At 48.8% G+C, this 71,105-nt stretch overlaps 1 protein-coding gene across 1 annotated transcript; it reads right to left on the bottom strand.

Moving 5' to 3' along the window:
• Nucleotides 1–33,165: 33,165 nt before the first annotated feature.
• Nucleotides 33,166–70,518, bottom strand: LOC104030753 (gamma-aminobutyric acid receptor subunit gamma-4). Its single transcript, XM_075720852.1, has 9 exons — nt 70,463–70,518; nt 64,981–65,129; nt 64,717–64,784; nt 43,697–43,917; nt 43,018–43,100; nt 41,287–41,424; nt 39,594–39,746; nt 34,583–34,785; nt 33,166–33,459 (listed from the first exon to the last, which is right to left on the bottom strand). Exons 1-9 carry the CDS (start codon nt 70,516–70,518, stop codon nt 33,166–33,168), a joined length of 1,365 nt encoding a protein of 454 aa, XP_075576967.1.
• Between the last annotated feature and the right edge of the window lie 587 nt (nt 70,519–71,105).

Below are 71,105 nucleotides of genomic sequence, written 5' to 3'. Positions count from 1 at the left end.
CATTTTAATTTCACTCCCCCCGATTGGGACACAGCACCCACACAGAGGTGTCATTGCTGCTCATGGGAGCACTTCTGCAGAGCACTGTTTTCACCAACACGTCAATGAATAAATTGGTCACAGCCAATCACAGAGTAAACCTTTGCTGATGTGTTCAGACAGTTGACATCTCAGAGGAGTTGGGCCCATCAAACTGCAAGTACCTTTCCAGAAAAGAAAAAGAAAAAAAAAATAGAAAAAATACACTTGTTTTTGAAGTCTGTGCGTGAATGATTCTGTGAGCTAATTTTTCCCAAACTGGGTGTTGTCAGTTGATGAAACCTCTTCCACAAAGGTGTTAAGCTCACTTGTTGGATCAGAAATATTTCTTCTTGGAGAGTGCTGATGAGATCGTGCCTTGATCAGCCAAAATGGGGCTGATTTGAATGTGCTTTACTACAAAGCAGTCATTACATTTCTCTTTAGGATTCAAATGAACATTTCCTCCATATTTCAGCTGTTCTGAATTGGCTTTGCAACTATCCCTCCAGGCATTTTCTTAGGACCTAGTGAAATTACCCTGCCTAATGGCCTCCAGAAGTTAAGTTACCCAAGTGGAAACTGTGCCACGGAGGTCCCAGGAGCTGCGTGAAGCAAATGGCATGTTGGTTTCTATGCCAGTGTCAAGGTAGCAGCTGAAGCACAAACTGGGGATGGAAAAGGACTTAATATGCTCATGCTCTTTGTTGTTTCATTTTGGGCTCTTTTTGTCCATTAATTTGTCACTGCTCCTCCTGGAAAATGTGTGGATGGGAGAAGCAGCATTTGTCCATTTGTCCCATCTGCTCTGCTAACACCTTGAGCCAGGAGGGCTGGGCCTGCCATCAGCAAGTCCCATGCTGAGTGACCAAAGCCAGTGGCTGGGGACTGGGTTAGCTGTGCAAGCATGGGAGACCGTCCTGCCACCTCTCTGACTGCAGAACCCTGTAGCAGAAGAGCCTCAGGCTTCTTGCTCACCATATACAGGAAAGATTTGTCATTGCAGCCAGGTAGCATGAATCCCAGTTAGCTCTTCCATGTGGTGTTTCTTTCATGTGGGAACCGGTGGGATTAAACCCTGTCGTAGTTTAGCCTCAGCCAGCAACTAAGCACCACGCAGCCGCTCACTCACTCCCCCTACCCCGATGGGACGGGGGAGAGAATTGGAGGAGTAAGAGTGAGAAACACTCCTGGGTTGAGATAAGAACAGTTGAATAATTGAAATAAAGTAAAATAGTAATTATAATAATGACAATATAATAATAATAATAATAATAATAATAATAATAATAATAATAATAATATACAAAGCAAGTGATGCACAATGCAATTGCTCACCACCCTCTGACTGATGCCCAGCCAGTCCCTGAGCAGCGATTGCAGCTCCGCGGCCAACCCCCCCAGTTTATATACTGAGCATGACGTCATATGGTATGGAATAGCCCTTTGGGCAGTTTGGATCAACTATCCTGGCTGTGCCCCCTCCCAATTTCTTGTGCCCCTGGCAGAGCATGGGAAGCTGAAAAGTCCTTGACTAGCATAAGCAGTACTTAGCAACAACTAAAAACATCAGTGTGTTATCAACATTCTTCTCCTACTAAATCCAAACCACAGCACTATGCCTGCTGCTAGGAAGAAAATTAACTCTATCCCAGCCGAAACCAGGACAAACCCACAGATATTGACCACACAAATGCTTGTCAGCTGGACTGACAGGTTTTGGTTGTGGCTCTCCTCCTCCTAGCCCACTGCAGGAGGAAGAGCTCTCTCTCAGGTTTGCCTTGTCAAGGTTGGGTTTAGCTGCCATAAAGTGTAATGATAAAGACAGCCTGTATCAGCTTCAAAATAGCTAGCAGGGGTCCAGATAGTATTTTCTACAAAATTTGAATCAAATCAGGCAAATGATTTCTCAATTAAATTCCCCGAAGTACAGAGTTATAGTTAGGAGCTCATGGGAGTGCTTACATGTTCTGGTTTGTCACTTGGAAAGACATTGGGGAAGAGGAAAAGAAACGCTTGTAACCAACATTTTGCAACCAGCTGCAAAGCAGTTACAGAGAAATTGCCATGGTAAATATCAGGGTCCAGCATCAGTGTCGCCCCCTTCACCTTCACGGGGCTTCTCTTGTCTCCTCCAAAGCAGGAGCCCAGCTCTGCACCCAAGCTAGGGCCTCTTGTCTCTGCAGAGGCTTTTTGGACCTGTTGACAGCTCCAGGAGGTTAACTGTGAATTAAGGATGTTATGAATATATGTAGCTTCAAAACTGGGGGGGTTCTTGATTTAAGGTGTCTGCCCTGGAATGTCTGGGGTCCCGTGCTGTTTAACGGAGTGCGGAGTGCACCCACGGGGGCGCAGAGGGCAGCCCCTGGGAGCTTGCAGTGATTTACTGCCTCCCCATGGTGACGTAGCTGTGGGCTCAGAGGGTGAAATCTCTCCCACACAGGTCTGGGAGGAGGTGCAGAAGAGGCAGGTTATGGGTGGAGGAGGAGGGGCAGTTTGCAGGGAGTGCTTTGCCTCTCCCCTGGGGGATGTGGGTGCCACAATTTTCCTTGGCTGGGGGCTCTGCAGCCCCTTGGCTGGCAGGGGGAGGTTGATGGTGGGCAATGTCAGTGCTTCTGGGAAGGAGGTGTGTAGTCTCACTGCTGAGGGCTTTTTTATTTTTCAAACCATCAGCTACCAGGGTAGATTTCACAAGTGCTATCACACATGTGAAAGGAGGAAGCATGATAAAGCATCGTTAGAACAAGGTCTGGCTGATTGGGAACTCCATCACCAAATGTACGTACCTTCTCCCTGCATTGGTTTACTCAAATAAGTCTGAGTTATTGCAGACCTCTGAGATTTGCTCTCCTTACATTTACAATGACTAGCTGTAAAAGGACAAATCTTTTTTACTTGTCCTGTGTTGAGCACAAATGAAGTGCTTCCCTTCTAAAAGCATTTTAAGAAATAATTAACAAGTAGGAAAACAACGACCAGTTTGGAGCCTTGCGAAGCTGTTTACACTTCCCCCAGGACCCTTCCTCTCTCTCATCCCGTTTCTCCTGCTTCCCTTGCAGTTTTTGGCCCTGAGCTGGTAAATCACATTCAGGCCCATGTCTCTCTCCGCACGTAGGTAGTGGTGTGATCCCGTGGAATAAATGCTGTGTGATGAGAGTGCCTTCAGCAAAGCACAGTCCTGCTCCCCTCCCCCCACCAATGCATCGCCCCCAGGCTTGTGAGTGCTCGGCTTGCAGGTTTATTATTTATCTTGGTGAGCTGCGTTCAAACCTGAGAACCTGGCTTCATGCCCCTGAATTACTGCGCCAAATCTGTGCATAAGGACCTGAGTTTCAGCAGTGACTGATATGAATAGGTCTGCCTGCAGCTAAAAATAGAAAGCACAGGGCAGGCTTCCTGGCAGAGCTGTAGTAACTTCTAATATAAGGTGGCTCGGCAGCGGTTCCCATGACGAAGCTTCCTCTGACATTGTAGGGAAGGATGTAGTGTGCGCTCAAGCCAACATTAGACAACAGAGATTCCTTGTGGCAACTGACTCATGAGGCTCAAGGGCCAATACTGAGTTTTGAAGTTTCCTTCTCCCTAGTATGGGGGTGCCCTGCTCTGGAGAAATGACTGCTTGGCTTTGTATTTCTCTGTGCCTCGGTTTCCCCTCTGCAAGGGGGTCTGGGTGCTGTGGTGGATGTGTTTTAGCTGTGAGGTTTTCTTGCTCTCTCTGCAACAATGGGTGCTGCAGCACCTGGGCAGATCTGCAGACCCCAGCCCACTCCCCAATGAGCCTGTACTGCCCTTGCAGCTCCACCCTGCACTTTTATTCCTCCTCCTCCACTTAGGTGTTTGCTCATTCCCCCACTCCCAAGCCAAGCAGGAAGATGCACTTTCTCAGCACCCCTGGCTATTCTGCCCCAGGTATTGCTCTATGGCCTTGCTGGCAGTGAAGTGCTTCCTTCCTTGGAAGGCCAGACATGTCTGTTGTAACTGTGTAAATCTCCCGCATCCTGGGAAGTTATTTCTCTGTTCATTAGGGCTTATCGACTGTGAAATTCTGCTTCCCTCCCCCCCCACCCCCCCACTCCCCCAGAGTACTCGTGCCATCAGTCATGACAATGGTTCATCACAGCGATGCTAATTGCACTGAGTGGCTCATTGTCCCCCGTGCTGGAGCATATGGTCTCCTGCCTTAATGCTGCCCCATGCAAAGGCTTCTGCACGAGGAGCAGCTGTGAAAAGGCTTAGTGGATCTCCCCAGGGTCAACCAAGTGTAATATCCATAAGGAAGAGCACTAGACAACTGCGTGGCAAGATGAGGCGGCAGGAGAGTAGGGACAGCTCTCGGGAGCATCGCTGTGGCTCCAGCACAGCTCTTCTCCTTGCCCAGGAGCAATGGTGCTGAAATGCAGCAGCCTCTGGGGTGGAGGGTAGCAGCAGGACAGCATGAGGACAGGGCTGAGGGAGGCAGGGAGAGGAGGAGGTCTTAGCCACTACTGCTGGGCTCAGCTTCGTGTTTGTACAAAATGAAAGGGCTGTGATCTTTTCATCCTAGACAGAACACTCTGCTCCTGCATCAACTTGAGCAACCCCATGGCGTAGGACTTGGTTCCTCTGGAACTGAAGGGAGCTGTCAGGTGGAAGATTTCTTGGGGCTATTGCATAGACCACAGAGTAATGCACAGGGCAGGGACCTTCACCTGCAAAGGTGTTTAGTCCCTGTATAAGCATGAAATTAAGTGTAAATGAGTGCTGTGGATGGAGAAAAGAGCAGACCCTGCTCCCCAGCGTGTGTGACTTTGGAGGGGAGGGATGGCAAGCACATGCTCCCAGCCAGTTCATCCCAACTCTTCCCCAGCCTGGGGAGGGGGCTGCCAGAGCAGCATGCACACTGATGTCTCCCTGGGCACCCTCTTGGCACACTGCTGGGGTCCCCTCAGCTCGCTGGTGCTGCAAAAGGGTAGCAAAAGTCTGAGGCTGCCCTGGTCTCTCTGAGCCTCATCCTGCCACATCCGTGGGGAAGAAGCAGGAAAACGGGGGAGGTGGGGGGGGGGGGGTGGAGCAGGGAATCTTTATTTCAAGGCAGAGCACAACAGGGACAAACAATCCAGCTTTTGGGCAAATGGGTTGCATAAGACAGGCTGCCATCACTTTCTTATTCTGCCCTCTCCTCTGCCAAGTAGTTTTTGGCTGCTTGTAGCAAAGTAGTTGTCCCTGGGGCTTTTTAACCAAAGTTAATCCTATTGTAGAATCATAGAATCATAGAATCGTTTAGGTTGGAAAAGACCTTTAAGATCATCCAGTCCAACCATTAACGTACACTACCAAGTCCACTCTAAACCAATCAAGGGCAGACTAGACTAAACCATGTCCCAAAGTGCCACATCTACCCGTTTTTTGAACACTTGTGTGAAGCTGTCAGTGAGAACTCAGCACCAGATCCCCCAGAAAACAGTTTGGCTGGACACTGGGCTGATAAGCAGCTGAAACTGCATTAACACAGCAGAAAATCTGACTACAAATCAACCACTTCACCATATGAATATCTGCAGCCATCAGTGTCCGTTGAGCTCTCCCTCCATAGCAACTGGCTGCATGGCAGTGATCTCCCCTTGAGTAGGGATGCCCCTCAAGGTTACCCCTCAAGGCCGAGAGATCCCTTACCTGACACCAGACATCGATGGGTTGGTAAGTGACATTTTTTTGCATGTGTGTAACATTTAAGACACGTATAGTGAGCTTAAGTGATAATCTTTGTATCCCATACTAACTTTAAGTATAGTAAATAGTAGAGTATTGATGGCCAATCCATCTGTACTTATTAAATATTTTACACACCTAAATTTACTGACTAGAACTCAATAAACTAGCTCAGATGCATCTGAGTGATCTCTGACTCTTGTCCTGTGACATTGTGGTGACATTCATTGAGTTGAAGGTGCACTGTGGGATTTTAAGTCATCTTTTCTCCTGTTCTGCTCTGTTTTTTCCCTTGCTGAGATCCTGCATCCTCTGTTGGTTCAGCTCACAGGGAGCTTTCCAGCTTGCCGTGAGTGGGATGGGGTCGATTTGTGTTCTGGGGTCACTGTTAGCTCCCCAGTCCCATCCCAGCTGAGAGGGAACACTAAGAGGTTTCCAACACTAAGCCAGTGCAGGAGCTGGCATAACACTGATTCTACCTGGTGTCTTCAAGGGCTGGAATAGTAATAGGAGGGATGGGCTGTGAGATGGAGAGCCACTTAGAGATGTAAGGTGATGGAGCTAGAGATGCAGCAGTTGCTGTGGCTTGCAGCTGGGTTAGGATATGTGCTGGCAATGCAGAGCACAAAAAAGAGCCCAAATCTACCTGGGTGTCCCATCCCTACCCAGAGGTGGCCCAGGCCGACTGGACCTGCTGCAGGAGGTCAACAGTGCTTTAGTACGGCTGCATCTATAATGTGGCTGTATCCAAACTTCTAGGAACTCTTTACAGAAGAACAAACCTGATCACATTAAAATGAATAGACTTTGAGTCCCTCAATCTTTTCGGTGGCTTTGAAGATTTTTGCCTGTATGGTCAGTTCAAAGAAGTGCTGCTATGATGGGACTTAAAAGTGGCATCTAAGGGATAGTCATGAGTGTCTAGGGAATAAACCAGACTTTAAATATCTGCAAAGATAACCAAGCGCTGGGAGGTGAGCCCTGTTACCTGTATGTGTAGATCAGCGTTGCATTAGACAGAGGCCTTGCTGTTTGCAGAAAGCTGATCATACTAGCTGAATACTTGGCCCACTGCATCATCTCTTCCAGAATGGAGAAAAATAGCTGAGTAAATGGATATATGCAGGTGATGTGCCATTCAGGGACTTGCTTTCTGTCTTGTGGTTTTTGGCATTTTTTTGTTTTATTTTTTACTGCTGAGCTCTGAAGGGATCTAGATGGTTGACTCTCCCAGCCTGCTGGCCTTGGCAAGAATGCTTTAGCTTCTCAGCACTGAATAAGATAACTGTGGAAGCATGAGTATTTCAGCCAGCTTGGACGTAGAGCTGATTTATTACTCAATAGAACCATTGAGGAGCTGGAAATTGGATGTGATTTGTACTCGGGGTCAGTGCTGGCTTGCTGGGATGAATTCTGTTCAAGGTGTCACCTGTGATTGCAGCCTTCCCTCCCCTTCACGTCCAGAAAAATAATACCGAAGGGTTTTACAGTGACCTCCTCCTCCCCATGGTGGGTCCAGCCAACAGTGGGATCCCTGCTGCTGCCCCCCCCATTTTCTTCTCCCTGCCACACAGGATTAGCCAGCCCAGATATAATCTCTTCATCCCTACTAAGCTGCTGAGAGATCCTGCGTCTGCTGCTTTTGGGCAAAACCCCCTGTTTGCTCACAAAACTTGGGGCGGGGGGGCAGGCGCTGGGGGAAAAGAAAAATAAACTAGGGAGAATAATTGGGCCATTCCCAGCATCCTTGATGGCTGCTCTTAAGCAATTACAGGGACTCAGCAACACCTATATCACAGCACGTTCTCGGAGATTAACTGTCTGCTCAGCTGGCAATTAGAGCTGGTTAAATGGGAAGCTGCCACTTAGCTTTGACTTTGTAGCAGCTGTTTTCACTTCTCCAAGTCAGGCTCCAGGCACTGAAGGGAGGGGTGTGAATATCTGTGGGGAGGATTAAGTATGAGCTGCCTTTCTTATGCTGGAGAGAGGCTTGTGGACAAGTTGGCTAGAAGGGAATTAAAGCTACACTGTTTTCTTTGTTAGTTCTCCTCCTGCTTTTTCTGTCAACCTGGAAAGCACAGGCTTCTCCCATGTTTCCTCCTGCTCTAACTTTTCGTTCATCTTTGTGACCTTGGAAAACAACTTAGCTTGCTGATGCCATCTGTGAAAACACCACTGCAATGTGTTTATGTGCTGGCCTCATTTGCACAAAAAAAACGCTGAGCTAAGAGGCACGGATTCATCTCTCTGCCCAGGCCATGGACCTTCTGCGAGATGCTGCTCAGGTCAGTAGGGTGCACTTCATCATCTCTTTGCTACCCAAGAGGCTTACAACATGCCTGCCTCTTGCGCTGTGGTACATCAGAGGACCTGAATAATAAAAATATCCTTTAGCCTCCATTGCTTCAGTGCTTCATGTAGACCCACTGGCCCAGCTGAAAAGGTGGCAAGCCCTCATGTCTGGCCTCCCCAGAGCACCATGAGCTTTAGTACTGTATTAAGGCAGTACTAAGACTCTTGCCCGGCTCCTTTGGTAGGGTTGAGGGTCTCAGATAATAACATAAGGAAAGGACTAGAGTACAGAGGTCAAGACAAGTCCCTGTTGATCCACTTCAGCCCTGTTTGTGTCCTGCAGGCATGCAGAGGCTTGGTATGGTCCAAGTTGGTGAGTCTGCGCTGCAAGCACGGTGCATTGCAGACTGAACAGCTGCCCCTGTCCTGCAGAGCAGGTCCCCTGCTTGTGGGGAAAGCCATGCAGCCACCTGCTTTTCCTTGGCTATAAATCATGCTGCCGTGAAGGGCTCTGGCAGCTACCAACCGTGGCTGGGTGCTGGCACCAGCACACTCGGCAGCAAGGAGTTGCAATGGGAGCCGGTGCTACGTGGTGCCTCTCCTGTGGGCTCAGCAGGAACCTTGCACTTTGGAATTAGCTTCAGGTTTTTTCTTGCCGATTTATCTTTTGAGTTTTCTAGGCCAGTTGTCCTCCTTTATTATCCTCACACTACCTATTTATCTTGTCTGCCCCCTCTTCTTCCAGCTTTCCTCCCTCTGGTTGCCTGTCCGTTGCTGAGCTCTTGCCCTCCAGCAAAAACAAGCCACAGCGGCGGAGCATGACAGACCCTGCTGAAGACACATCAGGCCCGACAGCTGAGGCCGAGTCAGCAAAGCCAGTCCCCGCTCGCTGTCCTCTGGCATCCTGCCTGCATGTGGGAGGAAACTCCCAAGGTGCCCCACCACCACGAGCGCCTTGAACACACCCGCTGCCCTGCCTGCACTGTTTCTGCTCTGTGAGGACAACTGAGGTGCTTGAAAGCTGCAGGCAGGAAGGTATTTGCCATCTCCTCTACCTATGTGGCGTGCTCAGGCCAGCTCCTCCCCTACTCCCTCCTCTCACCCATGCTCCCCTGACAGCCCCAGGCTGACAGACTGAGGGGCAGATCCAAGGTGGTGCTGGCCCCAGCAGACACTATTAGGCTGCAGATCATCCTTCCTGGAAGTCCTTGATTATGGTCTCTGGGCCTCTAGACCTGGCCTTGGTGGTGACAGTACAACCTGTTTGCACACAAATAATAATAATAATAATAATAATAATAATAATAATAATAATCATCTGCCGTTTTATCTTCTGTTCTTGGCCTCAAGTTTTCAGAGGCATCAGCTGGAGGGGTGAGATGGAGGAGTTTGGGGCCATGTTCAGATGAAATATTCTTGGTTGTCTGACCCAGAATGGCTGTGGATATGAGGTAGAGCCCAGGGGCCCATCATCTGGCCAACCAAAAAAAAAAAAAGAATTGCCTGTAGGTGCAGGTGCTATAAACACAGCCTTTGCAGCACTCTGTTTTAACTTACCCCTTGTTTCTACTTCTGCTGAATTCCAACCACCATGCACAGCCATGAACTGAACTGCAGGGACCCTTCAGTCAAAGGAGGACCATAGAAATAGATGTAGTAAACCCTGCCCCAAAATATCTTGTGTTTAATTTTTCTCCCTCTTATGCCACAGCAGAGCTCTCATCTGAAATCAAAAGTAGTCTGGTGCTTCAGAGATGTGCTTCCAGAGCCTGGAGAGGAAACCAACCCTTCATTGCCCACAGCTGTATGGGACAGATGTGCTGAGGCCTGGTCCTTTCCAGAGACATGTTGTGCCTGTGTTACAGCTGTGCTTTTGGGAAGCTTCAGGCTTGCATGTGTACTGACTGCCAAGAGAAACCTCAGCACATGCAGGATCCCAGGGGAGGACCAGAGGGCTGACTCAGGTGAGACCCTGTAGTACAGCTGACTTACAAGCTCTAACCCTCTGGGACAAGGCTGTGCAAACCCATAACTATGCCTCCAGATGTGCAGATCATCAACCCCTCTGGCAAGGGAAGTAGGAATGAAATTTGAATTGAATTGAACTTTCCCAGTCATACTCCCTCTTTCTTCATCTTTCTGGCACTGTCAAACTTTGTAAGGAACCTCCTGACAAGGTTTTGGGGTAAAGGCAAGAAAAAGCAAGTAGTCAAATTCCTTTTAACTTCTGGAAGCAACAGGGAGGTGGCAGAGCCTTCAATGTCTTGTTTGGCTCAGCAGCCAGAGCTGTTCCACATGGCTCTGACCTAGCACAGCTGGAGCAGCCTTTGAGCCATATCTGTGGCACTCAGTGTACCCCTCAATGGAAAGCACAAAGGGCTGTGTGCACCGTCCCACCTGCCTGGAGTTTTAGAGAAGTAGATGAAGCTTAACCAACATGAATCCCATTGGAAAAAAACCCCAACAAAAGGTGTGTGGCAAGGACCTTGCCTGATGGTTTGAAAATGTGGGTGCCTGCCTTGGATGGGTAGAGAGGGTGGGGAGAACTCTTGAAGCATTTGGAGATATGAATTGTCCATGAGGAAAAGGACAGACCAAGCCAAAAAGATCTGGATGAGAAGCAGACCTCATTCTGCTGTACTTAAATTTGCAGGGCTGCTAGAAGTAGCCAATATGGTAACTGTCTTCCTACCTTCCAAACTAGAATTAAATTTGGGGTCTTGATGTTCCCCTGGAGAAGGTTAGGGGTTGGGAAGGAGGATTTCATGGCCCATGTAGACTGAGATCCACACCCCAAACCCAGGAGCCCTTGCTATTCCACCACTAATCTCTCATCAGGGGTTTAGACTTCTTACCACTAGGCTGGAGACTGGTTTGGACTCCAGTCCCCCAGACCTTGCCTTGGCCTAAGGCCCACAAAGCCTCCCACAGACAAGACAAAGCGTGAAGGTCCAGGCAGGGTGGGTGTAGGTGGGTTGCCACTTGCTGTGTGGCTGTTTCCACCAGACTACACTACTCTCTTCACCTTCTTCATGGAATTGACAGAAAATGAACACACCTGAAGTGCGGGTGAGACTATAGGTATAGCAGGGAACTTCTTTGCAGCGATAGTGGTCAAATGTAGTTTTGCGGAAGTCATTATCAGCAAGTCCTTAGGTAAAACTGTGCAACTGCAGTGTACTGTTCCACTGGGCAAACTATCTGGTGTTCTTGTGGGATCTGCTCTTACCCAGGATGCTATACAGGAAAGGCAAAAGCTCAGGGGAAGAAAGTCAATAAAAGGTGTCTCATGCAATACAGAAGGCAGGAGCTGGATCTTTTTGTTGATGGAGGTAATGCCTCCCTCTCTGCCCTCAGTGCCTAGTTCCATCACCAGAAAGTAGGCTGAATGCACCAATGCAGACATCGTTTTGCAGGCCACTTGCACATGATGGGCTTGGGTATTTAAGTGTTATTTTTAAGACAACCAGACTTTTGCAGAGAGAGAGGGCAGATTTTATTTTAGCAAGGGACTGCAGAGGCTGTGGGTAACTGCACTGCTTGATGCTGTTGTGCTGGGCTTGGGGTTAAAAGCGGCTAGTAACCTCTAAGCAGGATTAGAGAGAACATGGAAAGGAGAATCCTGAGTTTGGATTAAAGATGTTTAAAAGTCTCTTGTATCAGCAAGCTCTTTTCTCTGGGAAAGATGAGTGCAGCTCCTCTCAGCCACTCTGTTAATCTGGTCTCCATGGAAACAGGATGATGTTAGTGGTGACGCGCTCCCCTAAATGGCTGCTGAGCAGCCACATTAGAGGGGGGGACTGACTTTAGTTTGTCACCCAAACCTGGTTAGCTTGTCCCCTGTCAGTCCCTGACAGCTGCTGCTGGGGGAATTCTTGCTGCTCGTTTTGTGCTGATGGAACCTGCACCAGTGCCCCTGTGCTGCAGATATTTTGCTGGACAGTTCACAGATTCAGATCTTCACACCTCACTCAGCCAGCCCAGAAAAAGCCACAGATATTTAGACAATCACGATTTTACTGGTGCTCCTGAATGGGACAGGCTATGGCTCTCTTGCAAATGTGGCAGAGCTGTGTCTCCCACCCTCCTACATTGCCTGGTGTGACTGAGGCACCTCCGTATTGTGGGACCATGTTCAGGATGTCTCCTGCATCTGCCGCAGTGACAACTCTTGGACAGACATTACACTGCAGCCTATGGATAAGGCATTGAGCAAGAAGTCAGGAAACTTGCTTTATCTTTAAGCAAATCCAGTCTTGCAACATCCAGCCAACAGTAATCACTGAGGCAGACCTTGTGTGGCTTTGCTCTGTGCCTGTCTGTGCTGGGGACAGAAGAAATACCTGTCCCAGGGATTCATCCCAAATGCTAGCCAGTCTGGCCTCTAAATGCAAACTGGAGGTTCTAATGTGACAATTCAGGCTGAGGGTGAAATGGTGGGTGGCTTGTAAATGTTCCCTGCATCTTTCTAAATCCCTTTTCATCCTGAGTCACATGCGGAAGGAGCGTGGGTGAGTGCGAGTAGGCAGAGAGAGAGGGATGGTAGGGCTGCATGAATTTGGATATGCACATCAGCTATCAAACATAGTGCAAAATTGCTGTGAAAGCAAGGAAAAAAGATAAATTTCATGTCACAGTCTTCAGATAATGAGCTACTGCTCTTACTGTTTTCTGTGTTAGCAGAGTTAAAGTGGGACTTGTTTGTTGAGATGAGCAAGGAGTCTTGTGCACTTCATGTCTCCTCTTCCTAACCTTTCCCTCTTTCCCTCTTCCCCTCTACTGCTCCACAGTTGTGATTCTTAGTGGATCCCAGACAGGTGTGTGGGACTGCTGCTGCCTCTAGTCCTTTCAGATCAGCCATGGGTTTGGCTAAAGAAAGTTGAAACAAAGCAAACAAAATTTAGATGACCCTTCTGCCTATCTGACTCCAGCTCCTGCTTCAACAACATTTTATGCCATCAGCTAATTCCACCCAAAGCTGGAACTTGTATACTTAGAAATGTCATGAAACTGAAAAACACCAAGAAGCCTATTAAAGAGATGCCCAGCCCTGGTCTGGCTGTGAGTGAGAGACGGGGCTCTGTGCACCCTGCCCAGGTGGCCTTCCCCAGCTAGCAAGCCCCGTCCTGCAGCTTCATGTATCATTGCAGCTTCATGTATCAGAGTCATTCTGCTCTGCAAAGCAGGCAGCAGCTCCCATGTGGGCTATATCTCAGCAATCGTAATTTGTCCCAGTTTATAAATAAGATGTTTTTCCTTGACTGCCAGGTCCCAGTGACATCTACAAGGCAAGCTGTGATCTCTGTGGCCTGTGAATCATCACTGACAATGGCGGTCCTGCCAGCTGACTCCTACTTTTGCCAGCTGTACAACACTAGAGTTTGTGAATGCACCCAGAGAGAGCTCCCTGGCAACATGGCAAGGGAAATGGCCTCTTCCTTCTGGAGCATAGCCCAGATGGAGATCACCTGGGAGGGATGCTCTTATAGACAGAAGAGTGGTACAGCTCGCCTTTGCTGTCCCTGGAAGGTATTCCTACCTCCCTGACCCAGCGGGGGAAGGTTTGGCCTCTCCCTTCCCCTCCCTTTCACGTTCATGCCTTCTCCTAGCACCAATGCCAGATTAAGTCTGAATTTTCTCTTCTCTTGCCCTCAGAAATGTTCACTACCAGGCCAATGTGCAATAGTCTCCAGCAAAAAGGGGAAAACTCTGGCTGTTCTTTGGGTCTCAATATCTCCTCTGTCTCCTCCCTCTGGAGCATCAGAATCTTGGCCTCCATCCCTGGGATGTTTCCCTGCTTGGTTCAGAACTCAGGTAAGTCTGCTCACTTTGTGCATCATTGTCCTCTTTTCTATGGTCATAAGAGTGAAACTTTGTCAGAGTGAAAATAGCATCAGAAACTGTGGGACTTGGTAATGGACACCAGCTACATCTTGTAGGGTGAGAGACTGGAACCTGTGTATTTGCTGGGAACAATGCTCAGATGATGCTGGAAGCACTCGCTGGTTGGTGAAGTGTCTTGGGTCCTCTGCCTGCCTCCGCTACATCCATCTGGTGCAGCTGACGGTGTGTTATTTAGTTGCTCTGCATCTCCCTTACAGCCAGGATAACAACACCTTGTGGGGGTGAGAGTAGATGTTCATTGGCATTTGTCATCAGCTCAGCTACAAGCACCCTGGGGAGGCCTATAAATAAGTGAGGGGCTGTGATTCAGCAGCCACTGGAGGAGCAGCAGCTGCTACTGTGTCCATTTCATGATCGCTTCAAAAGCCTAAATTCTCTTTTTGATTTGGTTTTTTACAGTAAATTTGCAAGAACCCACTCCACAAGTGGAGCAGGGGAAGGTGATCTGCTGTGCCTCTGGGGAGGATTGTATGGAAGTAACCACTGTGGTAACGATGCAGCCTATGAGACTGATTGCAGTATCTGTGTGTGTATGAACTTCTGTCAGCTACAGCATCTGCTCTCTGTGGCATTTTTATGGTCTGTCCTCTGCTAAAATAATCTTAGTCAAGGCCTTGGCTTTGACTCCGTTTGGGAGGGAGGATGTATGTCTGTCCCTTGTGTCAGGGTGTAAATCCCCCCACAGTTTGATGGGTAAAGCTTGCTGAGCAGAGTTGTCCATTTCCCCAGTGATGAAAGTGGGAAGATATTTTGTGGGAAGGAGAATCAGTTGGCCCAGAGGGAGGTGAACAGTAACCGTTGAGAGCACACGTGAGACCTGCGATGCCCTAGGAAATCCTAGTGACTCCATGTGGACCCAACAGCAGCAGCACTGACCTCTAGTGCTGGCTCAAAACCGCCTGGACGTCCGTCCCATGATGTGTTTGCAGCTTGGTAAATGAAGACACACTCTACGCCCTAGATGAGAACATGGGGAAATAGCCACAGAGGCATCACACAGGCTTCTTGCTGAAGCACAGCCAGTGGGGAGGGAAGATCTCTCGGCCAGGCCATCCTACAGCTCTCACCCTTCCTAATGAAGCCTTGTTCCTGGTGGCCGCTCAGCCCTTCTGCTTTCAAGTCAACAAATTACAAAAAAGGTAAAAAGCAAAGAGGAGGAGAAAAAGACAGAAGGATTTATTTTTGTGTGCACTCTCCCTCTCCTTCTTCATTACTTTGAGCCATTTTTAACCCAGGCTAATTCAGCTGGAAATATTAATAACCCTATAAGGACGCCACCTCCTTGTAATGAAGTGTAAAGGTCACTTCTGCTCAAATCACACAACTCTTTCACTTTGTTCTCTGCGAGGAACAGCTCCTCTCTTTAATTATTCAGTTTTCTTTTATATTGCAGTTGCTGCTCTCTTGTTTCTAATCTCTGACTCTTCCCCATTACGCAAGCGCCCGGGAGGCTGGGTGATATGGCCTGCTGGGTTGCACCAAGGACCGTGGATGCTGTGAGCAGCAGTCAGGACTTGCCTGGGGGAGGAAGGAGAGGCAGGATGTGGAGAAGGAGAGCTGATTCTTGGTTTTCAGAGTTATTTCTTTGATGGTGCGGGTCCGCTGGTGTTTCTTCAGGGCATGGGCACAGTAAAATATGTTAATTTTTAGTTGAGTTAGATCCTCATGCATGAGGTGCCATTTGATGTGATGGGAAGGAGAGGGGCTGGAGAGGAGTTGGGACATTCCTGTCCTCTGGGCTCACCTGATGGGTGGATGGAGACGGGAGGCTGTGGGATGGGAAGCGACCTCTTGCTCTTGGCCGCTCACTGAAGAACGTAGTTGCTTACAAGGCCCTGAGATGAAGCAAAACCTCTGGCATCAGTGCAATATCCTCAGTCCTCAGGTGTCTCTTGGCCCATGATGCCCACGTCCAGGGAGAACAGAGGGAGAAATCACAACAGCATACTGTAAATGTGAGCACTCCTGTGACAGGCCATGGGAGTCACCAGCACAAAAATGGGTGATGGATTTGGGGAAAGCTCTTCTCTGGGGATGAATTTGGGGTCACACACAAGTTCTTCTTGGACAGGTGCCCAAGAGAGGGCTGGAGAACAGGACCAGCAGGACCATGCCATAGCTCCCCATTGCCCTCAGGCTTCTTTTTAGCAGGCCCTCAGGGTACTTCCCCACTCCATGCTGGCACCCAACAAGTCTCCCCAGGAAAGCTGCAGCATCCAAACCATGTGCTCCCTGCTACTCTCCCATGTGTGAGCAGCTCCCATCGCCCTCCACCCCAGGCCCTCATTCATGTATCTGGAGGGTGGTGGGGCCCTGGCTGGGGTGGTCCTTTCTCCCTGCTGGGGCCACCAGCCTTTGTTTTCCCAAGGGTGCAGTTAGGGAATCTAAGACCACAGCCAGTGAGGCAAAGACTGCATGGGAATCTGTGAGGTCCTGTAAGATCTACATGGGCTAGAAGGGGCTATTTTAGTGGCCAAGATGATTATTGCACTAATTATTACTGTAGCATCCTAAATAATTAATAACCATAATTAACTATATGGACCCAAGAGAGGCAGAAACAACTTTTGCGGTGGCCGTAACCCATCCCTCCCTGAGCACTGCTCCCTCCAGAACTCTGCGGTGTTTTATCTCCCTGAATGTTTAAATGACTTGAGCAATGTGGGGTTTCCTCCATTTCCCCATGGGACTCCTCATTCTCTGCTCTAATTATAACACTGCAGCAGCTATTAATGCCCACAAACACACACAGGTCCTTGGTAGCTGGGATGAGTTAAGGTTTATATAATCATTGGAAGATTTGAGAGCTGAAAAGCCTTTCACTGTGCACTGCATGAATCATTTAAAAGGAGCCTGACTGCTGGTTTTTGCATGTGTGTGTGTGGTTGTTTTCTTTTTTTCCCCACTCCCCATGGAGTCCAGCTGTTTTTGGCTATACTTGGTGTGCTCAGCACCAGCCAAGCCATTGTTAAAGCCAAAATGATTTCTGAAGACTCATGTTCACATTTATCTGGTGATGCACTAATGCAAGTCATGCACTGTGCTGGTAGTAAAGAAGCATACCAGGACCTCTGATGAGAATGTATGAAAGTTTTGCTTGTTAATGGTAAGACATATTTCATAGTATAAGAAGTCTCACACTGAAAGGATAGAATTGGCATGGTCATTTCCAAATTATAGCTGGCAGCTGAGGCATAGAGACATGAAGCAACACTGGCACAGACACATGGGAAGTCTAACGATGAGCATAGCACTGACCAACAATTTGGCTGAGGATGCATATGTCCTATTCCAAGCTGTGCTAGTGCCAGGGGTTTGCCCTCTCACAGCCCCTTTTGGACATGCTGTGGGAGCAGTAGCATCATGGTTAAGTCAAGCTACCAATTTAAACTTTGAAGCTATTTTCTCTGATGTTGCCTGAACACTGGAGTTCAACAGCAGCCATCCTTGACACAACTAGCTGCAGAAGATAACTGTTGTCCATAGCATAACTTGTGTACCAGTACCATCCCTCACTCCCTTCCCTTCTCTGATTGCTCCAGCAGGCCATTAACAGCAGTGCAATATGCAGTAGCGCAGACCAGATTGGGGCACAGTTTGCTCTGTGTGGAACTACGAATGTAGCTTTGTTCTAGCTGACAGGCTTATATGACCTTATCTCTATAAAACCTGATCTTAAACATGCACCACTTGTTCATTCAAAACCTCACATGGACATAAAATCCACAGTTCAAAAGCTGTAACTTTCCAGAGACAGGGGAGGGAAAAAATAGCTGTGAGTTTTTAGGTGAAAATCCAGAAACATTTGACTGTGGTTTTGCAGATGCGATTTCTATGCTGCATCACGGATGAACTTTGGAGCATACAGTGTGAGGTTCGACACCTCTGCTGCCACCATCCTCCTTCCAAGTGCCTAAGCATTGCTCATGGTAATGAGATTTAAGGATATCAAAATGTTCTAGAAGAGCTCAGGAAAGATAATCAGGGTTAGTGTGCTGACAATGGGGGAAGAGGCTGAATGAGCGTGGGGGGCTATGGCCAGGGTGGCCGAAATGCCACTTTCCAGAGTCAACATTAAGGCAAATCCAGTATTCTGGCTGAAGATGTGGACTGTTTTAATAATGAAGACACTGGGATTAGAAACAGAAGCTGAGAAAACAAGGGGACTTGCTCAGGCCTATAGGTAGTAATGCTCTGTGTAATTCATGTCCTAAGCCTGTTTATCTGAAAGCATCTCTGCTGTAATTGATAGGGCAGGTGTTCTCACGGTAACCATATGTTACGATGCCTTCTGGCCCCAGCCAAAGGCATTGCAATTAAGGAAACAAATGTCGGCTTTTTCTCCTGGTCTTTTCTAATACCCCAGATGTCTGGTGCAGTACTATCTTGCTCTTTGGTGGACAGTCTGTGTTGCACAGTGACAGCCCTCACCCGGGTGGAAACGCTAAGCTCTGGCATGCAGTGGCTGGTGTAGCTGTCTGTAACCTGGGGGAACAGATGGCACTGCCTGACAAATGCAGACTGTCCCCCCTTTCCCTGCTCCTTTCTGCTGCAAATTGAGGCCTTAAAAAGGATTGATGGGGCTAACAACAATCTCATCTAGGATGACTCTTTGGGGGATTAATGACTAGTCGCTGGGGGAAGGTTTAATGGTCCAAAGGGATCAGCAGCCTCAAGCCAGTTTATTAATCAGCTGGGGCTAAGGCCATTATAGCTTAACAGCTCAGCTTGTGTGGGGGCAGAGGAGGCAAGGGGCAGCGGTGATCCACCTCTGCACAGAAACAAGCCAAACAAAACAACGAGATCCCTGGAATCCAGTACAGAAACTCACTACTTGTCAGGGACTAAGATTTAGCAAGGAAATGCAAAGAGAAAAGGGAGTGATGGGCTTGTTTTATTTAGCCCTGATACACTGCAACCCACCTCACTCCCTCTCTGCTGCAGCGGCTCCTGAACAAGGCCATGGGCCTCCAGCCAGCTTTGTCTCTAGCAATGGCTACTAGACACCACTAAACCCTATGCTGTGGCCTGGACACCTAGGGACTACTACAGGGAGAGGAAATTTCTTTCTAACACCTTGTTCAAAGATAGGTTTCTGCCCTTGAGCGTGAAAACTGAGGTTCTTATTATTTTTAACACAGCAAGTTGAAGTGCAGAAGCTATTCTTATTCATATAAATGTCTAATCCTACTCTGATTCCTCTTGAGATGTTGCATTTGCTTTGATTACTTTTTCCAGTTATAACTAAAATAAATTTTGCAGTATAATAATCTGCCTTTGCAATGCAGCAGTCCCTAAGATAAGGAGCGAAGGCACTGAGCAAGTCCTGCTATGGACCCTGTCCCATCTTGGGGCTCAGGGAAAGCTTGGCTGTTTCCTGGATGCCCCAGAGAAGTTAGATGCCATTTGTATGGAGGAGGGGGATGGTGCTATTCCTGGACTACCTAATGCAGGGTATCAATGCCTGAATCTAATTATTTGCTCTTCAGTTTAGACCCTTTGGGGGTAATCTATAGCAGGATGTCTGAATACAGCATAGGGATAAAGTAATTTCCCCTGGGGCACAGTGTGGGCAAGCAGCAGGATTGCTGGGGAAGACGACCTGCTCCCAGGTACCAGAGGTCTCTGGAGTAATTTTCAACTGCCTCCATGCAGTGGGACTGGGTAGGAGCCACTGACTTATTCTGGCTGGGCTGGGGTCTGGGAAATAATACAGCAAGCTGGTATGGGTGTCTTGGGGTCAGTAGGCTCTTTACTTGCTTGAAAGCGATATCCCTTGTGCTTCATCCTCACAGAGTCTGTTTTAAGCAGCCTACAAAGAGCCTGATCTTCTGAGAAAAGCTCTGGCTTTGCTCTAGAATCTGATCACAGTGAGAAATTGTTTCCATTCTGATACATTGTTAGATGGCCAAAATTTTACATTATTTTCAGATTTTTTTTTTCCCCCGTGCTTGCTCCATCCAGTCATGAACCACATGTGAGACCAGATGCCTTATCTGCATTCATCAGCTACCCTTTTGGGTAAAACATCTTCTAAACTCATATTCTGCTTGTCCTCTTTCTCCCTATAAATGCACATATCAGCCATATGCATTTCTGCTCCCTTGAGACCCTCGCTGATTCACTCTTGCTTCTCTCTGTAGAGCTCTTTGGAGACCCATGACCTCTGACTGGCCTAAGATGGTGAAAACCAGCATGCCCCATACACTCCAGTGCCCCAGCCTCAACAAACATCATGCACAGCACTGCAGGTCTCTCCTGCCTCTGGGTTTTCAAGAGTCACCGAGACAAACTCTTCCCTGGAGATGAGCCTGGACAATCAGCAGGTGAAAGCTGTTCTGGCAAGAGATAGTTGGTGGCAAAAAGTGTGTGGTTTTGTCTGTGTGTGTATGTGTATGGCTTATGGAACAAACAGGGTGAGCAACCTCTTGTGTCTTTGGATGGTTTCTGTACATCAGTTAATACAGATTTCTAGTTTGCAAGGGCAGTAGCCTAATTTTAATGAATCACAGAGCAGAAAGAATGTGGCAGGCACCAGGGACAAGCTGAATTCATGGAGTTCCCTTTCTGGAGGGCTGTGCCTGGGCCTCACTGCTTTTTATCCATTTTTTTCATCAGTGGGACAGCATATGTGGACTCAGATTTCTGTACTTTTGGATCCCAAGAGTTCCAAACTAGATGTTTCTATTGCTTTAGCTAATGAAGGATGGGGATCAATGTGTAGCATGTTGTGAGCTGTGACTCTATAAGAGCAATCAAAACTTAGTTATGAGACTTTGTAGCATATGGCAGAACATTATGCCACTAGTTCAGCCTCAGAGGCGACAGTTCTTGGTGGTGTTGCTTTTTATGGCTATAGAGACTCCTGCTATTGAGTCTGATGATGTTGGCAAGCCAATAGATGGACCTATTGCTGAAATTAATCCAAGATACAATCTGCTGGGTTCCGATTCATGAAGACGGAGGGCTGTAACAACTAGGGGAGCTATAGGAGCCAACAAGTAACTCCTTTAAATGAGCCTGAAGTCTCTGTGCATCAAGTGGAAGTGGAAGAGCAGAGCTTCCTTAGATAAGGTATGCTGGCCCTACTTGGAATTCCCCTTAGAACAAATTCTGAGGTTCCCTGGGAGATGAAGAACACATTGAGGAAACCATGTTAGAAATATGCTGAACTATATTTCAAGTTTTCCCCTAATATAAACATATGTACTGGTGCTGAATTTAAATTCAGGTCCTAAACACTGTAGAAGTGTTGGCTACCTATAGTCCACAGAATGGTGACCCTATGATCCCTACACCCAGCAACATGTATTAATGGCTTATCTGAAGTCTCTGTAGCAAATGTTTCAGTCTCTTCAGCCAGGGAGAAGTAGGTTACTTTGTGAATACCAATGCAGATCAAATGAAACTTATCTCAAGGACAGATATATTTGTTCTGAAAATTTGGCCACAGAAATCAGAAATGGTTCTTTAAAATGTATCAGCCTAAAGCAAGTTTTTATCTTCCTTTGTGAGGAGCAAAAGTTGGTGATCAAGGCATAATTTGAAATATGTGGTAGGATACAGCAAAATCAATGCTATTGAAAATACCTTGCAGTTTGGACACATGGATCTGAAGATTTGACAAAAGCATATTCTCTGTTCTACAGACATTAGGCTGTTTTCCTTTCATTTGACCTCACATATATGTAGCCACCCTGGCTTCTTTTGCACTGATCACAACTGCTTTTGTATTCTCTCTGATTAATTCACTTGTTTGGTTTATTTTGGTTGGTTTGGTTTTGGTGGGGTTTTTTTCGTTGGTTTGGTTTGGATTTTTTTGGGGGTGTCATATTGGGCATGAGGGCAAGTGTTTTCTGAAACAGATAGTTATTTTATTTCATGTATTTGGCTTAACTGGGCCATGCAGCTCAGAAGAGCATGTACAAGGTGCCTAAGTAGAGAGATACAAAGATGCAATTGCTATTTTCTTCCTTTACTTACGTAAAATAAAAGTCTTGCTGTGTCTGAAAATCCTCTTTTCTCCACTGGAGTGAAGCAGTTTATGCCTGCAGCAGGAATAGGTACCTTCTGGTTCCAGGCTGCATGGAACAATCCCGGGGCTATCAGCAATGTTGTAAAGGGAGAGGGAAAGGAGGGAAGATGATGACTCACAAGAAGTTTCCCTGTCTGCTATAATTTTGCTTTGTTGCTTTGTGTACTCTGGATGGCTTAGGGAGAGATCTTTTCCTTCATCTATAATTTGCTGCCAGATGAATATATTGAGAAGCAGAATATTGAGAAATCTTGGGAAACTAATGAGAAATGCCTGAATGAACTCAGCATGTTTTTCCACTCAGCTGTTAGGCTTTCATAACCCAGTGGTGTCAGGCAGAGGGGGCATGTAGGGACTTTGAGATGGTTCCACAAGAGCTGTGCAGTTCCTTTTGCTTTTTGGTTTAGTACCAAAATAGGACAAGGGGTAATGGTTTTAAACTAAGAGAGGACAGATTCAGACTAGGTATAAGGAAGAAATTTTTTATGATGAGGGTGAAACACTGGAACAGGTTGCCCAGAGAGGTGGTAGATGCCCCATGCCTGGAAACATTCAAGGTCAGCTTGGACAGGACTCTGAGCAACCTGATCTAGTTGAAGATGTCCCTGCTCATTGCAGGGAGGGTTGGACTAGATGACCTTTAAAGGTACCTTCCAACCCAAACCATTCTATGATTCTACCTGCTTGGCCAAAACACCAACATACAGTCTTACTCACAGATTTAGTCATCTAGCATTGTACATATTCTTTTGAGGTGTGATAGTTCTAGCTTACTAAATTCTTCCTACAGCTTTTTCTTCTTTTTTCCCTGAGCTGTTGATCTCTGTTGGACACTCTGCGGGGCTCACTGAAGCTCTGTGATAGAAGGGTTCGTTGGTGAAGGACATTTCCTGGAGAGAAGCAATAGAAGATCTCTGTTATGGCAAGGACCACAGCAGGTACCTACCATTTTCAAGATGCTGACTGTAAACTCTTGGATAGGTATTTCTGTTTTTCTGGCCTGGTGAGTCTCTGCTGCCATATATATTCTCTGAGGCTACTGGGAGTTTTTGTGGCTAAAATGAGAGAAGAGTGTAGGCCCAGTTCTGCCGTAAAATTGATTTCAGATCTGCCTGAACATGGTCCAGCTGTCAATATGGTAAAAGACTTTTCCCTTTATTATGGACATAGCTGAAAGCATGGCTACCAGCAGCCCTGAACTGTGTGATCTTGAAAAACAGATTGCAGTGTGGATGCCTGAATTGCTGCCACAGGTATTTCTTTGACCAGACCTAATGTATTTCTCCGGGAAGAGTGACGAATGCAAGGAAGCTAGTACTCCAGTCCCAGATGGGGATTTTTGCTTTCAGCTAGGCTCTGATTCAGGTAGTGTTTTACCCTGAGGAGATGAAAATGCCAAGAGAAGCAGGATAATGTGAGGGAGACATCTGTGTTTCACCTTGCATTTGGAAAGGGGAGGCATCAGAAAAGATTGCCTTTGTTAGGGTAGGTAACACGAGAGATGCAAATCAGCCCAATGGCAGCCTGGCAATGGCTCAACCTTTTCCTGCAGCCTGTTTTACTCATATGTGTGACAGAAGCTATTGCAAAGATGGCTTTCTGTGTTACTCCTACACGAGGGACTTACCACCTTCCTTGGGCCTTTCATGCTGCAGACTGATGAAGGACAGGAAGCTTATGGCAATAGAATAAAAGCCATATCCCTGCAGCTGTGAAACACAAGTCACTACCTTGTCTTTCCATGGAGTCTGTGGCTGACCATGAAAGAGCAGGCTGACGCCCATGGGTGCCATCTCTTATCCACAGTGATTGCTTTCCCTTGGAGCCCTACAGACGTGTTATGGCTTATGTATCATCCAAAAGCCTCACCCAGGGGCACCCATCATATGCCCTGTGGATTTCACACCACATGCAACTTGTATTGATAAGATGGGTCCATGCCTTCTCCCCTGCTCCTGTACAGCTGGCTGGTGCATCTTGGACCTGCCAACCATTCGAGTCCAGCAAAGGGTGATCTGATCATAGGAGAGGTGCAGCAGTGTCTTTCAGCAGGTGGGGTAGGAACCTTGTCTCACCGATGCCCAGGTTGGAGCTGGCATCTGATTTCAAAGTTGTCTGCCTTGACATGTGGTGTGCTGTGCCTCAGTTCAGAAGGTAGTCAAGAGGCCTGAGTTCTCTCAGATAAATGCCTCAGCTTGGAGCACTGTGTCTTGGTGTTCCTGAAGCTGCTAATCCTAGTTAACAGCTTTTCTGAGTCCATTTTATACTACTCTAGCAGCCCAAGTGGGCTTTAAAGTGAATGGAAATGACCCTATGGAGAGCACTCTCTGGAGATGTTGCTATGCTGACCTGCTTACAGCAACTTTTAAGGCTTCAGTTGCTCTCTTCCATCCTGTGGTGGTGTTATTGTCATACAGGCTGAGACGGTGCCAGAAGTGTGGCTGGGACAGATGAGGTCTGGACTCTATTATTTAAATTTTTGGAAGATGTGGGAAGAAGGGGAAAAAACTAGGAGAGAGGGGTAAAATCATACCAGACAGCAATATAAAGAATAAGGAACAGCAAAACCAAAGAAAAACCCAACCTGAAAGACCTGAGATTCCTCTGACAGAAAACTGAGTCAATTTTCTCTTTCATGATCCTTAAAAAAAAAAGAAACAAAACAATTTTTTCCCCAAAGACACTTCTTTATTGCAGGGCTGCAGGCAATAGGACATTTCCCCTGGGTACCTGGGTTTTCCTCACTCAGTCTGATGGGAACACTGGGATCCCAGCCATGTTATACCCCAACACTTCAGAGAGGGTACCTCCTGTCCCTAGTGGGCTGCCAGAAGCTGTTCTGTACTGCTGGGTGACTGGTGCCATTTCTGCAAGAGGAGACAAATGTAACAAATTGGCGGGGTATAGCAGTCACCCTGACATAGGTCTGGGGTGGCAGCTCCCATCCCAGCCAGGCTGGGGCTGTGCAGGCAGAAGTGTTCATGTCTCCCCTCTTGCCCTGCGGCGTACAGCTTGAACCATTCTTGGTCACGCTCATTCTCCTTAAATTCAATCTTCCCAAAGCCTATAAATCTGAGGTATTAAGAGGAAGACAAATTATAATGAATGTATTTTAGGAATATAAAAAGTAACGACTTAATATAACTTTCTCTTCTCCCCCCAACCTCCTCCTTCACCACCTCACGTTTTTAACATTTTGGGAACTGTCAAAGCTTGAAGGGATATAATGTGTGCTGGAGAGAGGAGGGACATTTTCCCTTTCTTGGCTGGTGTGAACTGTGGCAGGAGAGACCCCCTCTGCCCCAGGGTGCAGGGCACCCCGGCCTTCCTCAGAAACCGGTGCCCTCCCTCGCTGCGCTTCAAATAAAAATAACGATGCCGCCTGTTGGCACTCAAAAGTGGGGAAAGAAAGGGGAAAAAAGATCACATTAGAAATACGATGACTTTATAGACCAAGCACTGGCAGCAGCGCTGCGGCCTAATGTTTCCACAGTGGCAGGGGCATGGGGGGGGTGTCTGTCTGCGCGTACGTCGTGAAGCTGCCCCAGGCCGGGCGCCGGTCGGCGACATGAGCCCTGGCATGTTGGGAGCACCCTGGGCCGGGCGCTGGTCAGCGACATGAGCCCTGGCATGTTGGGAGCACCCTGGGCCAGGCGCTGGTCGGAGACATGAGCCCTGGCGTATTGGGAGCACCCTGGGCCGGGCGCCAGTCGGCGACATGAGCCCTGGCGTGTTGGGAGCACCCCAGGCTGGGTGCTGGTCGGTGACATGAGCCCTGGCGTGTTGGGAGCACCCCAGGCTGGGTGCTGGTCGGTGACATGAGCCCTGGCGTGTTGGGAGCACACCGGGCTGGGTGCTGGTCGGTGACATGAGCCCTGGCGTGTTGGGAGCACCCCGGGCTGGGTGCTGGTCGGCGACATGAGCCCTGCTGGTCAGCAACATGAGCCCCGGCGTGTTGGGAGCACCCCGGGCTGGGTGCTGGTCGGCGACATGAGCCCTGGCATGTTGGGAGCACCCTGGGCTGGGCGCCAGTCGGCGACATGAGCCCTGCTGGTCGGCAACATGAGCCCTGGCATGTTGAGAGCACCCTGGGCCGGGCGCCGGTCGGCAACGTGAGCTCTGGCGTGTTGGGAGAACTGCAGACCGGGTGCCACTTGGTGACATGAGCCTTGGCATGTTGGGAGTACTGCAGGCTGGGCGCCGGTCGGCGACATGAGCCCTAGTGTGTTGGGAGAACCCCGGGCGGCCTGGGAGGTGGGGGGGGGGGGGGGGGGGGGCAGGGAGAAACTCAGAAAACAAGCCCCCAAAGAAAGATTAAGGAGAGGAAATAACATAAGGGGGGGGGGGGAGGTGGCGTGGGCTGTGGCCTCTTGGAGACAGCTCAGCCCCCCCTCCATGTAGTGGGTGGGGTGAGGCGATGGCAGGGCCGCATCCCCCTGCAAGTTCATGAAGCACACAGGGGTTGTAGAGGAGAGGTGGAGGAGTCTGTCGGGGCAGCAGGCCATTCTCAGGCAGGCCTCGTGCAATGCTTTCTGTGTTAGGATGACCTTGTGGTGTTTTTAAGGTGGGGGGGAGGTGCTTTGTCATTAGCATCAATGCTCCCTTTCCTCCTTCCCTCTGTAAATTGAATGTTTAGGGGAGATTTTAGGGGAGCTTCAAGGCTGAGGGAGTGGCAGCAGCATGGTGGGGCCATGCAGGATGCGGGGCGTGAGACAGTGCTGAAGGAGGGAGACAGCATTTTGCGGGGGGGCGGATAGCGAGAGGCCAATTACTTTCTCTAGCGCATCAGGCATGACTAATGAATGTTTCTCCAAAGGAGCAAAAGGGTAAGGTTTCACATACTGGCTGTGTGGGCTTAGGGCTGGATTTGGCAGCCGCGCAGACACTGCTGGCCTTCACTCCTCTGTGCAGTTTTGGGACAGGAGGCAGGGTGGCTCTTGGGGGAGGCCTTCTTCAGAGCTGGGGCTGTCCTTGCGGTTATGATAACCTCAAAGGTCACCAGCATTACGATGGGGAGCAGAAAGGCCAAAATAAAGTCCACCAAATAATAATGCCAACCTCCCACCCAAAACACTTGGGGAAATGTTTTTTTCTTTACAATGGCAACAGCCTGAGGGGGCCAAGCAAGGTTTTCTCTTGCATTAGAAACAGTGATTTTAAATGGTAGACACTGCTCCTGAGCAGTGTTGATTTGAAGGAAGTTCTGTTTTTCTTTAAAAAAAAAAAAAAAAAAACAGAAAAATCCCCCACCCACCCCAAAAATATCAGACCAACATTTTTCCCCACTTTCCAACAAGATATTTTTCTCTGGGGAAATAGGAACACTAACCAGTTCCAGTAACCCCATCAGGAGGGGGACGGAGGACAATTTTTAGCCTTCTTAAAAGATATGGTAGACAGTGATGTTGAAGACGGTTAGTCCATACTGTTGTTTATTATCTATAACAAGTAGCATCCAGAAATCTCAGTTAAGGATCAAGCTCTAGTGTGCTAGTCCTTGTACAAACACGCAAGAGAGTCTCTGCCCTGAAGAGCATACAGTCTAAAAATGGTCCCTTACATGGCATAATTTAGAGGGGAAGGATAGAAACTGGAGACAGAGAAATGAGAAATCAAATCAACCTTTTTCCTGATTTCCTTTCACCTTCCAAACAAAAGCCATAAAACATAAATGCTGCGATCACCATTTCCAGTCCCCATCATTAGTCAGTTATTAGAATCACAGAATCATTTAGGTTGGAAAAGACTCTTAAGATCATCAAGTCCAACTGTAAACCTAATACTGCCAAGTCCACCACTAAACCATGCCCTTAAGTGCCACATCTACACATCTTTTAAATACTTCCAGGGACAGTGACTCAACCAGTTCCCTGGGTGGCCTGTTCCAATGCTTGACTACTCTTTCCGTGAAGAAATTTTTCCTAATATCCAATCTAAACCTCCCCTGATGCAACTTGAGGCCATTTCCTCTTATTCTATCACTTGTTACTTGGGAGAAGAGACTGACACCCACCTCGCTACAACCTCCTTTCAGGTAGTTGTAGAGAGCGATAAGGTCTTCCCTCAGCCTCCTCTTCTCTAGGCTAAACAACCCCAGTTCCCTCAGCTGCTCCTCATAAGACTTGTGCTCCAGACCCTTCACCAGCTTCATTGCCCTTCTCTGAACACACTCCAGCACCTTAATGTCTTTCTTGTAGTGAGGGGCCCAAAACTGGACACAGTATTCCAGGTGCGGCCTCACCAGTGCCGAGTACAGGGGGACAATCACTGCCCTGCTCCCACTGGCCACACTATTCCTGACACAAGCCAGGATGCTGTTGGCCTTCTTGGCCACCTGGGCACACTGCTGGCTCATGTTCAGCCAGCTGTCAACCAGCACCCCCAGGTCCTTTTCTGACAGGCAGCTTTCCAGCCACTCTTCCCCAAGCCTGTTGCATTGCATGGGGTTGTTGTGACCCAAGTGCAGGACCTGGCACTTGGCCTTGTTGAACCTCATACATTTGGCCTTGGCCCATCGATCCAGCCTGTCCAGATCCCTCTGCAGAGCCTTCCTACCCTCAGGCAGATCAACACTCCTGCGCAATTTGGTGTCATCTGCAAACTTACTGAGGGTGCACTCGATCCCCTTGTCCAGATCACTGATGATATTAAATAGAACTGGCCCCAGTACTGAGCCCTGGGTGGCGCAGGAAGGAGACAGCTTGGCAGTGAGTCACACTGCTGATGTTGACACCATTCACCTCAAGAATATGGTCCCCAGGTGCTATTCTTCCATCTGCAGCAATGACAGAATCTTGCAAAACTTCCTGAACAACAGCGTTTCCTAGTGGGGTGTCTTTACCCCAGCTATCCTCATCCTCAACTCTTCCTCCGGGTCTTCCCGGTGATTTTCAGTTGTGTTCATTTCAGCCATAAGACTAACTCTCTGATGAAGGTCTTCAGTCTCCTCAAAAGCTGGATTAATCAGTCCAGGCTCTGCAGTCCCTAGCGATGCCACAACAGCTGCAGAGCTTTCTGCCACAAGTGACGATCCTCCACTTGGTACCTCTGCATCCTTGGGTGTGTTTGTCTCTATCTTGGTAGGGGGATGTTCCTTTTCTTTGGAAACGAGATTCTTTTTCCACTGTAGTTCAGATTTGAAACTAGGACACCTGTTCTGCAGATGAGCTTCTAGTTCGCACTGCTGCATTGCCTGCTGACACTCTGCCTTGAAAGGACAGAAGACAATCAATTTATCCAACAGGTTTCGTACTAGAAGGCTGGACTTGTGGCACTGCTGGAATGAGACCTTTTTCTGATCCACAGGACAAATTTATACTCCTGCATGAGAAGTTTTCAAGGCATTTGAAACAGTACTTATGTCCACAGGGGGTGTCCATAGGTTGGAGCAGAGCCTAAAGGCAGATATGGCAAAGTTCATTGTCCACTTCATCTTGGAAGTTGTACAGATGATTGTCCAGCAAGAGGTGGATCTGACCACATTCACAGCAAAGCTCACTAACTTGGTGCGTGGTGTTCTGCTATGGTATCAGTCATAATAGCCAGCATGAGGCATTCTTGGGCCACCAGCGAGGAAACTTGTCATGTAGTAGCTGTCTGACAGAAGTCCTCTGCAGGTGCCAGGGGCGGGAAGGTGACTTGCTTGCCCCCAGGAAGGGAAGGGAGGAGGTGAGGGAAACCCAGTGCCAACTCACCTGTGATGGCAGCAAGTTTCCGGGCAGGGAAGAAAGTCAAAACCTACATGAAAGCAGGAGGCAACACAGCCACCCAGCTGTCTTGCAGCCACCCAGATGTTTCCGTCCCTCCTGCCCAGTGTGGCACAGCTCAGCCCCATGTTCTGCAGCTGCATCCCCTGGAGCGAGCTAGTCAGACGCTGGTGAAAAGGCAACAGCTGTCCCAGGCTGAAAGATGCTGTGGTACCATAACTCATTCCAGCATGATGGCAGATACTACAGCATGCAGGGAAGGGCAGCTGGTTTATGCCAGTCTAGGAGGGGACCAGTGGGGCTTGGCTCCCACTGCCTTGCTGAGCAGGACCACACATGGCTACTGGATGTCTCCGTGCCCTGGATTCCCTGCTGATAGCAGGGAAACCTTTTTTCAGGAAACTGGAGCTTTGCAAAGCAATTCCAAAAAATGGTGGATTTTTCTTTCTTTTTTTTCTTAGCTTTCCTTTTTTGAGATACTGTAGAAAGTTAAAAACATGATTGAATTCATGCATGCCTTTATTTATTGAGCTATTTATGATGGGCACAGATTTCCCTAAGCCAAAAAGCCCCCTCCCTCCTCCTTCCCCAGCCTTAGTAATCAGCTTCCTTGTGCTCCAGCCCACGCTAGGCTATTTTCCTCTGTCAAATCCTCCATCATTGGTTAAATTACCTAGGTGTGTGTTGGCTTTGTCTTTTTTTGGTGAAATCTTATAATCTTTCAAGTCTACTTTGCCCAAGTCCCTGTCATCCTCTTAGGTCTCTTGTACACCCTGCTTCTCTCCTGGCTGATTCTGTAAAAGGTCTAATTTCAACCAGCTGCTGCTCTCAGGGCTGAAGTCTGTACTCAGGTGCTCATGACGATCATCTGTGTCCATCAAGGCTCCCAAGTGCTTTGAAGCTACAGCAAATTGCTGACATGGATGTTAAATTTTCCCTTCCACCATCCCCTTCTCATATTCTCCCCTTCCACATTTTGCTGCCCGAGTTCGCTGCAGCTTACATTGCCTGCACACCTTTTATGTCACCTTACTGTTCATGAGCATATTTGGCACGGGCCCTGTTTTGCCACCAGGGTGCCCCCCTCCCACACACACACTAGCAGCTGCCTTCTGATATGTGAAGACATACTTCACTCAGAGTCTGTTGCATGAGCCAGTTTTAATATAGGATGCTCTTTCCTTTTGGCTCCCCACAGAGATCACAGGACCCTGTTTAATCCAGCTCCCTGACGGTGTACGGTTGAGTCATAGGAGGTTTTTCTGTTGCTACATCTAATAGCACTTTGCTATCAGGAGCAGAACATCAACCCGCTTGGCTGGGAGTCGGCACTGTCACCCAGCAGCTCTCCTTGTCTGGAAGTTGTTTTGATTCTTTTCTTAGACTTCTCCCTCTCTGTGTCTTTCTCTCTAAAACATTAATTTCCTCTAATTAGAGCCTCCTTAACAATTCTTTTTTCCCCCTCTCCTCAGTTAATTTCCTCTAATTAGAACCTCCTTAATAATTCTTTTGCTAAATCAATTTCCTCAGTTAGAACCACCCGCCATAATTTCTTGCCATCCTTTCAAAAGCTGTCGGAGTAGCTCAGCAAATTATGCTTCTAGGTAACCTTTATCTCTTACTTGGTATTTTAAAAGAAGAACTGTAACAGGTTAGACAGGCACGATTTCCCCTTCCAGAGCTATGCTGGTCTGACCCCATTAGGTTATACTTAGCTGAGTGTTGTACTATTGTATACTTAATTAGGCGTGCTAGCTGTTCCTCTAGAACCAAGGTAAGGCTGTATTTATGAATGAATTAAACATGACACTTCATTATTCAGATCAGATTTAACAGTGTCAAAATCCATCTTTAAACCAGATCAAATTGCTCTCTAAGAATATGTAAAACCTCCTGCCCTTGTTAGCTGTCCTGTGAGCCAGCCATTCCTAACTTTTTCTCTGCAGCCATGCCAGCTTTCTTCTCATGACAAGCCTTTTAAGTACTAATTGTTTCTAAAACGTGCTGTTTTTAAAAAGATTTTTTTTTGTTTGTAATTTACACAGTAAGTAACTATTAATGGCACATTGCTTTTCACAGTCATGCTGTGGGCCATGTCAGCAGTTGGTATAAATGGGGAGGCAGCTGATTTACACCTTACGGACCTTGGGCCTGAGTTTCGTCTTCTACATTATGCAGTTTCTTCGCAGTTGAGATTGTATTATGCATTTCTCTATCTCTTTAAGATGGACAGTAAGGAACCATCTCACCATGTCTGACCTTCCTGAAATCTACCAAGGATGACATAGTCCATTTCCTGATTTTGGGAAGAAAAGGGCCAAGTATTGGTGGCAACTGGAAGGAGTCATACAGTTTTAGTGAGGTCTGTTTTCTTATGTAATTATTAAAAAAAAAGAAGTAAGGGAACACGTTTGAGCTGCAGGAATGCTCTGTCCCCACAGCTTGTAGGTGCAGCACTGGTAGCTGATTGTGTTTCCTTTTCTAGTACCCCTTTCTCAGGTCAGCACCTACTTCCAAGCACAGATCTGATGGTTTCAACAAGTGTCATTGTGAAGGAGAGCAGTGCCCTGCTATGATGCTCACATGAGGCAGGCCAAAGAAAGCTACCTCACAACTGGCTCATGAGACTGCTTCTGGTCTTTGTAGCATAAGGACTTTCTCCCTCTTTTGGCTATGCCCAACGTAAGCTGCATAGCCTGTTCAAAATCCTGATCACAAAGCAGAGTGTCACTGTGGGCCCTGAAGAGTCTGCTCCAGTAAGGCAGATGGGCCCTTCAGACTTGTGAAGTGCTTTTTACCACCATCTGATGAGAATCAGAGATGCCTCAGCGGGTGGATGCCTTGGTACAACAAGTGGAGTGATCCATGAGGAATGCTCCACAGATATTCTATGGGGAGCTGGTGGAGGCTTGCAGCTACTCCATCCTTGCCAGTGCCACTGTCAGCTTTCTGGGCAGGTTCAAAACATTTTAGCCAAGCCCAGCTACTGTGGGTAAGCTGTACTGCTGCCCTCTTTCACACTTCTTTCCTTCTGACCATTCTAAGCCTCTAGCACTCCACAAAGTCTGTTCTGGTGGAAGTGGTGCAGAAGTTGTAAGATCTACTTTATTTCCTTTGCAGTCTTAATAACTATGCAGAAAACTCCATTTGCCATCACCTCCCATACAATTTTGGAGTAGGGCTGGATGGAGAAATGAAACGTGTTAAGGATTTTGGTTTTGACAAAATCCCTAATGTTTGAGAGGGGAATAGGATGGTTTTGGGCAATCTTACAAGGAGTAAAATGCTGGTGGTGCTGGAGACGGAGTTGTTTGGGAAGGGTAGATTCTCTAAAAAGATAGAAGACTAAAAAAAAGCTGTCTGGTTCTTCTCAGAAGAGATGAGAGAGTGGGAAGAGGGAATCACCAGGTTGGATTGCTCAGACCGACAATTGACTACAACGGAAGAGATGCTGTTCTTTATGCTCCTTGAGAAGCCCATCTTGCTGGTCTCCAGTCCATTCCAGCTGAGGACAAAGAATGGCTAGAGATAGAGATAGGCAATCCAGTAGACAATGTTGAAGAGCAGGAAGGTGGTCGGGAAGAAGACGCGAGAGTAGGAGTCCAGGCGGGAGATGTGAATGCGGACCCTCCCCTCCCGCCACATTCCTGTCTGACAGTCTTCAATGCAGCAGAAGAACCTCTCACATTCCTTTCCTTCCAGGCACGGGGAACCAGGGTCTTCATCCTCGTCCTCTTCTATCTCTGGGGGCCAGTGCATGATGTTATTGATGTTGATGGTGGTAAAGGATGGCATCACCTGTGCACCGGCAGGCGGCTGTAATGAGGAGGGGTAGGTGGATTAAAGGGAAGAAAAAGGCAAGAAAACATGTTCTAGACACCAAAACTCATCCAGTTGGCAACAGTTCAGTTCATAGCATAGGTGCAGTTCAATGGAGGGGAATGACTGATCATCCCCCATCTCTGCACCTGGTTGTAAATCACCACCTTGGCATAGTGCGGGGACTGGCAGCTCCCTGCATGACTCTGAGTTTCCTCCCTGGCACTCTAGGGCATAGCCTCAGTCAGCAAAGATCTAATCGCTCTGATCCCCCATCTCTGCCACTAATAGTGCAGAAATAGGACCTGTTTGATTTCAGCTGTGCTAGCCTTTTCCTTCATTCCCCTGAGTGCAACTGTCTCTGAAGATACAGCACGCAGTCCAGATGTGCTTTCTGGTTGCTGTCAGTTGCTGGAGAAAAGCTGGGGAAAGGCTGTGTGTGACATAACCTCTTGGCCCAGGAGAAGAGGCATATCCTCAGCGTCATGGAAGAGCTCTCTTCATCCGTGCTGGGAAATGAGGCTGGCATAGAAGAGATCTGTCATTTTTTTGTTTCAGTTCTGTCCCAATTCAGAGGCCTATTTCAGCTGATGTGTCAGAAGTACCTGCCATGAGCTTGGGCAGATCTCAGGAGGATAATCACTACTCTGGGTTCTCTATCCCCACACTCAGGAGGTCTTCTGATGGACACACCACAAAAGGAAGTAGGTTTCTGCATCTCTGTGACCTAAGATACCTCTGTAATCCACAGAGATCAAACCGATCCAGGTGGAAGAACTTGGGTGTGGATCACCCTGTCTTAAAGTGGACATTTATATTTGGTCATGTGAGTCATCCTAAACTGTACTGATAAGCTCTCCAGCAATTTTGAAGAGAGCACAGGGTGCCTGGCTCTGACAGGGACCTCCTTGTTTTAGGGGAGCCTCAGCTGCTTTTTCTGGTTGTGTCTCACCTTTCAGGTGCTCAGTCCCAGCACATAGAGTGGTCTGAGCACCCTATGAACACAGTATAGGTCAGGCACTAAACCATGCCAGCAGCGTCCAGTGCAGGCTCAGGAAGTATATTTCTAAATACCTTGGGGTTCTAACACTATCCACCTCTGCTGGCCCCTTTGACCTACCAGTCTGGCTTTCCTGTTGTTGTGCTCAAGTGGTTTCTTATTTCCCACCAGGTAGTTCAGTGTAGCGTACTCCATGAGAGCTGCAAAGACGAAGATGAAGCACACAGAGACAAAGAGGTCCATGGCTGTGATATAGGAAACACGGGGAAGGTGCTTGCGGGAGATGGTACTCAGGGTGGTCATTGTCAGCACAGTCGTGATACCTAAGAGAGAAAAGAGCTGGTTTAAGTGATGAAGAGGACCACTTCTGTCTTCTACATGCATCCAGTCTCCCAAACATCCCCATTTCCCCTCCCCTGTGGGAGAAAAATTCCTCTGGTTGTCTGGTCCCATTTTTGTTCTGCTCAGTGAGACTCTGGTCTTGAGGTGCCCTCTGACAATGCTCTGCGGAAAAAGAGATGTACAAAACCCAGGTGTCACACAGGCCATCAATGTGGACTGGTAAAGGAGTTGGGAACTCAGACTCTGCTTAAGGCTGTACACAGGAACAACTGCTTGGATGATGGGAGGAGAGCCCAAAGGAAGGATGTGCTAAGAGGGAATAACACTGGATGGATGGCTTTGGACAGACAATGGGTGAGTGGGGATTCACTCAGTGATGTCTGGCTGAGTCAGCAATGCTTGGCAATGTCTCAGATGCCACAGGACTGCTCTTTTTGTCTGAAGTGAAACAGAGCTGGAATGCAAAGGCCTCTGTTCTTGTTCTCCCTTTGTCTTTGAGCATTTGCTCCCAGGATGAATTCAGCCCAATGCAAAGCTCATCATAGAATATAGAATCATAGAGTCATAGAATAGTTTGAGTTGGAAGGGACCTTTAAAGGTCATCTAGTCCAACGCCCCTGCAATAAGCAGGGACATTTTCAACTAGATCTGGTTGCTCAGATCCTATCCAACTTAACCTTGATTGTTTCCAGGGATGGGGCATCTACCACCTCTCTGGGCAACCTGTTCCAATGTTTTACCACCTTCATTGTAAAAAATTTCTTCCTTATATCTAGTCTGAATCTACCCTCTTCTAGTTTAATACCAATATCCCTTGTCCTATCGCTACAGGCCCTACTAAAAAATCTGTCCCCATCTTTTTTTCTTTAAAGGCTCCTTTAAATACTGAAAGGCCGCAATAAGGTCTCCCCAGAGCCTTCTCTCCTCCAGGCTGAACAAACCCAACTCTCTCAGCTTTTCCTCATAGGAGAAGTGTTCCAGTGCTCTGATAATTTTTGTGGCCCGCCTCTGGACCCACTCCAACCGGACCATGTCTTTCCTGTGCTGAGGACTCCAGAGCTGGACACAGTACTCCAGGTGGGGTCTCACCAGAGCAGAGTGGAGGGGCAGAATCACTTTCCTCAACCTGCTGGCCACACTTCTGTTTATGCAGCCCAGGATACGATTGGCTTTCTGGGCTGTGAGTGCACATTACTGGCTCATGTCCAGCTTTTCATCCACCGGTACTCCCAAGTCCTTCTCTGCTGGGCTGCTCTCAATCCCTTCATCCCCCAGCCTGTATTGATACTGGGTGTTGTCCTGACCCATGTGCAGGACCCTGCACTTGGCCTTGTTGAACCTCATGAGGTTCACATAGGCCCACTTCTCAAGCTTGTCCATATCCCTCTGGATGGCATCCCATTCCTCAGGCATGTCAGTTCAGCTTGGTGTTGTCTGCAAACTTTCTGAGGGTACACTCGATCCCACTGTCTGTGTCGCTGATGATACTGATTAAACAGTACTGGTCCCAGTATGGACCCCAGAGGGGCTCCACTCATCACTGGTCTCCATCTGGACATTGAGCTGTTGATCACTACCCTCTGGATGTGACCATCCAGCCACTTCCTTATCCACCAACAGTCCACCCATCAAATCCCTCTGTCTCCAATTTAGAGAGAAGGATGTTGTAGGGGACTGTGTCATAGGCCTTACAGAAGTCCAGATAGATGACATTCATAGCTCTTTCCTTGTCCACTGATGTAGTCACTCCTTCATAGAAGGCCAGTAGGTTGGTCAGGCAAGACTTGCCCTTGGTGAAGCCATGCTGGCCGTCTCGAATCACCCCCTGTCCTCCACGTGCCTTCACATAGCTTCTAGGAGGACCTGTTCCATGATCTTCCCAGGCACAGAGGTGAGGCTGACAGGTCGGTAGTTCCCAGGGTCCTCCTTTCTACCCTTTTTAAAAATGGGTGCAATGTTTCCCTTTTTCCAGTCACCAGCGACTTCACCTGGCTGCCATGACTTTTCAAATATCATGGAGAGTGGCTTGGCAACTATGTCAGCCAATTCCCGCAGGACTCTGGGATGCATCTCATCGGGTCCCATAGACTTATGTATGTTCAGGTTCCTCAGGTGGTCACAAACCTGATCTTCCTTTACAGTGAGAGGTACTTTGCTCCCTCAGTCCCAAGGATGTGGTCCATCCACTCGAGAGGTGTGGGAAGAGAGGTTGCTGGTGAAGACTGAGGCAAAAAAGTTGTTGAGTACCTCAGCCTTCTCCTCATCTGTTGTTACCAGTTTGCCAGTCATGTTCATCAGGGGCGGTACACTTTCTTTGACCTTCCTTTTCTGGCTGACATACCTATAGAAGCCCTTCTTATTATTCTTTGCGTCCCTTGCCAAGTTCAGCTCCATCTGCACCTTGGCCTTCCTAACCCCATCCCTACACAACTGGGCAGCATCCCTATACTCCTCCCAGGATACCTGTCTCTGCTTCCACTGCCTGTGCATTTCCTTCTTGCTCTTCAGTTTTCCAGCAGGTCTTGATTCATCCATGCCTGTCTCTTGCTTTCCTTTCCTGATTTCTTACAGCCGGGGATCGAGAGCTCTTGTGCTCTATGAAAAGCGTCCTTAAAGATCTGACAGCTCTGTTCTGCTCTCTTGTCCCTGAGGGCAGCTTTCCCGGGGGTCCTATTGGTTAACTTCTTGAACAGCTGGAAGTCTTTTTTTCCTAAAATTCAGGGTCCTGAGTTTACTCTTTGCCTGACCCATATCCCTCAGGACTGCAAAGTCCACGAGTGCATGATCCCTGCAGCCCCGGCTGCCTCCAATCTTGACGTCACACATTAGCTCACTTGCTTTGATGACCATCAAGTCCAGCATTGCATCCCCTCTGGTAGGGCTGTCTATTACCTCGCTTCAGAAAGTTATCCTCAATGCCATCCAGGAGTCTCCTGAATTGCCTATAGCTTGCCATGCTACTTTTCTAGCAGATGTCAGGAATGGTTGAAGTCCCTCAGCGGGATGAGAGCCTGCGCGTGCAATGCCTCATGTAGCTGGAGTAAGAAGGCTTCGTCAATAGGCTCCCCTTGATTGGGCGGCCTGTAGTAAACACTAACCACAAGGTTCCCTTTGTTGCCTCGGTCTCTAATTCTTACCCATAAGCTTTCAACCTGCTCATGGCTATTCTTCAGAGACAGCTCTTCACAATCTATCCATTTCTTGATGTAGAGGGCAAGTGGGTAGGAGATGATAAGGAATCTCTTTTGTTTTGAATGGGGCTTGGAATTGTTTTTGCAGCAGCAGTAATGCTCACAGACCTGTTTCCAGAGATGAAGTATCAGGACCTAACAAAGGATCAGATGCAAGAGTTGGTATTGTCATCTCATCCACTGCTCTTTAGGATGTGGAGAAGCAGCAGGAACTCCGCCTGCTCCTCCTCTAGCATTCATCTGAATTCACTTGCTAGCCTTTCCTGGGGCTACCCCAATGGCTCTGGGTGAGAGCATGGCAAGACATTTTCATGTTTTCCTGCTGTATTTGCATTAGCAGATGTGATGTGACTTCCCATATATTTGAAATGCCAATGGAACTGGTCTGGTTTATATCTTCCTAATGTAGGCTGACGGGCTTGGAATGCACTGGGGATCATTTGTATTAAGTACAACAGGGGCTGTGGAGAGAATACATTACTCTTGATGTGCTGAGGTCCCTTCCCACAGAAAGGGGCCCCCCTCCTGGGGAAACTTGCCTTTGTTTTTTGAGACAGCCACCATAGTGGTGTCACCCATGCAGAACGTTTTGCCTCTTGCTGTTCATTCCTTTCCCAGCCACAGACTATGGCATACCTTCACCTCCATTGGAAATGACACCCCATTCCTCCTCCTGCTCTCTCCATTGGCACCAAAGAAATTGATTTTGATAAGGCGGTGGGGAGACACGGTCAGAATGGATGGGCTCTGAATAGCCCTGCCTGATGCTGATGGCCCCTCACCTCTCTTCTCCCTCCCCGAAGAGGCCTGCAGGCAGGGCTGGGAATGCTACTGCCAACTAAAGGGAAAGTCAGCAGGGCTGATGGGAAGGACAGTGCTGGGAAGCAGAGCTTGCTGCAAAATGCAGATACAGCCAAAGTGCATTAAAGATTTGTAAAGACTTCTCTAGCACCTATCAGAGTAGGATTCAATCAACATAAGCTTTTTCCTGCCTCAAAGAGCCACTGCAGGTTGCTGAGAAAATCTAAACAATAGGCAGAGCTCTTACCACGTCCTGGACTCCCACTGTCATGTGGCTGACAGAGAAAGGCTGTACCTACAGGGCTTCCACATCCTGTCAGAGCTTGGGACTCTATGGATACAGCCGAGCAACTTTGCTCATTACCCTACAACCTTCATGTCACTGGTCCTACACTGAGCCCTTGAAAAATAATGAGGAAATGCAGAATATATGCATGTGACAGGAGCCCTTTGGCCTGCATTGCAATGCCACAGATCATCCCTTCCCTCTCGCTTTTGGCACATGAGAATACCACATTGTCAACTTGGAAAAGACCGTGTTCAGGTTTCAGATCAAGATATGAGAGTGTTGTGCTACCCTGAAATAAGCATTAGTCTAAGCCAGCACAGCTGGAGATTTGGCTGAGCTTGAGGATAGTGTTACAAACAGAAAGATGGAGGAGTGGACTATCCTCCAGTAAGCTGAATAATGACAGAAAATGGCAAAATGCTTCAGGAGATTTTGTACCCCAACACTGCCTGTCTGCTAGCCTTGCAGAGTTCGACAAGTGTCAGACATGCAACAACCTGTCTCTTACCCAGCGATGTCCTGGCTGGCGTAGAGTCTCTCTTGATCCAGAAGGAAACCCAGGAAAGAACAACAGTCAGGATGCAGGGAATGTAGGTCTGAATGGCAAAATAACCCATACGTCTACTTAGGTCAAAAGAAACTGTCATCACCATGTACTCCCCTAGGAAAAAGCAACAGAGACATTGGAATTGTAACATTTGGTTTCCTAAAACACAAAAATCAGCAAAGTTTCAGAATTTGGAGTCTTTCTGATGAGGTTTTCTTGTTGTTTTAAGTGCTTGGCTGGCTGGTTTTGTGGCTGGCTTTGTGACCACCCAGATTATTAGCTTCATGGACAACTGTGTGGCTCACTGAGTAGGTTTGGTGACTTGCTGGCACTGTGGCTGGTTTGCTGGTTTTGTGGCTAGTGAACTCTTTGGCTACCTAGCTGGCTCTGTAGCTGTCTGACTTTATGTCTTTGTGACTAATTTAAGAGCTGACTTTGTGGTTGCCCAACTGGCTATCTACCTGGCTGGCTATGTGGCCACCCGGCTGCATTTGTACTGGCCAGGCTGTGTGTGCACACTGAAAAGCACACTGTCTGGATAAGTTTCAGGGAAGAAACTACAGAGAGTATTCATCTTCAGCTGATCGCTGCACGGGTTTCTTTCCTATAGAAGCTATTTAGCTGTAACAGGGTACATGGCCTGGCTTGCCAACTAACTACCTGAGCTGTGACAAAGGAGGTGTCCTTCAATCACTTTCATTGAGACTCTGGTTCTGCCCCTGGAAAAGGCATGTGGTGCTGTACATCCTAATTGCTCATTTGGCAACTTACAGCTGAGGTTCTTCCTCTTTTTCAGAGGCTCCTAGTGAGTATTGGAAGAAAGCCACCCGACAGCTCTAGGGTTAAGATGGAGCTTGCAAGCAATTACCAAAAAAGAGAATTACAAACGTCAGACAGCCACTGGTGCATTCAAGACACTTTCACTGCACCAATTCTTGTCCCTGTTTGTGCTGCCTTTCTACCCTGGTTAGAGGCTGTCTGCCGGTGTTGGCAACAGCAGCTTTCTGCAGAGTGGGAGAAGCATCACCTGAACTTGCTGCTTCAGAGGGCTTAAAAATATGAGCTCACCCCACCTGCAGGAACCCAAAGGGGCTTTCCTCAGTTGTCTGTGGGAAGGAAAGGGGTTGTGAGCTATTATGACGAGGAGGAGCTGAAAGGCCTCCATTCCCTGGTCTCTTCAAACATGCAGCCTTGTTGCTGTCTCTTAAAGCATAATTTAGGTGTTCATCAGCCCCACACAACTTTATAGAAGGAAAGATTGAGACCTGCAAGTTATGATTTCCCTACCCCTGTTCCAATTATAATTATATCACCCAGGGATCACACAGTATGCATATACTGCAGCAAGAGGGGATCTGAGCTCTATCTCCTCTCCCTCCTGACCCTTCAATGAGGGATAGCTTCATTCACATCAGCATTGTCACCCCACAGTTCACAGATGTCAGTTGTTCTGGCCTACCCCTGCTTCATCTTCCCCTCACTATCTCCATCATTTCTGCTCCCTCTAGAAAAGGTCCATCCCTTCATTCTTACATCTAACTGTGCTGTTATGACCTTCCTTCCCCACCACTGTGGAGCTGTCTGATGACTCTTTTGCCTCCCATGAGGTCTCCAACACACTGGTGTTTCTGTGGGCTGTCTCCCTTTGCCTCACCTGCTCCAGTCCTGAGAACCTCTGAAGTGTTCCTCAGCCCCGTGAAGTCAAACTGGTAGAGCCTCCAGGTGCGCTGGTCGGAGACCTCAATCGAGTAGCGCCTCCAGCGATAGACAATCTCCTCGCGTGGGTAGCCATCTGGGAAAAGGGGCAAGGACATCAATGAAAGAGTACATCATGTGCCTCCACCTCATTCACCACCCTGACTACAAAAGCATTGTCATCTCACTCTAGCTGTTTTGTAAATGTGAAACTTTCAGGCAGGTATTTCTGATTTAGATTCCCTTAGGCATCCCCACATGCAGTGGGAGTAGGGACAGCATCTCCCCTTGTGGGATGCTTCAAATCCTAGGGATGAGCAAAGCAATGCTAAAAACAGAGCCTTCCCACTGCACTGGTGGGAATGAGACTTGGGTTGTTTTAAGAGGACTCCCCCAGCCTGAAATCTTTAAGGATTTTACCTCCCTGGGGCAGCATGGGGCCTTGCAAGCAATTACCAAAAAAGAGAATTACAAATGTCAGACAGCCACTGGGGCATTCAAGACACTTTCACTGCACCAATTCTTGTCCCAGTTTGTGCTGCCTTTCTACCCTAGTTAGAGTCTGGCTGCTGGTGTTGACAACAGCAGCTTTCTGCAGAGTGGGAAAACTCATGGCTACCTTCCCTTCCCAGGCATGAGTACAGCAGGAATACAAAGCTGCCAACATGGGAAGTAGCATGGCTGTGGCTGCTCTGACTGTCTCTGTAGCTCTCACCCTGGGAGCTGATCTATGTATGGAAAAGAAGGGGTGCATTCTCCATGGAAAAGGAGACCTGGCTCCTGCAGGCTGGAGCATGGTTTCTCCTGGCTCTGGCTTTCTTGACAAAGAAACAAGCCTACTGTGAAGCAGAGACTTCGACACCTACGAGACAGTTCCTCAGAGGAGGGAAGGAGCAAGAGCTTGGCAGCTAACTAAAAGTGTGTTTCTAATTATCAAGCATGTATGGCATGTACTGTTAATTAGCAAAGAATGAGGGATGGTGGGAGACGAGGGAATGGTATGTCCTCAGCATGCTGCCTCCCTCTGAAGCACCTCAGAGCCACGTGAGCTCCATCTCTTCAGTGGCAGGGGAAGCAGGAGAGGCGAGCCCGAGCTAAGATGACTAAATCAGATTTCCAAACAACGCATGAGGACAGGAATCTCTTGGTACAGAAAGGCTCCCTGCAAAATTACCAGTGGAGATATGCCAACATCAGCAGCCCTATCTGCTGATGAAAATGGGCAAGTGGGGACTGAGAGGGGAGGTCTGAATACCCCTCCTTTGCGATGGCCTTGGGTGCAGAAAGTGGGCCTGTCTCTGGGCTGGGGTCTGGAAAGCCAAGCTGTCCCTTCAGGGAGTGGAAGAAGGGGGAAGATGCAAGACAGGATGGGTGCCGTATGTCTGCCAGCTGAAGGGATATATACTGTCTAGTAGGTCAGAGTGACCAGAAGGTCAGTGAAATAATCACCTCCAACCATCCACCCAAATTAAGGAGAAACTCCGGTGCTCTGAATCTGTTCCTGAAGACCTCTGCTAGCCCAGGAGCGGAAGATTCTTCAGGGTGTAACGGATAATGGCCCAGGAGGAGAGTCATAGATATGAGGTGAAAAATGTAGCTAAAAGGGAGGATGGTCTCCCCAGAAAAGTTTTACTCTACTGAGGTTTCTCTACTTGCCTTCTAAAACTATTTTAAAAATATGCATACTCACAACTGGAAAAAACCAAAGGGCAGGAGTGAGTGTCCATTGGGAAATTCTGCAGCTGGAGCAGACATTCAGCCTCAATCGTCAGCCTGAGAGAGGAAGAAAGAGAGAGGGAGACTGAGATTTTGTGTTGGTGAAGGTGGTTAGATTCCAACACCACAATGTGACAGAGGGATTCTCGCTTCCTTGAGAGAGAAACACTAATTTGTTGAAGATCAGTCTGTTTGCAGAACATTTCAAAACAGCAGCAAAACAAAACATATGTTTGGATATTTTCAAAGTAAGAAAAAAAATCTAATTTTCATATTCAGAAAGCCTTTTTGTTTAGTGAGCTTTTCAGATTCATTTACAGGAGTGAGAATTTATGGGAACAAAAGCCAAATGTTTATTAAAGGAATGAAATAGCTGGACTGACCAACATAAACTTTTAAAGGATTTTGGTTTAGGAAACCATTTGTAGTTTTGACTTTTCATAGGTATGATATGGAAAAACAGTTTGATTTTTTGGAAGCTTTCAGCCTGGGAACAGGAAGCACATTCTGCAACCAGTACTGCATGTGTACGCCCATCAACACTGGGAGACATCTCCACTACTCTGTCCCAGGGCACCTGGAAACCTCCTCTACTTTGACCAGGTCCTTGTTCCCTCACCTCAGCAGCCAGCTACAGTGCCTACTGGATGTACCTGAGCGTGTAGAGCACCTTTCCATCATTCCAGATGCGGAGGAGCTGATTAGGAGTGGTTATCCAGTGGGAATCAGCCCGCTTGGAGTTCCTAAAAAAGGTATCTGGGATCCAGATGCGGCTCACCATGTTGGTGTTCAGCGTGAGGGCCTTCAAGGTGCTGTTGAAACGAAGACGCCGGTCATACCATGTCTGAGCAAAGAAGATATCAATGGTGTATTCCTGTAAAAGAGGAGGAAGAATATGTCTTTCTGAGAGGGATTCAGGCAAAGCAGAGCCCTGTCCTCTGGTCTGCAGGCCACTGTTTTGGAGTCACAACCAGAACATTTGCTTTTTAAGTCTGGGAGCAGGTGTTGGTGACCACTGACACCTTTCCAGGCTCATCTTTAGCTCGGGGTCAGGACATCCATGGCACGCTTAGGAAAAGCCAAAGAATGTGTGTTGACTGGTGGGCTGAGTCATAGCAAGTTTGGCCTGACCCATGCCTGGAAAGCCAAGACCATATGAACAGGGGCTCAGGCTTCCTCTTGATGGACAACTCAAGCCTAATTTGTACATATAGCAATAGTAGTGTTGTGCATAAACCTAGGGAGAATCCATCCCTTCCTGCAGGACTTACACTATAAATGGTTTATATGAAAAAACGGGGCACTATGGTCCCTGGCCAGATACCCCTTGCTGAAGATTAGAAAAGGAAGCTGGGGCAGGGGCTGCTATGGACCCAGCTCTTGGTGCAACCAGTTCAAAATCTTGAGTCTTTTGCAGACAGGAAACAGAGTTTCCACCCTAATGAGGACCTTTGGTTTTGGTGAGAGACTGGGTGTCCTAGCTCACCTATAACTAGCATTTCTGGGAGGCAGCACCTGCCTTTATTGGACTGGCAGTAGTCCACATCATTAGCCCGCTGTTCTCCTGCTTGCTGCTGCAAGCCAATTTGCTCCTTACCCTCTTTTTCAGCCTGGCTGAGAAGGTGCTAATTAGTGCCATGCAGGAGCATGTCTCGCACTCAGTGGTTCTCTGAACCAGACCCCCAAATCCAGTTCTGCCAGCCCATACTAAAGGCTGTCACCTGCTCCCGACAGCTCCTCTCTGACTTGGACTTTGCTCCCTTTCACTCCTGTTAAAACTCCATGACCATGGAGGCATCATGTCCCTCTCTTCTGTGGGCAGAGGTGAACAATGTCTGACTTTGCTCTCTCTCCTTCCTGTTCTCCTCCCTCTATTGATTTATCTTGGTGGAATTTTTATGACTGCAGCATATCCTCCCTCCACTGCCCTCGTTGCTAGTTCAGAGCTGACTTCCTCCAACCATGCTGTTAAAATAGATGCAGTGCTCTTAGTGTGCTCCCTTGGACAGCATGTCCTGCCTGGGGAGGCAAAGCAGGGCAGCACATGACTCTCCACTTAATTTTCCTTGCCCTTGCTCCACTGTCAGCCAACTGGTGATGAATGATTGGTACCGAAAATGTCCCTTGCATAGGAATGAGATCATGAGAAAAGAGCATTTGCCATCAGGCAGTTGAGTCACTCTCTGGGCTGATCCTTCACCCTGGTTAGACACAGGGATGAGCAAAGGTGATGAGGATGAGGTCCTAATATATCTCTAAATGGGGACAGATGCAGCATGTTCAAAGTGATGGTGTTGTCTCTACAGTTCGTTCAAAACAGACATGAGGAGACACAGAGCTAGGATAACAGCAGCCCTCAAAGCCAAGCACAAAAGCATGGCCACTGCCCCAAAACAGGAGGAGGGAAGAGCCCATTCCAGCATCTGAATGCTCTGGATCACACTGGGTATAGGACTGCTTGGACATAGGGTACGTGGTGATGAAGGCATGGATCAGGTTGTGAAACAGTGAAATTCTTTGCCCACCTGTGGGCAAATAAGTATTGGCACAGCAGGGACAAGATGGGGTAATGGTAGCCCAAAAAAATGACATATATGTGGAGGGCTGACTTTATTCTGCTTGGAGCCATTCTCTTTTCCTTGCCAGCCTTTGGGGCCAAAATAACACAACATTTGATATATTCTCCCCAACCCGTGCAAACTCTACTTGAGCCAGTATGAGCTTACATTGCTCCTCAGCAGTATCTCTGGTGTAGGAGAAAGCAACCAAAAAGGCAATGATAAATCCATGTTAGATGCCACTATCAGTTTCTAACTCCTAACTGGAGTCACTTGTGAGATCTTGCTTCTGTGCTGGCTGCTCAGGTCAGATGTCCTGCTGTAAAGTTCAGCATTCAGGTCTGGGATAACCAATGCTAATGTTTCGGGAGAGCGGAGGGTCAGCTGTCTCAGGGGTTTAGTATTTGTTGTCAAGCCCAGATTTTTAGAAGGGTTCAGCATTAAAGAGCTCCTCTTGTGCCATTCATAGCTAGCCTTTGCAAAAGGTGTAGTGCACGAGTCATTCATCTGTTCTGAAAAATCTAAGCTGTTATTGTCACTGGTTTGATCTAATTTCAGTGGCTATTATAAGCACAGCTATTCATGAGGAAGAACTTACTAGCTGAGCTGGCTCCCTTGCCTCTAGGTGGGGAACCCACTGGGAAATGTTGGCATTTACAAATGTATTTTCATTCAGAATTATCTGAGGCAAGGTGTATAGAAAAATGCTCCAGCCTTTGGGAGCACTTTTACCCTTCCTATTCTCTCCCCCATCCCACTGTGGGGGAGTGAGTGAGCAGCTGTGTGGGGCTTAGTTGCCAGCTGGGGTTAAATCACGACAGTTCCTGAAGACTTTAGCACCTGCTCCCATCAGGGGCGGTTTGCATCGATGCTGACGAACCTTGCACAACTGCAGCTCTGCACTGATCAGCTGCGGGACAGTGCTCAGACCTTTCTTTGAGCATTAATCAGATCTCACTTAGCTGTAGGCATCTGACCAAGGTGATTAAAATAGCAGGTGTTTGAACATGTGTTCCCTACAGTCATTGGAGAGGGGTAGGCACTTCTGGCGGAAGATCCCAATATGAAGCAGTCCAAGTTGTCTTCTGGAAATGCCTCACACTCTTACTGACCTTTGAAGAGTCCAGGCTGATCAAGGCTGAATAGCTCAAGTTTGGCAGGATGAGCTCAGCCCTTAAAACTTACAGCAGTGCTGTTTCTTGAACTCCTGCACCCTTGTAGTTTCTCTCTGCCCCTGATTCATTCTCAAGCATCAGAAAGAGACTTCTCAATACCTCAATTTCCCCACGTGGAAAAAGGTTGTTGTAAAATACGCCTCCAACATTACTGTACCATCTGCTATGCAGCACATGGAGGTTGTTAACTTCTCTGTAAAAGCATGGGCTTTTTTATTGTTTCCAACAGAAGGAGCTAGCAAAATAAGAGGAATTGCTCTAAGAGTTAGGTCACAGCATTTGGATCACACTTTGGGTAGCACACACATGTTGGCATGCATGCAATATTACATCAAACTTCAGTCATAAAATAATAAATCAAACTACCTGTAAGGCAAACACTGAAGACTGCCTACCCTGACTACTATCATGTGAGTTTATCCAACGCTGAGGAATGCCCTGCAGTGTTGCCATTCCTAGTCGTGTGGGCTTGTGTCCAACTCTGCCTTTCAGCATGTCTCTGCTGGCCCTTGGTCACCGTCATCACCTAGCACTGCTGCACATCACTGATCAGTCCTCGTTTTCCTTATGTGGGCAGCACAGATGCTGGTGGAAACCCAATTCCAGAAAATGGTAAAATGTGAAAAAATTTAATGGAAAAAACCCTGTCCTGTAAAAGAGCATTTGTGGGAAATAAGGGCATGTGGAGTTGACAAGAATATTTCCTCTTGGAATGGAAAAATAAAACAACAAAAAGATTTTACTGCACTCTCAAACCCTTTCATTTTTAAAAACAATTTAAGTGAAAAGCTATGGAATTTCCACGTGAAAAGTCATTTCAAAGAAAGTCCTAAATTTTTCAATCCAAAAGAAAATAAACAGCTTCAGAAATCAGCCTGTCCCCAGCACAAGAGAGTTGGGAGCTGGCCACTGTTCTCATTGTGTGCTACCCTAAGCCCTGTTCCTTGGGTCACCCCAGACCCAGCTGCTCTGCCCTAACATTCATGGCCCCAGAGCACCTCCCTGCTCCCCGTCCTGATCTCCTGATACAGCAAGGACACCCAGCCTGGCACCAGTTAGCTCCTCTCTGTGCCTCCTCTCTCACCTCTGTGTGTATGTGCACACACATGGGGAATCAGCCTGTGTTTCCAGTTGGATTTGGCCCCAGGAATGATACTCTAGATTAAGTTCCACCCTGGGTTCAGAGCAGATACGAGTTAGGGCCACCCAATTTCAGACTAACAGCTTAAACTCACAGGGTCAGCATGACACTACTTGAAATTGTCAGTTTGTATTTTCAGGTTACCTTATACACCAAATAAACACAGCTATGCACTGCCAGAAGATCCTTTTCAAATGGCTCAAAGCAAGTTTGTGTGTGCAGTTCAGCTGACCCCTCTCAAGGGTGCAGTTAGTGGGATACAGAGGAGTTGGTACCCCATGATTCCTCTGTATCCATCTATGAGCTTCTTTCTGTGTTCTTTAAGAGCTCAGCTTTCTGACAAATGCCAAAGAGAGAAGCAAAGCCATGAGATGAAGGTGTCTTAGATGTCTTCCTAAATTAGGATAAAATTAAGGATTTAAAGGTGTTTTTTGCAACTTCACTTGTATTCAACAGCAACAAGAAAACTTCCAAATAGGGGAGACGGAGATCTGGAATCAGGTTCCTCCATTTTCCTCTGCTGGAGAGATAGCCTGGAAAAATCCTAAATAACAGGGGGGCTGAGAGATTAATATCCTAGCCAGTCTCATTATAGCTTTTATTATTCTGATATTTGTCTTTATTCATAGAGCCACCTTCCCTCTGCCCCTCCAAGCAAATCCTTCACTGCAGTACAATAAAGCAGATTGCTTTCTTGGGAAGCCTGGCCAGCATTTCAGGTGGGCTGATGTGAATCTGATGGGTCTGTGCTATCAATCACAGAACTAAGCAGATCAAGTATTACAGGCAAACTCTTTGGGGTGCTGCAATTCGGGAAAGTCTCAGAAGTTATTGGAGGAGACCCAGGAATGGGGTGCCTTTCTTTCAAGGGCTGGTAGGTCGCTCTGCGCAGCTCGAGGCAAGCCAAGAAGCCTCTCCTCCAGTCTCCCTCTTCTGCAAAACAGGGGTCAGCCCAAGCATCCCCCCTTCAGACAGAACTGTGTTCAGCAACTCCACACCCCCACAGCCCTGCACAGGCGAGCATTTTCCTCTCCATGACATCCTACGCATCCCTCCCAGCCTGCAAACATCTCTGACAAAGGCTGGACTGCTCCCAGCAGCCAGCTCCATGTCCCAGGGAACATGCTCAATAATAGCAAAAAGTCTGGAGACACTCTCCACACTCAGATAACTAAATAAAATAACCTTATTTTAAAATAATGTTCAAATCTGATGCACAACTTCTTGTCCCCACAGCTTGCAGGCAGGAATGTGCTTCTAGCATGATGTGTGCAAGCACTCTCCAAAGGCAGCAAGAAGAGAGGACATGTACTAACAGCATATGCTACTGCCTGACACTGACCACTTCAGCAAGTGGTTGGGCAGTGTCAGCCTTCTCTCAGTTCTCCCATTAGTAGTGTGAGACTCCTTGCTTGTGTATGCCTTTGTGTCCCTGCTCTGGGTGAGTTTTTTCTTCCCAACACAAAGAGCAAAAGAATGAGAATATAAGTTTCATTGTTTCCAAGGTCCTCCTCTCTCCAAATCAGATCCCAGAGAGCTTTTTGGACATGATGCTGGTGTGACTAGGGGAGCTCGCAAGGACAAAAGGAGCAGAGCTCTGATGATCTGTGCTTTCAAGGTGACACACTGAACTTCCCATCTGTTTCACTTCTGCAGCAACACCAGCAGCGCTGTCCTTGTCTGAATTGTCTTTCGCCTCTGCTCAGGGAATCTCAGTTGAGACAGTGTTCTTTTTATAATACAAACTCGCTGTTAAAAACCATCACCATGTCCTGTGCTCATGCCAGGAGCCTTCAAACAAGACATGCTGCACATGCTGCTCTTTCGATTGCAAACTCCCCAGTCATGGCTTGCTCATCCTTGGAGTCTCTGCAGGTGGGAACTGGACAGGGCTTTCGAAACTAAGTGCTGGCTTCTGAGATCTCTACCTGCCCATTCCCACACACCTCTGCTCATGTCTGCTCCCATGCATGTGCAAGCAGGGACATCTAAAAGGCAAGCTTTTATACTCATGACAGCCAACCGCACCAGACTGTTTCTTTCCCCCCAAAACCCTTTCTTCTGAGCTGTTCCCTTGTACCATCGCTTCCTGTCCTTCAGTGATGTTATCTCGTCACATACAACCCCAAGATGGCTGCTGATTGCCATGGTGCCTGTTCTTCTTTTCATGGGAAAGTCACCTGGCATACAGTGTCTCTCCCTGTGAGCCCCAGGGGCACATGACCTAGACGTGTGTGTTTTAGCATCTGATTAATAGTCATTACCCAAAGGATCAAGGAAAGTCCTTGAGTCGAGACATGACATCAGCCAGACTCTAGTTTATAGAAGCACAGTCTGTCTGCACTGTCCCTGACGAGGTTATTACTGAAAAGGCAGAGGTGCAGACACATGATGCTATACGCAGATGGGGCAGAATTAATTTAAAGGGGAAGATACTGAACATTTCAATGAAGTGTTATGCAGAGCACCACAGGGGAGGAGCCTCCTCCTTTTAGTTTGGTTTTTCACCACTCTCAGGACAGAACATGGCCTGGGTGGAAAGTCATGTGTAAGCATCTTCTGATGCAAACAGGGATGCAGCTCAGTTACTATGATCTCTAGAAAATGGCTGGGCTGCTTGCAGAGCAAAGCCACACTTGTCCAAAGTCTTGTTTGCATGTCAAACCTTACTGCTAAATGTTTAAATGCTCCCCATGATGTTGGGCTCGAAGCAACTTTGTGCCAGAAGGAGAAAGCAGGCGGGGGAAGAGAAGAGGTGAGGACAGAAGCACATAGGATAACTGGAAGAAAATACTTAGCACTTCAGTGGGGTGTTTGATGAGACATAAAGAAATTTCCTTTGAAAGGGCTAGAAGACAAACCTCCTCACTGCATACAATTAACTCCCCAAGATTGCTCCTCCAGGACAACTTGGCAAGATTCAGATGAGAAGCTGGAATTTCTTTAATTGCATTTTCCATTCCCATGCCACCCACTGCAATTAAAATGAAACACTGGGATGGGCAGTCTAATACTGCTCAGGACTGGGAGGGCAGCTGGTCCAGCTTCCCTGTACCAGGCAAAGGAAGGCAAGAGGTCCCACGAATCCCCTGAGGTGTCCAGTCCTAAACAGTCCTGGGAAGGGGTGTCTGGGATGGTCAGCTAGTCCCCATGGAGACATCTGCAAGTCTATTGTTGCCTGGGAACATGATCAATTCCTCCAGCTCTGATGTGCTCCTTGCCTCATCTCTCTGTCCTTACAAAACTCACTGTCCTGGGCTGCTGGATTCCCATGAGGCTGCCTGCAGGCTCCTTCTCAGTTCAGGAGCTGGACACTACAGCCTCACGCCTCCTCCCTAGGATGGAGAGGCAGGAATGAGAGAGAGCAGCATCCTGTTGCAGCAGCAGGGAAATGGCCCTCAGGTGAAGTGAAGGAAGGCAGGAAGGTCCTCCAAATATTAAATGACATGAGTGCCTTCAACTGTCAGAGGCATGTGGCTGTGTGGTTTTGAAGTATTAGAGCAAGCATCCTCCTACGCTTAGGGCTTGCCAGCTGGTCCTGTCTCCCTGCCTCCAATCTGGCACCTCATACAGAAGAAACCACCGCTGGCATCACCACTGGCTTTGCCAGACCCCAGTACAGCCTACTGCTGCTGCTGGCTCACCAGACGGACTAGGGGCTGGCAAAGTCAACACTGCCTCTGAGGTTTAGGGTCTGATTCTCATTTACATCCACTCCCTATTTGGGGGCACTAAGGGTTTTGGAGACGTAGAGTAGTCCACAGTAGTCTGTAGCCCTTTGTAAAGGTATCAGCACTTTTCCCTGTCTGCTCAGAGACTGAACAGCCCACATCTGCCACCCAATTCCCTTTGCTATTTTTTAATCTTTCCAGGCTTTCTTGGGTTTTCCCTTTTTCCCCTTCACTCCCTGCTCTAGCCTTCTTTCCTCCTTCTCTCTATGCTCCTCTCCACACTCTCTATGGTCTGAAAGCTCACCACTCTGCCTCAGCAAGAAAGGCATTACCACCCTGCCCATACCCCTCCTCAAACAGAAACAGCTTCAATTGTAATGGCCCTATTCAAGCATCACATCATTTCCCACCCCCTTCCCACCTTCTCATGGGACTTTGCTTTGTCTAGTAAGGCCTTACGCTCGCCAGGGCAGGGACTGCCTCTCTAAGGACTGAAAGGTGTCTAGTGATCTCAGCTGGATGCTGATTTTCATGCAAAGAGAAGAGACAAAGTCCTTCCCACTGCAGTCTTAGTGATGAAGAAATTGCTACAGAAGCTGTGCTTTGAGGTCAAGACAGGAAGGAAACAGTGGCAGAGACAGGGAGCCATAGGAGCTCTGCTTTCTGTGTGGATCAGAGCCAGAAGCATCCTTCCAGTGCAGGAATTGCATGGCATGGCACAGCAGCATGCAAAACCAGAGGGGATAAGAATGGGCAAACACTGTCAAGCAGTGTCCCTCTGTCCCAACAGCCTCCTACAGTAGCCAGTCACAAGAGCTTAGGGACAGAGTACAAGGAGCAGGAAAATCACTACAGGCTGCTCCTAAATATTCCGTCCCCTGTGAGAACCATGTTTCCAACAAGCACTGAGTTCTGTCAAAACCCCCTTTATGGGCAGCATGTTGACAAGGTGGAGAAGCCAGCAGAGCCCAGAACTGGCACTGAAGCTGCCAATGCTCACCACCAGCCATGGGAGCTGCGCCGCGCCTGGGAGATGAATCACAGGCTGTGGTGGGCTAACAGGCTGCCCCACGGGAGGGGCCATGACACAGCACAAAGCATCATGAGGAAACTGGCCCTGGGTGGGCAGTATGCTTCAGCTCTCCAAGAACCGGTGAGCCAGGGTGGCACTTAAGAGAGAGGCCCACCTCCCATACCCTGATGCTACTCTGTCCTCCCACCAAAATGGGTCTGAGAAAGCACAGTGCACTCACGTCCCTGGGATGCCATCCATTGTACAGGAACACCTTTGCTGGCCAGGGGAAAAAACACTGTTTGCCTGTATAAATCCCTTTCTATTCCTCATCCTTAAGGAAAAAAACACATTCAAAAAATATGAGAAAGTTCTGCTTTCACAAAAGCGGAGGGCTTTGTGCCCTCTGCAGAAATCCTTACTCCTGACACTGTTCTCTCCTGGCCCCACGTGAAGAAGGAGGTGGGGACAGTGTACTCTGCTCCACTGACTCTTTCAAGGAAACCTGTTTCATGTTGTCTCTCATGCCCCCTTGCTGTGCTTGCCAGCTTTCTCTTCCTGCCCTGCCAGTTCCTTGATTTAGCTCATTCTACCTGCTTCGTTTTGTTTTTCCTTTTGCAGTTCTTTTCAAGCCACCACAAAATCACAGCCCAGCCCTAATGAGATTTCAAGGGAGCACCAGGCTGAGGAAAACAGCTGGGAGAAATGAATCAGGTTACAGAGAAAGAACAGTTTCTTTCTGTCTCCCCTGTTGGGTATTCAAAGGGCAAAGCAAGCCGGACTGCAGCTACAGAAGGGAAACCAGGCCACCTGATTCTCCTTTCCAGGCATACATCCGCACTTCAGGCCAAGTGTGGTGGTCATTTGGAAGCCAGAACACCAGCCACCGGGCAAGCAGGACCTAAAGAGCTCTGCTACTCTGGGCCGCTCTCTTCCCACGGCACCTGGCAGCTGCAAAAGACTCCTTAGAAACTGGGAGCTGGTATTCCCAGTCCTTTTTTCCAGCTCCCAACTGTTTTCTAGAGACCCAGCCTACTGCAGATGCCACCTTTAAAACTCAACCACTCTACCTTCCCCAGCTCCCCTAGATGGCTTTAGGACATCTTTGGGGAGTAGTGAAAAAGATGAAGGCTCAGGCTTTCTACACAGAGGTATAAGGAATGCACTGGCAGAGCTTGTATATCCCAGAATCATACGCACAAAGAAACTAAACAATTTTGGCGCTTGAGCTTAGTCCAAAGTTCCCGGGAGCTGGACAGCCCATTCTCTGCTGCTCCTTACCAAATCCCAGCATGTGGACGTGCCTTTGGCTTTTTGTGATAGCAGCAACACTGAGGTATTTTCATCTCCCCCCTTGCTGATCCAGTGACAAAGGACCAGCAGCTAAGCAGCCCCCGACCTCACTGCTGCAGAACTGAGCTGAAGCTTGCAGCCAGCTCCGCAGGAAGCTGCATGCAGATCTCACATCCGAACAGTTGTGAGCAGCAGGAAGGGAGCTTGGCTTCATGCAATGGGTCACTCCTACCTTGTAGTGCCTTCCATCCCCTGGATTCTCTGCAGCAACCTTCCCTCACCAAGCCTCCTGGTGAGATTTACTCTGCAAAACCCTCTGGCACACTGGTCCAAGTCATGTCACCACTGTGGCTCTTTGTTGTGGCAGGGGGAACCAGGGTCCATCATGCCTTCTCACAAGGTGCAGATTCATGTGACAAACTAAGGCTTCAAGCTCTGGACACGTCTGTCAGTCCCACCACTGCCAGATTATGAAAGGAATGGTTGTCTTGAATATTATGGTTCTCTTTGCCTTCAGCTTTTGTTTTCAAGGACCAAATGAAGAGAAGATTAGCCAGTTATCACCTTAACTTCACCCTCCTACCTCCGTGTAGCTGTAGGAACAACCAACCTAACTCCCACAATTTTTTCCTACTTCTCTGCTCCATTGCTCTGCTTCCCCTCCTTGTCCTCACTACACTACTAAGGTGGCTTTGGATGTCTGTGGAGGAGAGTGACAGACCAAGGGACACAGGTCTCGTGTGGGAGGTGTAACAGGTACACTGGCAAAGCTGGAGGGAAAGAGAGGCAGATTGGGGAGAAGTGTCACAAACGAGTCTTACAACATTTGCAAAGTCCCTGCTCTGACCTTCCCTGTTCCCCAGCCACAGGGAGACAAGGTGTTCCCGCACCCATACTCCTAAGTGTTTTGGTTCACACATCCCATGTGGATCTGCCTGCGGGTGAGCCATTATGACTGCCCGCAATTCTCCTGTTGAGCAAAGCTGATCAGATGGTTAAAGCCATTCCCAGCTAACTGCAGATCAGAGAACAACCACAGAAATCCTCACAGCAAAACCCTCTGGACACGAAGATGGACAAGCAAGGCTTATAGCAGGGTCCCAGCTACCATCAGCTTCATGCTACCAGCACACAGCAAGCCCAATACCCCTGACCAGACTTATTCCCCCACTCACAGTGCCCCATGCAGCCAGCATGATTTCTCTGGGCTTTGAGGAGCTGTTGCACTGGGAATTGGTGGGGCCAGTCTCAGCAGCGCTGGTGTGAAACGGCTGCAGCATCAGCAAACCTGTAGCGGGGAAGGATGGGCTGCTGCCGACCACCATGAGGCATCATGGCAGATGACTGTGAAGGTCTACCTGCCCACCCACTTGCTGACCCTAACACAGATCTCCTACCAGCACAAAAGACACCAAGCTGAAGACACAGAGGCACCAAGGAAGGGCCTGGAGACATGGAAGAGATGTGAGCGGTTGCAGGGAGGAGAAGCAAAGTGCTGCCTCAGCCTTGCCAGCCCTGGTGCCATGGGGAGGCTCAGGCTCCATTGCTGCTTGTTGCAATTTGTATCATGGGCAATTAAACCCTTCCTGTGCACGGAGGTGGGATGTAATAGTTGAGGCAGGAAGAGGTCCTTGAAGCTTATTTCCTCTGGTCACCCACAACCACTGAATTCTGAGAAACGGTCTCCATTTCATAATACATTTATAGCAGGCAGATTTCACATCAGCCTTTTAGGGGAGATGGTAGGACTGCTTCATCTGGGGATGCAGGAAATAAATAGAACCTATTTCTACTGAAAAAAATTAAGTTTTGTTGAAAATAAATTAAAATTTTCAAAATCTAAAATTAATTACCTCAACCTCATCATTTCATTCAGAGACCTTTTTTCTTCAGTAAGCTAACAAAATATTTTGCTTTACCCTTTTCTATTTGTTTCACTTCGTTTTGACTTTTATTTTCAAATACTCATTTTTACGCTTTACTTATAGGACAGAATTTATTACCATATGAAAAGCAAATCAAAACAATCTGATGACACTAAACATAAACATTTTGATAGTCCCTAAACCCATTTTTCCTCAGAAATGCTTAAGAATTTTGGCTGTTTGTCCCAAGTGGGAGGGGAGAGTGAGACCCCCTCCCCTACAATGCTGGCTGTTTGCCCTAAACCAGAAACTCTGGCCTCTGACCAGCTCTTTGACTTGGCTCTCATGCACCTGAAATATCCAGACCTCTCTTGTGGAGAGATCTAAAGCCTGCAGTTCAGATAAATCAACTCTGCTTTAAAAATAGTTCAGCCCATCAAGTGACAACTATTGGTACAGCTCAGAGCCTATCTCTCTCAAATTGGACACAGGAGTGCTTTCCCTTTGACTTGGAAGAATCAATTTAATGAGGTTCAGAGCACAGATCAGTACCTGAATCAAACACACGCTTCCTGGCCTGTCCACGCACACACACATCTCCATACGGAGAAGTGGGGCCGTTGGGGAACCGCAGAGCAACTCCATTAGCTAACACACTTGTGATGGAGACAGCTGCATCCGCGCTATTCTTTGCAAGATGCAGCTGCAGGCGGCAGCTCTGAGCCTGAGCCCACATCTCCCAGGCTCATCCCTACCAGTGTGTGATGGGCAAGGTTGTATTCCCACTGCCCAGCGACTGCAGCCATGTCCATGCCTCTGCATCACAGCAAAGCCTCTTTTAATGCTCTGCCTAAGGGGAAAACTCCTACCAGACTGAGAGAAAGCTGCTAGCTGCCAAGGTTGCCAGGGAAGGGGACATCCCTCCAGCCTGGTCCAGGGCCCAGTAAGGAGAGTCTCTTGGTCGCTGGAAAACTGTCATCATGGTCTACTAACAAGTAGAAACCCAGTTGCTGGCAGAGATCTCTGGAAAGGGAGACCAGGAGCAGCTGCTGTGGTCACGAGCTGTGTTAGAAAGGTTTTCTGTGAGTAAGAGTGAGGAATTACGAGTTACAACGCTCTGAGGTCAGGCATGGTGAGCACACCAGCTACTTGGGAAGCACCTACAGTAAGCATCCTTCCCGGGCTGCCTGCAAGGGTTCAGGGCAAAAAACCTCTTTGCGTTCAGCCTGGCTGAAGAAATGTGAGTTTTCTCCAAAGGCTGGCACGAGGTGAATGCAGGATTGAGCCATTTCTGCCAGCAGAAGGATGGAAATCGGATTCGTGAAGGAATTTACAAGAGCCGCTTACTTAATTATGAATGTTGATTTATCCCATATTGCCCGAGGGCCAGAGGCCACCCAAGCTGTGGGCTGTGTGGAGGCACCTGTGTGCCCAGACTGATGCTGCATTTTAAGAAACCTGACGGAGTACAGCCATATTCCCCATTTAGTGTTGGAATGGGGAGCACAGATGTTAATTAACTTTAGGGCTTTGCTCTCCAGAAACGCCTCTGAAGAAAAGTGCTTTTCCCTCCAGGAGGCCGCTGTCCAGATTTTCATATTTTATTTAGCTCTAAATTTTAGAGGCAAAACCCCTGCTTTTTGTTCATTTTCCCTGACAACAGACTCCTTGTGTTTTCTGCACAATAAATAGCCTATAAATAAAATACCGACATGGATGTCACACAGAAAATAACTAGAGGGGATTAGTGTATGTTCTAGATAATAAAAGGAGCCGGTTGAATTATTCATAGTGAATAAATCATCCCTTTTCTGGTTTGGGAGCAGACCCTGAAACTTGCGGAAGCTCTTGGGATATTTTCAGGATGGGAGTAACTAATTTATTTCATTAGACCTTCTGTTGTGGTTCGTGATCTGTCCCACAAGTCACACGTGATTGGTGCTCTTCCTCAGTGGCCTCGTGATTTTTTTTCCTTAAGGCAATGATAAATGATGGCTACAGGATGGCTGCTGCCCTTCTCCGTGTACCCGACCTCACCGCCATGCAAACATGAGCAGCTACGTGAGGAACAGTCACTCTTCTAGCACTTGGGCACACAGGAATGGGCTCAGGTGACTGTTCCTGAACATCAAGGAATCAAGAGATATGAGCACTCTCCAAGCAAATGAGTACTTGTGAAGACGTTATAAATGCATCACCAGCTCCGGCAGCGCTGAGCCATCACTCAGGCGTGGAAACTAATGGCCAGAAAAACCACTTGGGCCCTTAGCAAGCAATACCCATTTCCCAACATTTTAAATGTCTACAATATGCATCTTTATCAAGGACCAAAACCCGGCCTAGCTCATTACGTGAGTGAGTGTCCTGTGAAACTTTACGGGATTTATGCTGATGCCTAACTCTTGCTGCAAACCAGGCAGGCCGAGAAGAGCACACAGTCCTTGGCAGAGCATTGCGGCACGCTTCAGGCATTGCAATCCACCCTAGAAGTGGGTGCATCTGGGCTATTGCCTCCTAGACAGATGATTTGTGAAGCATTTTTAAGTCCTTTCAGTTGAGAAGTGCTGTGCAACCACTGGAGTCTATTATTATCAGGGAAGAAGGGGGGAGGTAACAAATTGCCTTTACCTATAGGCTTATCTTATGCTCCAGAGCAACACATTCAAGCATCTTAAAAAGTATGCCATTTTCATTTCATTTCCTTCCTACTTATTCCAAAGCAGCCAAAGCTAAGTATAATCAAGACTTAAGTGTTCCTCAGAGCCAGACGATTATTGCTGGTCTCGGTTTCCCCATCTATTAGGAAGAAACGAAGATATTAACCCAAGCCTTGCAGCGGGACACCAGGGCTGTAACCCAAGGCTTCCCACTGCGGCTCCCACACTAACTGCCTTCCAACCAAGCACAGCCACCATTCCTCAGGATGTGGCTCCGCTTCCATGCAGAGATACCTCAAACCACCTAAGGGCTCTCTGCAAGAGTGGCTTAGCCCCATACGGCTTTTGTAGAGCCGAGCTCCTCTCTTGGGGATCTTTGCCCCTGCTGCTGGGGTAGCTCAGCCGTTCACAAGCAGCTGCTGGCTTGCTGCACATTCTGATAACATGGCATTGATGGGGATTTTACTCAAAGAGTCGTGATTCAGCAGCTTGGCCACCCACAGCTCTGAGTGGGGAGGGAGCAATCCTTGGAAGAGGGTTGTGTGGACAGCCACTGCCTCCCTGCCCTGCTAAGCCAGCCCTGCACGGAAAGCACCCATGAGCAAAGACGACGTACCCCAGGTCCCTAAGCTGGCTTTGTCACAGCAGCCCCTTTCTCACTGCTACTCCTTGTCAGCTTTAACTTTGAAAGCCAAACCTCCCTCCCTGGCTCCTCAGGATTTACATGAAAGCAGTCGGTGGGGAATTCTCTTCATTCATGCTGGGCTTATACTTCTAAATTATAAAGTGTGTCAAATGAGGATTTAATTTATATTTAACAAGACAACGTTTGTAAATTAATTATTCATCAGCTGATAACGACTAAACATTTCCCCCTTCCCTCACTCCCCCTTTTTCACAGTGTTTTCACAAATGCACCATACATGCAAATCTATTAAATCTATTCTGCGGTACTCCAGACGTGGGAAAATATGTTCTTCATCCTCAATTTCGTTAGTGCGTTGCATGGTAACTAATGCAGCCAGGCACAGCATTATGAATTTAATAGTGCGCAGCATCTCCTTCCTAAAGAGGGAAGGGGAGAACATTCAACACGTGTGTTTGGTCATATCACCCTCTTTGGGTTCCAGTCCCCCACTCACCAGCAGAGCTAAGAAAATAATTTGCTGTAATAATGGATGCAGGAGCTTAGCCCTACCCCCTGGAAATCACAGGCACTTCAGAGGCAGCAGAATCTGGCCCCTGGTGAATGATGGAGGCCAATTTTGCTCTTTCCATCTTTATTATCACTAAGTAATGAGATTGAGGTGGTGCACAATCCCAGCAGAAGAGCTGCCATCAGGTTTTGCTACAGAATTTGGCACACGGGCATCTCCTCACACATACCAAAGAGAAGAGTCTCCAGCATCTAAACTAGCCCTGGCTGCACTGCCTCTGATCCCAGACACCTGAAGCAGGTAACCAAGGCAGGTCCCTGGATGAGTGGCATGTCTCCATTCACTTTGCCCAGGAGGCTACCACAGTGTTTGGGCTATGTTCTCTGTGTTTAACTCCTCAAGACTCATGCTTGGTTTTGTGCAAGAAAGCAAGAAAAGGATGTTCAGCTCTGACCTCTGAGAGGAATCTGAGAAGCTCTGGGCAGGACTTGCTCCATCCGCAAGTGTGGAACAGAAGCACTTTTTGCACTCCCACCTATGCTGGCTCTCATGGACACCTCACGGACATCCTCAGGGCTGAAAGGCACTCAGCCCCAATAGCTAGCAACTGCTTTACTTCTACAGCATCATTTCCTGAGAGTTAAGCATCCCTAAAGGAAGGTGATCGAGAACTCTAGGTGCCCTTGACACCAGTTAAAGCTATAATCTATAGCAATAAAGCCATTACAAAACAAAACCAGGAGCAAATCCCTCCAGCAAACAACCAGTCAGCAAAAAATTTGAACCCAAAGTCTCCTCCATCAGTCCCTGATGCCGCAGCCCTCCCTGGCACCTCTTCCCACAAACATGCTTGGAGAACCAAGGTGGATTTTTGCACCAGGCTCAGCATAGTGATAAGCCAAGGACACCTAAACACTGACTGTGTTAATGGGAATCTAACTGTGCATCCAGATCTGTGACACAGCTTGGAAAGCTGTGGCACTGTGGGTGATAACTCATTTGGTTTGAGGTGCTGCTGGCCAGCACCCAGTGGCAGCAGGCAGCTCTGGAAGGGCTTATGGCTGAGCGCATCCTTTCCCTGATGGTGTAAACGCAGCTTCCCACCACCCTAAGGAGCGCCAAGTGCCCCAATCCCACCCAAAGACAACAGGTTCATGGGGAGGAAACCGCAGTCCATGCAGTGACTACAGCAAACAGCTGTGGGACCTGAGGGTCCCATTTTTTTTGCATCCTTTTTCCTCTCAGCCCATCCTCTTTCAACCAAGCCCCATCCCACTTCCTATCATTTAACCTTCTCCTAGCTTTATTCCTGGTTACTGCTGCATTTTGGCTGGCAGAACACAGAGGGTCCTTTCTCCAGGGAGGGGAGAATGTAAAATTTGCTCAACTACCTAAATGGGAAACACGACTGCAATTCTGGTCTACAAAAGATACCAGGAAATCAGTTTACATTTCTCCCCCCTCCAAACCTGCCTGCCTTCTGCTGGCTCTTGAATGTTAATGTTATTTATGACAAGTGATTGATGAGGGGGATGCAGAATTCACACCCAGCACAGGGCATTTTCAAATCACCTATTCATTTTTAAGGACTGGAATCAGTTTTGTATCCTGACATGATTTATCATTTGGAGGTTTAGCAGCAGCTACGCAGGGCCAGCTTCCAAGCCCTGACAGAGCATCACCAGGCTGAAGGCATCGGTGAGTAATCAACCCTTTGAGGGGTGAGCAGAACAGGACAACAGTATTGCTTAAGTTGGAGCCTCCTATTCCACCAGCATGTCAGGCCACCCTATAGCCTTCAGCTTCAGATGCACAGACCATGCCGGTCCAAGCTAATAGCCCCAGTAATGCTGCTATATTTCTTAAAAGCAGAACTAGATTTTTATCTTCTACATAGCCTGGCTATGTGAAGGAGAAATATTTACGTAAGACACTGTCATTGCAATGCACCTAAAAGAGATCAATGAGACATTTCCCCTCCAGTGGGCCTTCCAGTCTACACAAGCCTCTGTATCTGTAGCAGGGAGAAATCTCACCATGGGCTCAGGAGAGATCTAGCTTCGAGTCAAATTCTGGTTCCCTTCCCTCGAAAATGTGCATTTCCTCAGGTTGCATATGGAAAAAGGGAAAGATCAGGCACGTGGGATGGGTCTAACAGCTGGGAGAAGGCAGAGGTTCTCAGGCTGGGAAAAGCTATATAAAAAGGGACAAAGGGGGAATGACACGTCCCCAGCAAAGACAATCTGTATCATACGTTTGATGCCAGCCTGCCAGTGGCTGGCACGACCCACAGAATGACTTAATATATTGCATCAGCATGGAAAAGCAAACAAACACAAAACAAGTGGGTGAAGCAGCCAAGTCCAGAGGTGACACTGTGGCAGCTTTGTTTCAGCCCTTTTCTCTTGCTTCAGGAGACACTATAGCAGGATGCATGCAGCCTCTCTTACAAGCAGGGGGAGGTATTCAGAGTACAGACGGCAGAAAGCTGCCATCCAAGGCTACGAGACCTGGGTCTAATTGTCCTCAATACCTTCGATATCAGCCCAGCATCTCAGGGAGAATGGTTTTAAAGCTTAAGGGCATCACAGATTCAAGCTTAGGAAGTTACCTAACAGCACAAGGAAGGGGAGATGTCCATAGAGAGTCTACTTGGGGAGTCATATGGAGGTGCCTTCAGATTACTGGTGACTGTTGGGAGCCAGAAGGGACCCCTGGCCTTGCAGCATCTGGGCACTTTGGAGAGGCAATGCAGCCAGTTGTGATTGATGCCACAAAATCTCTCAACTGCCTCTATGCTGAGTGGTTTTCTCCCCTGCCTGAACAGCTCCTTGCCATGCCATTCCCCACAAACAGCAATACCTTCCTTGGGTGGGAAGGCTGTAGATTAGCCCTGTGGCAGCAGCTTCCCCAGCAGAGCCCTGCAGATGTAGGCAATTCCAAGTGCCATTGTGGCCTTCACACTCCTGGCTCACATTAAGTCCACCGGGACCCCCTGGGATCCTGTGCAATCGTGGATCCCCACTTCATGAAGCATAAAATCTTCTGCTGACTCTTAGAAAGAGCTAAACACATGGGTTGAGCTGTTCTAGGAATGGTCAGTGCTGTCTTTAGCAGCACTCTCCCATATGATTCTCTGGTGTCTAGTAAGGGTTGAGTTCATACAACAGTTTTTCCCCTCAGTTGGCATGGCTCTTCTCACTGCCTTGCATCCTGTTTTCACAAAAACACTGGAGATTCTGAAAATGCTTGAAGCTTCTATACCTGCAGCCACATATGGTTGGTATTAGCCCAGTGGATGTAAAATACTGAAAGATCAGGATGGACATATGTACGTTCTCACATACACATCACCATGGCATAAGCTGTGTTTCTTAGGAAACCAGAGTAGCAGCAGTGCCTGGTATCTCAGTTTAGGAGAAGATATGCACTCTGGATTCAAGACTGGATTTTATAAGCCACTCTCTACTGCTACCACCTGCATGGCTATGCAGTGCTCCTGCAACAGGGAAGAAAGCAGAGTTTCCAACAGGGGTGGAAAGGGGTAAAGTAAATGGATGAGAGGGAAAGAAAAAGAATGAGGACATGCAAGGTGGTTTTGCGTGGTTTTCTTGGCATACCCTTGGGCAGTGCAAAGCAGATGGGACAGCCACCTACAACATGACTCTTATGCTCTTCCTCCAGGCACAGCGGTGGCCGGGGAGGTTAGTACACCCAGCACCCTTCCCCTGTACTGGTGCTGCTGCTCTTACATCGCTGTGGCTTCATGTCCACATACCCACATGGGATGAAGGAACTTGTGGTATCTGCTGGCAGCCAGGAATGACATCCACACAGCTTGGGCTGTGGTTCTCCTCCAGTAGGCCCACAGAAAGAACAAAAGGAATTTTTTTGCCTTGAGGCCATCCCTGCTGGGCCTCCTGATAGTGCCCTTATTGTGGAAGTGAGCACCCAACCAGGTACCCATCTGGTGGCTTGTGAACAGGCGCTGCTTGGAGGCACGTGCTCGACAGTGGCCAGTCAGAAGGGCTGCTTCAAAATGCTTTTTGGAGTGAAAATGGTACTACAACTACAATGCCATTCCTCCATCCCCAGAGGGGTTTGTTCAATGGAAATTTTCTACTTGGGAAACTAAAAATAACATGCCATCCTGAGAACTTTCTTTTTTCAGTTCAAGGGGGCTGGTTTTGTTTCTGCTCCATTTTGCATTGAGAGAGACAAGAAAAGCCAAACTGTCCTGGCTGTACCTCTCCTTTGTCCTCTCCATCCCACTGCCCAATGGACCAAAGAAGTCTTTCGAAACCTGACAGCAGTTAGGTTTGTTTCTGCTAGACAAGAGGTAAAAATTACTTCACAGGGAAAATAATAATAGAAGTTCCCTGTAAAAAATAAATAATCAACAGTTGCTTTCCAGTGCATGGCCCGGAGGCTCTTCAGACCAAAGAGCATCTCTGTTGAGTGTTTCTGCAGCTCCCGGTACAGCAGGGTCCTGAGCCATGAGCTGAAACTGTCCCAGTCATGGTGGCATTAATCTAAGGTGCTACGTACTGAAGAACAGCCGTAAGACCCGAGACACCTTGCCTGCCCCTCCCCACCACTGCAGGCCAGGCCTGGGCACCCGAGTTTCACACCATCAGACCATTGCCATGGAAACCATCTCCAGGTACCTATTTCAGTCCTCCTGTGAAGCGCGCTGCTCCCCCTCCCTGCCACCACTGTACTGGCTCAGCCAGAGTGGTGCAACTTGCTCTGAGCATCCTGGTGCCCACACGCTTTCCAGGCAGGAGAAGGCAAAGCCACCAGGCAGAGGTGTGTGTCCACACATTGCCAGTGGAGACCAAAGACCAGCATCATCCTTCTTCCTGAGCTCGTGAGCATGGTAGGGCTGCTGAGCTCACCAAGGGCACATAAGGACCTTATTCCTAACCAGGGATGGCTGTCAAGCCTTTCTAGCTCCAGCTATCAGTGGGTCAGAGAACCTCTTCCCAAGGGAAGGGAAACAAATCCACCTCTTCTTATGACAACACCACCTTCACAGCATGTCTAGCCAGCACGACACCACCTGCCAGCAAGCTCTGGGCCAGCTACCTCCCACGCTCTCAGCTGTGGTGATACTGTGACCCTGCAGCAATGACACCACTCACCATCTGGATGACAGACACTGGCCCGATGCTGTTCACATAGATATCCACATCGATAAACGTGGGCTTGACTGTAAAGAAAATAAAATAGATACAGATGAGCTGGGGCTAAGATCATTTGTGAAGGGCTGAGGACCAGGGGAGCATCTGGGATCAGTGTGGCTCCCTCTCACCAAAAATACCAACTATAGCAGCCACAAAAGCATGGAAAACACCGGACACAGCCAGGCCAGGTCACCACTACAGGGAGCTTCAGGGGACACTTACTTCCAATGTCAGGCCTCAGCTTGTTGTCATAGTTCTTCAGCAGTGAGTTGAGAATCTGCGTGGCATCAGTCTCATGTGCCTTGGGGGTGAGGACCCAGGTTTTATTGATGCTGAGGTAATCATAATCATATTCCTCTGTGCTCTCACACCTGGAGCAGAGAGACAAAAGGAGAGAAACATTGCTGTGGCATCTCTCTGGCACTCTGTGGGAGTAGGGGCAGAGCTGGGTTTCAGAGATACTAAAGGAGGAGAATGCAGTGCTGCTAAAGGGCAGAACATAAGGAGATCAGGGATCTCCTCTCAGCTCACTTCAGGGTCCCCAGACATGCAGGGGCCTTGCCACCAGCAGTCAGAAATAGCAGGCATGGGGTGCTCCACATCCTCCCCAGAGACACACTGCTCATCCCCAAAGTGTGGGAGCCAGTCCCTGCCCTCCCCTGCCCTGTTCCTGCCCATCCCACTCCTGGCCCTCTGCTGCCAGCAGCTCCCGCTCCTGGAGCTGCCTGTTGACCCCAAATACCTCAGCTGCTCTGCCTACTGCTTGCACCTGAAGTGGGCTTCCTCTGAGGAAGATGACAGTGACGAAATAGCATTTCTGGGGAGCAAGGCATTTACAATAAAAGCATTTCAGAATAAAGAGGTCCTAAAACTACCAAGCAGGCAGCATGCACATCTGGCTTGCCAGGAACCCAGCCATCTGCCCTGCACAGATTCTGGGAAATTAAAGCCTTATGCAAACTCCATTGCCCTCAGGCCAAGACCTGCCACAACCCATTCCCTGTACTCACCAACCCTTCCTCCCCAGCCTTTGGCATGAGCTCCCATTTAAAGATGTTCCATCTTCCTGATCTTCCAGTTCCAAGCCAGGCAAGGCAAGCTTGCATCCTCCTTTGGCCATGATCTGCTAAGTAACAGCTTCTCCCACTGCCTTTCAAATCTGCCTTCTCTAAACCTTTTGCACCCCTCCTTTTTCCTAAAGGAGTTTTCCAAAACCCTCTAATTAAATTAGGTCCACATGGTCAGCTGGGAAATTCTAACCACCTGCTGCTGCTCTGGGTGGCTCATTCACAAGATTGTCCCCGGAACAACACAGCCATATGCAGGAGAGGGTGCCAAGTGATCCCACACCCCCCTCGACGTCTGCCATGTCGGCGTGTCACCTGCTCCAGCGCCAGAAAGGGTCTCGCAGCAGGAGCTGCCACTGTGTTGACACTTCCCAGCTGGAGCCTTGCAGCTCTGAGGTGCAATCAGGCACCACTGATACACATCTCCCTTCAGTGCCTGGGGAGGCACAGCCTGCTGAACGTACTTGAAGGGGGAAAAAAAGCATTAAATTGACATGTTGCAGTCAATTTATCAGATGCTCCTCTTTTAAAACCCCAGATAAAACTTGCTTTCACATTCACTTTAAAACTCTTTGCATCTCCCCAGCTTTCAGGCACTGGGATGGGTCCCCTGACAAGGGCTGGGCTGCGTGCAGCTGGCTGCCTGCCGCCACATGTTAGGTATTGGCACATCAGCTTGTTGTTTCCTGTCTGATTGTGCTGCACTTTCTAACGATGCTTAAGGAGTCTTAAGCAATGCTGTCAGGATGCGCTTCCCTATCTGAGCAGTGGCAGCGGGCTCGCCTGGCTGTTGTGCTGTGACATGCCTTCGAAATGCAGCTAAGCACACAGCTCCGTGGCATCCAGCAGCTGCAGGAGGCACAGGGGACCACCGCTGCACCCACCTGAAGGCTGGCCAGAGCCAAAATCTGGGGCTGGCCCCAGTCCTGCGGGGTACAGAGGGACACGTGCCTGCCCACAGCCCAGCTCAGGGCAGGGGAAAGCAATCCTGATGGCTTTCCTTTGCTGCCAGCGTTTTGAGTGACGCAGGCTGACTCTAGCAGAGTGGGAACAGCTACACTGAAACCTTATCTCAGTGTTCCCTTGACCCTACTTGAAGTCAGCGCAAGACAGGTCACCTGCAGGCACTGAACTCTGCATGTCCCACTTCCCTGCCAAAATCCAGTTGCTGCAAGCCATACGGCCACAGTAAAGTCCGAAACGACCCTCCAGGGTTAAACAAAACCAGGCTGGTTACTCTGACCTCAGCCTTCTGGCTTCCCCCCATTTAGTGTCACTGATTAACACCCTAAGGCTTGGGGTAGCATATCCAGGGAGTCACATACCTATTGCAGATGCAGTGACACTACCAAAAATATGCTTTTTGCTAATGCAGCTAATCCTGGACTACTAAACCATATTAAGCCATCTTAGCATAAGCAAGCCAGCTTTTGCTGGAGAAAATATGCTTTTGCTGGGTGTCTGTGCACACACAGACACACACCAGCTCTTGCTGGTCAGGAGTGTGACTTTCATGCCACCCTATGCAAGCCCCTGCCTCCTCCCCAGTCTCTCTTCCCAGTGGCCTCAGTTCAAATCAAGAAGGGAAGAGTCCAAGAGCTATTGCAGAGGAGAGGAATTAAGGTGACATGTGCATGTCCCCCACAGCTGCTAATGGAAATGTCACACTGCAAACCTGCAGCGATCCTCAACGCACTGTGAACACTTGCTGGCCCAGCGGCTCCGTCTCGTTGTACAAAGCAACTGGCTCGGTGACAGGGGATAGTCAGTTATCATATGTCTCCGTGCAGCCAGGAGGAAAGGCAGAGCCATGTTTCCTCACCTCCGCTTGTCAAAATGTCAAAACATCTGCCTCACAGCACTCCTGTGCTTGGCCATGGGGCTGGGACACAGCTGTGAGTGTGGGCAGGGGGTAGGCAGGGGGGATGACGGCAGGGCAGAACTGGGGACATTGCAAGGAAACCCCTGGTCTGACAGACACAGTCGGGGCTCTGGTGCCCAGAGCAGGAAGCCTGCATGGCAGGGAGATGTCCTTTCGGATGCGCTCACGTATAGGGGTGGGGTTGGACACCCTTCCTTGGGCAACCCTTGGCATTACAACAGGACAGTGCTCTGCCTTGCCTCCCTAATTCTGTTTTACTCAAGCAGACACCTGTTTTGCTGAGGTTTCCAAGCACACTGATGGTCAAAGTAAAAGCCACCCAAAGAGCTGGTGGCTGGCTCCCTCCTCCAGTACCCAAGCTGTCTGACAAGGTTTCCCTTGGCAGGAGGAGGGGAAGAGCAACATGTGGCATGAACCCTCAAAGACACTTTTGCTTCTTGCCTGGTAGGACAGCCCATGGTGCTTGACCAGAATGCATACTCACTACTATTTGCAACCTGGTGTGTTAACGAAGTCGGAGACCAGTAAAATTTTGTACTGAGACCTGCACCCACTGGGGAGGTGACATGAGCCATGCCTCTCAGCCATCTCTAGCCCTGAGGCAGGAATGTCCCAGAGCAGATGCAGATACTGGTGCTGCGATTGTCCAGCCCCTCTGCAAATGCAGCTCAAAGCCTTCCCTGCTCCTGAGGAACAGACAGCAATAAAATGCAAGAACAACATTTCCCTTGGTTGAAAAGCACTGTGGTCAATCCTAATTACCACATGCTAATGTGGCCTTCTAGCCACCCATCCCAATGCCTCCGAGGGTTGTAGGCACAGGGACATTCAGGCAAATTACTCTAAATTAGAAGCAGGCAGACGATTTAAGGACAGGGGGCTCACTAAACTGTACCCTACCCGTTTCACATGTCTTTGTACCTCCCCTTTCACAGCATGCTCCATGAAGGCCCAATGGTCAAGTCTGAACAGTTTCAACCATCCATCAAGCCCAGCTTTCTGGTGGTGCGATGCTGTGCAGGGATTGTGCCTTCAGGGCTCAGAGTTGGGTCCCTCGGTCCCAGCCGAGGCAGTGCCCTGGGAAATGCTGGAGAATTAGGCTCTGCAGTGGGGGAACTGTCTGGGGAGTGCTGAGTCACCCGGCACAAAACATCCAGCCCGCTCCAGTGCCAGGGGACGGGACTTGCAGCTTGTGCCGGGAGAAGAGCTCACACACACACGGCACCTGAACTGGCCACCCGAGCAACCACCATCAAGTGTAGTGCAGGCGACATTCACCCCCAGCAAGCTGCAGCCAGGAAAAATGCAGCGAATGCAGAGTAACACCCTGAAATAACTTGCTCCTTTTCTCCTTCTTCTCCCACAGGCTTCCTCTCCTGCTCCATCACCCCCCCATCAGACACTGCTCCTGGCAAAGTGGGGCTCAGGGAAGAGGTAGACATGAGGGACTAGGCAGAAGGGAAGCCAGGCCAGCTACGGGGTAAATCTTGGGGCATTTGAATACATGACTTAACTGCTCCTCCATGTGATCTTGCAGCTGACGACTCACCCTCTCAAAATGCAATGCTCGTGGCAGTGCACTGCAGGGACGGTCGGGCACGGGAACAGGGGCAACCGCAGACCCCTCTCTTGGCCCTCAAATGTCCCCTGGCACCAGCACGCTGGCGAGAGGCCGGGCGTCGGGGCACAAGGCGTGGGGCAGCTCTCGCTGCCTCGACCCCGGGAAGGCCAAGCCCTGGAGGACTGCAGCAGGGACGGAGTTTCTGCCCACAGCCGAGGTCGAAAGGCCTTGGCAGAGCAGACCATTAGTAGCAGGATTCATGCTCCCTGTCCCTGACTGCATTTGTAATGGGATTTGATCGGCTTTAAGGCGGCTTATTCTGCCAATTAGCTTCAGCCAGTAAAATCCCTCTTCCCCCGAGCCCTGGGGGCAACAATCTGCTGACAACATGTTCTTTCCCGATCTAGCCATTAAACTCACCAGCAGGGCTAGGAATTGTAAAAAAAAAAGGGAAAAAGAAACTTGAAAACCCCTTGTGCGTGGGGTTTTCATCGCTGTTTACAGAAAAGCGCTACGAACCGTTGGCCCTGCGAGAGAACTGTAATCTGCCAGCCTCACGCCTCCGCTCGCCTCCTTGCCCAGCGTGCCCGTGGCATCGGGCTGGCACTGGGCTCCCAGCCGGCACCCTGGGACCTGGGGCCAACCTGTAGAGCAAGGCAGGAGCCTGCGCTGCCCTCCTCCTGCCAGGCTGCAAGCCCTGCAGGGGCTTTTGGGGTGCTAGGGGATGGAGCGCAGGAAAGGGGACCCAAGCTCCTTCCCACCCAGCCCGGCTCCACGTGGAAATGCCCCGGTGATGGATGGAGCCCCCAGGAGGTGCCGGGCTCCCTCTGGTCCTGCTCTGGGCGCCCCCAGAAGCGGCTCTGCCCCCGGCAGGATTTAGCCAGCGAGGTGATGGCGGGGTGGAAAACGGGATGTCCTCTTGATTCCCAGCGTGCGAAGGGAGGGACCCGGGGTGCAAAGGACACGCAGACACCAGGTGCTGCCGCGACCAGACCTGATCCTGCCTCTGGGCCGGCTGGAAGGAACTGCGGGGGGCACAGAGGTGCCCAAACACCCGCTGAAGCCGGGGTAGGGGGGGTGGGGGTGGGAAGAGATGCTGCGACTCCAGCCCCCTCCCTTCCCATTGCCCCGACGGGTAAACTGGGGCGGGGAGGGGGGGTCCCGGTCGGCGGGTTGGGGGGGAGGGGGCCTCACCTGGCGCGCAGGACCGGCCCGAGGGCCAGGCAGAGCAGCAGCACCGTCCCGGGCATCTCGGCGAGGCGAGGACCGGCCCCGGGGGGGGCGGCGGCGGCGGTGCGCCCGCCCCGGCGGGGCTCAGCGCGGGGCCGGGGCGGGGGCGGGGGCGGCGGCCGGGCCCCCCCGCTGCCCGCTGCGCCGCGCTCCAGCCCCGCCGCCGCCCGCCCGGCTCCGCGCTCCGCGCCCCGCTCCGCGCCGCCGGGGAGGAAGGGGAAAGTTGGGCATCTCTTCTCCGACTCCGCGGCGGGGAGGGGCTCGGCGCAGGGTCCCACCTCCCCGCGCAGGGGCCGGCTCCCCCCGCACCCCCCCGAGCGCGGAGCGCCAGCGGGGGGGCGCGCACGGCAGAGTCAAACCCGCGCATCTGCCGCCGCGCTGCCGGGGAGCGAGCACCGTCAGCTGCTGTAAGGATCTCTCGCTCCCCCTTTGCGTAACGAGGCGTTTGATTTCTCTTAATAGTAGCTTTTTTTTTTTTTTTAAATGCACAACAGTTGGGGTTTTTTTCTAAAAAAAGAGTGGGTAATTATTGTTAAAATATGCAAGGCTTCAGTCCCCGCTGGGCCAAGCTGCAAGGGATATGCAGCCGGGAGACGGTCTTTTCCTA

The sequence above is a fragment of the Pelecanus crispus genome, chromosome 13, assembly GCF_030463565.1.
Source record: "Pelecanus crispus isolate bPelCri1 chromosome 13, bPelCri1.pri, whole genome shotgun sequence".
Taxonomy (NCBI): domain Eukaryota; kingdom Metazoa; phylum Chordata; class Aves; order Pelecaniformes; family Pelecanidae; genus Pelecanus; species Pelecanus crispus.
This window is presented reverse-complemented; position numbering and strand designations above follow the sequence as displayed.

What these genes read in the sequence shown, in the direction of transcription:
- LOC104030753 (XM_075720852.1), bottom strand. Translation starts at nt 70,518, where the DNA reads ATGCCCGGGACGGTGCTGCTGCTCTGCCTGGCCCTCGGGCCGGTCCTG. An exon ending in AAGGTGCTCTACACGCTCAG is followed by an intron (nt 43,101 to 43,696) that starts GTACATCCAGTA and finishes TTCCTCTCTCAG; the next exon opens with GCTGACGATTGAGGCTGAAT. An exon ending in CCCTTTGGTTTTTTCCAGTT is followed by an intron (nt 41,425 to 43,017) that starts GTGAGTATGCAT and finishes CCCTTTTCCCAG; the next exon opens with ATGGCTACCCACGCGAGGAG.